At 43.9% G+C, this 72,089-nt stretch overlaps 1 protein-coding gene and 1 long non-coding RNA gene across 11 annotated transcripts; one reads left to right on the top strand and one right to left on the bottom strand.

Annotated features, from left to right (window-relative positions):
* Positions 1–13,438: 13,438 nt before the first annotated feature.
* LOC121845820 lies at positions 13,439–21,209 on the bottom strand. Its single transcript, XR_006082790.1, has 3 exons — positions 21,097–21,209; positions 13,978–14,063; positions 13,439–13,527 (listed from the first exon to the last, which is right to left on the bottom strand). It is a non-coding gene; the product is annotated as an uncharacterized LOC121845820 (long non-coding RNA).
* A 2,117-nt stretch (positions 21,210–23,326) lies between these two features.
* On the top strand, positions 23,327–46,969 carry pax6b (paired box 6b). Of its 10 annotated transcripts, XM_042317846.1 has the most exons (15): positions 23,327–23,490; positions 29,298–29,456; positions 32,446–32,500; positions 32,791–32,844; positions 33,770–33,793; positions 36,409–36,539; positions 36,878–36,919; positions 37,010–37,240; positions 37,776–37,941; positions 42,091–42,249; positions 42,400–42,482; positions 42,617–42,767; positions 43,162–43,274; positions 43,653–43,788; positions 45,767–46,969. In XM_042317846.1, the coding sequence occupies exons 4-15, from the start codon at positions 32,832–32,834 to the stop codon at positions 45,850–45,852; spliced, it is 1,335 nt and encodes a 444-aa protein (XP_042173780.1). In that variant the 5' UTR covers positions 23,327–23,490; positions 29,298–29,456; positions 32,446–32,500; positions 32,791–32,831; the 3' UTR covers positions 45,853–46,969. The 10 variants fall into 10 exon arrangements, with proteins under 10 accessions (XP_042173780.1, XP_042173774.1, XP_042173782.1 ...); XM_042317840.1 differs by lacking the exon at positions 32,446–32,500; XM_042317848.1 differs by lacking the exon at positions 33,770–33,793 and having other exon boundaries at positions 23,328–23,490.
* Positions 46,970–72,089: the final 25,120 nt, after the last annotated feature.

Raw genomic sequence — 72,089 nt, 5'->3', positions numbered from 1 at the left:
TTTAATTTAACAAACATGTCCAGTGTGAATCTAAATAATGGTGTCATATCTCTGATGCCTAATTAATGACATCGAAACACAGACACCTGTGATGTGTTGCTGATTTCATCTGTATTATTCAGTGTTGTGGTCATATAAAGACATGACCAACACACACACACACACACACACACACACACACACACACACACACACACACACACACACACACACACACACACACACACACACACACAAACACACACACACACACAAACACACACACACAAACACACACACACACACACACACACACACACACACACACACACACACACACACACACACACACACACACAACACACACACACACACACACACACACACACAGACACACACACACACACACACACACACACAGACACAGACACAGACACACACACACAGACACAGACACAGACACAGACACAGACACACACACACACACACAGACACAGACACAGACACAGACACAGACACAGACACAGACACAGACACAGACACAGACACACACACACACACACACACACACAGACACACACACACACACACACACACACACACACACACACACAGACACAGACACAGACACACACACACACACACACACACACACACACACAGACACAGACACACACACACACACACACACAGACACAGACACACACACACACACACACACAAACACACACACACAAACACACACACACACACACACACACACACACACACACACACACACACACACACACACACACACACACACACACACACACACACACACACACAAACACACACAGCACACACACACACACACACACACACACACACACACAGACACACACACACACACACACACACACACACACACACACACACACACACACACACACACACACACACACACACACACAGCTCACTCCCAAGCTCCCAGTAGTTGCAATCAACAGCAGACTGCACCAAAACTGTCCTTCAGACGAAGCTATAGACTGAATGAACATGGTGAAATTAACCACATGAAGAGAATACACTCGACCCACCACACTACACAGCCCCCACCAACATGCTCTGAGCCAATGGGCATGAAGAGAATACACTCAACCCACCACACTACACAGACCCCCACCAACATGCTCTGAGCCAATGGGCATGAAGAGAATACACCCGACCCACCACACTACACAGCCCCCACCAACATGCTCTGAGCCAATGGGCATGAAGAGAATACACCCACCCACCACACTACACAGCCCCCACCAACATGCTCTGAGCCAATGGGCATGAAGAGAATACACCCAACCCACCACACTACACAGCCCCCACCAACATGCTCTGAGCCAATGGTCATGAAGAGAATACACCCAACCCACCACACTACACAGCCCCCACCAACATGCTCTGAGCCAATGGGCATGAAGAGAATACACCCAACCCACCACACTACACAGCCCCCCACCAACATGCTCTGAGCCAATGGGCATGAAGAGAATACACCCAACCCACCACACTACACAGCCCCCACCAACATGCTCTGAGCCAATGGACATGAAGAGAATGCACCCAACCCACCACACTACACAGCCCCCCCACCAACATGCTCTGAGCCAATGGGCATGAAGAGAATACACCCGACCCACCACACTACACAGCCCCCCACCAACATGCTCTGAGCCAATGGGCATGAAGAGAATACACCCCCCACCACACTACACAGCCCCCACCAACATGCTCTGAGCCAATGGGCATGAAGAGAATACACCCGACCCCCACACTACACAGCCCCCCACCAACATGCTCTGAGCCAATGGGCATGAAGAGAATACACCCAACCCCCACACTACACAGCCCCCCACCAACATGCTCTGAGCCAATGGGCATGAAGAGAATACACCCAACCCACCACACTACACAGCCCCCCACCAACATGCTCTGAGCCAATGGGCATGAAGAGAATACACCCAACCCACCACACTACACAGCCCCCACCAACATGCTCTGAGCCAATGGGTATGAAGAGAATACACCCGACCCACCACACTACACAGCCCGTACCAACATGCTCTGAGCCAATGGGCATGAAGAGAATACACCACACCCACCACACTACACAGCCCCCACCAACATGCTCTGAGCCAATGGGCATGAAGAGCTGCTGATTTCCTGGCCTGTGTTTACCTGCCATACCAACTACCACATCTGCTGCAGCCAGGAAGGTTGTGTGTGTGTGTGTGTGTGTGTGTGTGTGTGTGTGTGTGTGTGTGTGTGTGTGTGTGTGTGTGTGTGTGTGTGTGTGTGTGTGTGTGTGTGTGTGTGTGTGTGTGTGTGTGTGTGTGTGTGTGTGCGTGCACGCATGCGTATGTGTGTGTATGTGTGTGTGTGTGTGTGTGTGTGTGTGTGTGTGTGTGTGTGTGTGTGTGTGTGTGTGCGTGCGTGCGTGTGTGTGCGTATGTGTGTGTATGTGTGTGTGTGTGTGTGTGTGGGTGTGTGTGGGGGGATGGGACACAGATTCAAAAGGGTATGTTTTTATGTCAACGACTGCATGTCCATACGTGTTTTGAATATCCTGCATGGTCTGTCGAACAGCAAACCTCAATTTGTGCAGAGTGGAAAACACTCACAGTCACAATGTGCAGCCCAGTATCAACTGATAAGTGTCAGTCTGTGACACTTTTGCAAAAAGAAGTTACTAAACATGACTGATAAATCGTTGCAGCAGCAACAACAAGGTGAGACAACGGAGTGGGAAATGACCAAACAGAACATAATATACTAGCAGGCCCTGAATGGAGGAGGGCAGCATCTCTCCCACCCAAACCCCTTCTGATACCCTCTGAAAACATCCTGTTAGGGGATGCTGATGTCATCCACCCCTAAACCCCTTGTCCATCCTCCACCCTCCAGGACTCATCTCAATCTCAGACCACAATCCCAGAGGGCTAATGGCAGATTAGGGCTACTGAGTCTTGGAGGAGTTATTATCTCAGATTAGAAGAGGGTCTGTGACTGCAGCCCTATGGCACCTCCCTCAGCAAAGGTCACACTTCACAACGAGGGAAGAGATGATGTGTAACCCCTATGTGTGTGTGTGTGTGTGTGTGTGTGTGTGTGTGTGTGTGTGTGTGTGTGTGTGTGTGCGTGTGCGTAAAGTGTATGTAAGTGCATGCCTGATTGTGTGCAGCGTGTGTAACACTCTGAAGGCTCACACTTTAATTTGTCTATACCTCCCTTCCATCCCCCTCTATCTCTCCATCCCCTCCTCTATCTCTCCATCCCCTCCTCTCTCTCCATCCCCTCCATCCCTCCATCCCCTCCTCTATCTCTCCATCCCCTCCTCTATCTCTCCATCCGCTCCTCTATCTCTCCATCCGCTCCTCTATCTCTCCATCCCCATCCCTCTATCTCTCATCCCCTCCTCTATCTCTCCATCCGCTCCTCTATCTCTCCATCCGCTCCTCTATCTCTCCATCCCCTCCTCTATCTCTCCATCCCCCTTCTCCCCTTCTATCTCTCCATCTCCTCCTCTATCTCTCCATCCCCTCCTCTATCTCGCCATCCGCTCCTCTATCTCTCCATCCCCTCCTCTATCCCTCCATCCCCCTCTCCCCTTCTATCCCTCCATCCCCTCCTCTATCCCTCCATCCCCTCTCCCCCTCTCTCTCCATCCCCTCCTCTATCTCTCCATCCCCTCCTCTATCCCTCCATCCCTCCTCTATCCCTCCATCTCCCCTCTCCCTCTCTATCCCTCCACCCCCTCTATCCCTTCATCCCCTCCTCCATATCTCCATCCCCCTCTATCCCTCTATCCCTTCCTCTATTTCTCCATCTCCCCCTCTATCCCTCCATCCCCTCCTCTATCTCTCCATCCCCCTCTATCCCTCCATCCCCTCCTTTATCCCTCTATCCCCTCCTCTATCCCTCCATATCCCCTCTCCCCCTCTATCCCTCCATCCCCTCCTCTATCCCTCCATCTCCCCTCTCCCCCTCTATCCCTCCATCCCCCTCCATCCCTCCATCCCCTCCTCTCTCTCCCTTCCCTCCTCTATCCTCCCATACCCTCCTCTATCCCCCATCCCCTCCTCTATCCCCATCCCCTCCTCTATCCTTTCCTCTATTTCTCCATCTCCCCCTCTCCCCCTCTTTCCCTCCACCCCCTCCTCTATCCCTCCATCTCCTCCTCTCTCTCCATCCCCTCCTCTATCCCTCCATCCCCTCCTCTATCTCTCCATTCACCCTCTATCTCTCCATCCCCCCCTCTATCTCTCCATCCCCTCCTCTATCCCTCCACCATCTCTCCATCCACCCTCTATCTCGCCATCCCCTCTTCTATACAGTCAATCATAAATCAGCCCAGCTATGGCCCAAGAACAAACCCTTAAGTATGCATTTAATTGCTAATATTAAATGCCCTCTCCATGCTCTGAATCATCCATGGATCGGACCTAAAATGATGAAATGACCGCAAAGGAAAAGTTGCCTGGTGCTAAATGCTAACCAGGGGCTAGTATGCTAGATGCTAAATGCTATCTCAGGGGCCCTGGCTGTGGCTGTGCAGTTGTGTCCCTCGTGGCTGCACTGATTTGTGGGTCATGGTGTGGGTGACATTATCCTCTGGTCCGTTGTTCCAGTCACTCGGCATTACTAGACGTCCCTCACACCTCGGCCATTTTCTGGGGTCTGTGTACTGAGCCCACACACGCAGGCACCGCCACTGACGTGCACACACACACACACACACACACACACCCCCTCTGCTGTGGGGTTGGTTTTTCCCTCTCTGCTGTGGGGTTGGTTTTTTAGGGCTGAACACTTCCCTAAAATGCCCACAGAAACACAAGGACATGATCATGATCATTGTGTAATGTAATCTTCCCTATCCATGATACATGGCCCTGAACCCTCTTCAGAGCTCTTGTGTTACACTGATCATTAGTCAAAATCATCTATATACTGTATGTGTAAACAAGTTCCTCATCCTCACACAGTCCTCCATTTCCTCTCCATTCAGGGTGGTGGCTGTGGATTTGGCTGCAGGAGTTGGAGTCCCTCCCCTGGGCTGCAGAGACACTCCTCTCCCTCTCTCTCCTTGCAGCTGGAGATCCTAGAGCCAGATGCTCTGCCACCCAGCCCTCTGTCCCCTCTCTCTCTCTTCCAGGAGGACAGAGCCCTGAGAGGGGGATGACAAACGCCTCTGCTTCCTCCTACTGACGGGTCTGGACCACCCGACTCCAGCCCAGAGCTGCTCCAACCTCCAGCACAAGATGTTACTCTAATGAAAGTGTGTTGGCCTCTGATGGCTCCATATGTGTTTGTATTGGGAAATATGGCAGGGTGTCTGTGTAGTCGTGTGTGTGTGTGTGAGTGTGAGTGTGTGTGTGTGTGTGTGTGTGTGTGTGTGTGTGTGTGTGTGTGTGTGTGTGTGTGTGTGTGTGTGTGTGTGTGTGTGTGTGTGTGTGTGTGTGTGTGTGTGTGTGTGTGTGTGTGTGTGTGCACAAACAGCTGTACCTGTTCTTATCCGTGCCAGGCAGCACCATACCTCTCCCATCTGTCTCTGATAAACACACACACTACCACACACACCCACCACACACACTACCACACACACACACTGGACCATGCAACAGACCACATGGCCATCGATGACAAATGTTTTATCCCCTTCTGCACTTTGATCAACTTCAAATACTTCATAGAATCTGTCTTTGCAATGTTGTGTCTAGATGACTGTCTTTTTCCACTCAGCTGTCTTCAACAGACAGACAAAACAACAATGACAAGTGTGGCAACAGTAGCAAGGACCAGAGACATCTCAATTATTGCTCAATTAGTCAAAGCCTTGAAGTTAGCATGCCCGCTGTTGACAAACGTCAAACGCATGTGTGTGTGTGTGTGTGTGTTCACCATTCTTAAACTGCCCACATCCATCATGCCATGTCTCTTTGGCAGAGTATGGGAGGCAGACAGCCTGACTAACACACAGTCAGTTAAATTGCCTGTTAAATTGTCCCAGTCCGCAGCTATTTTAGGTGTAGATAAAAACACTGCACTTAAAGGCAGAAATCATCAAGTAAATGCCAGCCTCCCCAGAGAGAGATGGAGAGAGAGAGAGAGAGAGAGAGAGAGGAGGTGGAGATGGAGATGGAGAGAGAGAGAGAGAGGGGGAGATGGAGATGGGGATGGAGAGAGAGAGAGAGAGAGAGAGAGAGAGGAGGAGATGGAGATGGAGATGGAGAGAGAGAGAGAGAGGAGATGGAGATGGAGATGAGAGAGAGAGAGAGAGAGAGGTGGAGATGGAGATGGAGAGATGGAGATGGGGATGGAGAGAGAGAGGAGGAGATGGAGAGGAGAGAGAGAGAGAGAGAGGAGAGAGAGAGAGAGAGACAGTGAGATGGAGAGAGAGGAGAGAGAGAGAGAGAGAGAGAAAGAGAGAGAGACAGAGAGAGAGAGAGAGAGAGAGAGAGAGAGAGAGAGAGAGACAGAGAGAGAGAGAGAGAGAGAGAGAGGAGAGAGAGAGAGAGAGAGACAGAGACAGAGAGAGAGAGAGAGAGAGAGAGAGAGACTACCTTGAAATCACAAAGGCCCTACTTTGTATAGAATAATAACTTTTTTAGGTTGCAGGTAATTGGTGGCAATGGGAAGTTATTCTATTATTGTATATTGTAATGGTTTATTAGCAGCTGTAACATTTTCTCCATAATGAAGACAGCAATTTACATTCAAAAGTTCAGTACTGGTAACGAATTCCATTTTGCATGAGAAATCCACAACCATGCATGAATAGGTCGATATCTGATAGGAAACTTAATGAAGTTAGTCATTACAAAGTCCATTAGGCCCACACCTAAAAATAAACTCAAAAGCATAGGAGGGTAAATCAATGAACGGTGTTTTAATATGTCCCGGGTATCTGTATCTGCGCCTGTCCGGTCTTCCGTGTCCACCTCTCAGATGTGCTCATTAGGGGAGAAAATACAGATGAACCTCTCCAATGGCTCTGACATTTCCTTCTCCCAGACCAAATGGGAAAATAATACTCTTTCTTTTAGCATTAGTGTAATTTACAGGATCCGACTTTTGCTCCTTTTGGCTGTTCGACTGTTGAACGAAACATTTTTTTTGTTTTCTCACTGAAGCCTTGCTGTTTCTTTGAAAAGGCAAATTGTCTGGCGCCCATGTGAGACTCTACTAAGTTAATGATCTTATCTATGTTTTAGGTTCTTCATCAGCGCGGAAAATAGGCTACTCATAAAACTGAAGAAATCAAATAAATTCTTCGTTTTGTGAGCTCAAAAAAACGATATATTTCGTCGCGACACCGGTTCGGAGCTGTCCGTTCAGCACCACGTCACATTCCACAAAAGGTTCCACGGAACGCTGAGGTGGACAAAAACCTTCGAATGATAGGCCTACTTTTGCTGTTGTCCTATATGATAACTAACAGGTACACAACACTGTAATTAAGAAAAACATCACCGGCACAAAGTTACCTGTCACCATGAAGCACTGAGTTTTTGTTATTTGTGCAGAAACATTCGTTGAAGGTGAGAACGCTTATGACTCTATTTCAGCGCTAGGGGGCAGCCACGCTCCACAAGCAGAACTAAGGGGAAGGTGAAATCACAGGGCTGAGTTTCTTCTGCAAGGTGCAGTGTCCTGCCTTCCCAGGCCGACTGCATATCATCTCCAACAAACAATGATCATATTTAATTATTAAGAATCTAACCATTAGTGAATTCTCAAATCACAATATTTACTCTCTTTTCTTGCCTGCACTTTTTCATAGAAGGCATGCGTAAAGTTACAACTAATATTACTTTTACTATACTTAAAGACACCTCTGGAGAAAAAGACTCCACGTTATTAAGTTATATTACTGTACTCAAATCAAATCAAATCAAATGTATTTATATAGCCCTTCGTACATCAGCTGATATCTCAAAGTGTTGTACAGAAACCCAGTGGCTAGGAAAAACTCCCTAGAAAGGCCAGAACCTAGGAAGAAACCTAGAGAGGAACCAGGCTATGAGGGGTGGCCAGTCCTCTTCTGGCTGTGCCGGGTGGAGATTATAACTGGGATCAGTGCCACTATAATTGATCAGATTGTGAGAGAGTTAACACTGCTTTCAGCACATGTAGTAGGCCTACCTTATAGCTGCACTGGTGGGATGGTAAGATGTGGTTTAACTGTGCAGTTTACTCAACAGTAGTGAGAGTCGATACACATACAGCTATGTATCTCCCAACAGCGTTGACTGCAGAACACATTGGTAAACTAACATATTTGAGCTGCATTAAGGAATCACAAGTGGTGGCAATTGTCTGTTTAAGATTTACTAGCTCTGCACCTTTTCTTCAGACATTTTTATTTGTCTCCTTTACATATGTATAGAGGGAGGGAAAGGTCCCCCGGGGGAGGAGGACATGGAACTCTCAGCAGGAACAAACTAGGCCAAAAGTTAGTCTGAGGCCGGGGGGATTCATATCATTGTTGTTGGGTCACTGTGTGTGTGTGTGTGTGTGTGTGTGTGTGTGTGTGTGTGTGTGTGTGTGTGTGTGTGTGTGTGTGTGTGTGTGTGTGTGTGTGTGTGTGTGTGTGTGTGTCCAACTTCTATGGCTTTTGGGAAGCGCACTGCAACATCTCCAGCGTGGCGTGACTCTCCATAGTCTGCAGCCGAGTAACAAATTACAGCCGCGGATTCCATGGAGCCCCGGCCTCGCCCCCGGAGTGGTGGTCTCAGTGGATGCCCCGGAGCAGCCGTCAAGGGGTAGGGAAAGGCGAGGGATAGCCTGCGTGTAAATCACCGCCTCAAAGCCCGGAATGGACTTTTCCCTGCCAAGGGAGGAGATCTCCCATTTTGTGAATCTTGATTCATTGTGAAGGGGAAGAGTGAGGAGGTGATTTGTTAAAAACGCAACAACGGGGCGTCGGGGTTGGATAAGCTGAAATGCCACTGAAAGCAGTACTTTACTAGGAGTCGGAGTGGGCAGACAGGAGGACAATGTGCGGGGGATTGGTCCATCTGTTCCTCTGACCAGAACAATCTCCTGTATTATTAGGGGGATTGGTAAATCCACAGCCCAAACAAAATCCCATGTGATTCGCATAAATTAAATGTGTACAATGTTGATAATGGTGCTGATGAAGACGGTGATGATGTTGATAATGGTGCTGATGAAGATGGTGATGATGTTGATAATGGTGCTGATGAAGACGGTGATGATGTTGATAATGGTGCTGATGAAGACAGTGATGATGTTGATAATGGTGCTGATGAAGATGGTGATGATGTTGATAATGGTGCTGATGAAGACGGTGCTAATGTTGATAATGGTGCTGATGAAGACGGTGATGATGTTGATAATGGTGCTGATGAAGACGGTGATGATGTTGATAATGGTGCTGATGAAGACGGTGATGATGTTGATAATGGTGCTGATGAAGACGGTGATGATGTTGATAATGGTGCTGATGAAGACGGTGATGATGTTGATAATGGTGCTGATGAAGATGGTGATGATGTTGATAATGGTGCTGATGAAGATGGTGATGATGTTGATAATGGTGCTGATGAAGATGGTGATGATGTTGATAATGGTGCTGATGAAGATGATGATGATGTTGATAATGGTGTGAAGATGGTGATGATGAAGAAGATGGTGATGATGTTGATAATGGTGCTGATGAAGATGGTGATGATGTTGATAATGGTGCTGATGAAGACGGTGATGATGTTGATAATGGTGCTGATGAAGACGGTGATGATGTTGATAATGGTGCTGATGAAGATGGTGATGATGTTGATAATGGTGCTGATGAAGATGGTGATGATGTTGATAATGGTGATGATGAAAATGTTGATAAAGGTGATGATGAAGATGATGATGAAGACGGTGATGAAGATGATGATGAAGATGGTGATGATTATGATAATAATGGTGATGAAGATGATGATGATGATGATGATGATGATGATGATGATGATGATGATGATGATGATGATGATGATGATGAATAAGACTGTTGGTCATCAGCAGCAGCACTGTGCTATATAGTAGTAACCTGGTGAAGTAGGCCTGGTTCAGAAATATTTAGGTTTTTTTTAATGAAAATGCAGGTTTTTAGTCATCACCGTTGGAGCAGAAACGAGACCCAGTACCCTTAATCAACCCAATTCCTTCTTTAATTGAAATTATTTGGAATATTTGTTTCCCTCCACGATACTAAACTGATGCCAAGGCTGAACTCAGGGCATCCGAGCACGTGGCCAATTACACACACAGAGAACGCTCCATTGCTTGAGCCCATAAAATCTGTGTTTCGGCATAATACTCACTGTGTGTGTGTGTGTGTGTGTGTGTGTGTGTGTGTGTGTGTGTGTGTGTGTGTGTGTGTGTGTGTGTGTGTGTGTGTGTCAGGATTTAAATGATAAATCCTGACACACAGTCTTGACACAATAAAATAAATAAAATAATTTGCATTAAAATTCATTTTAGCAAGAATTTTCTCCAAATGATGTTATAGACATACACATAGAAGATATAGGCCGACAACTGGTCGGTTGATTGAATTGGCTGGCAAATTATAACATTATAAAGGTTATACAAGTATGTACTGTGAGTCATGCAATTGTATTACAGACTACTGCATTAAGAGAGATTTTCATGTATTAACGAATACCTGAGTTTTTAAATGTACATTCATATTTTATGATAGACCTATCACATTCTGTCACATTCTGTCAAAAAGAGATAGGCTAGTTCCTGTTAATAAATGCTAACGCTTTTAGGAAGTTATAAAGTAACACAACCTCGTGTGTCCAACAGATTCACATTGATTAAGATGAGTCATTCATTACGCCTAATAAAACGTGTGGGTTTTCCGTAATGATCATGTTGTATGTGCCGCTTGTCAGGCGTTCCCTGAGCCTGTTTGGCTCCTCAGATGTTGGGCTTGTGCTCACGCATCACGATAATGCATTGTGACCGGGGCTCTCTCCTGCGACAAAGCCGTACAGCTGTCCTCAAATCAATAGATGTCAAAGAAATATCAAAACATGCAAGACAGGGAACTGAATTCCCGACCGCCGCGACTCCCCGCACCGAATGGGAAATGTGCTCCTATTCTCAAGACGGGATTAACCTCTATAGCCCAGCCTACACACAAACTTCTGTACATGATTTCCATGGGATTTTCTCTCAGAAGAAGGACCGTTGCATCTGTTCTGGGGTCCGGTGTCGGCTAGTATTAATTACGGCTCTTCATGTTCTCCGTGGCCTTGAACCACCTTTAATTAAAACCCTGATAAAGGAGACAGATCTAAGACAAGCCTATTACCAGATGGGTTTCAAACAACAATAAACATTTGGAGGACTTTATCTGCCGCTGCCTTGGCTTTGCTATGCTGCTCATGCACCCCACCCGTTGATGTCAAAGCAGCGCGCTGAAAGTTGCTTGTAATTACGCGTCTGATTAGCACTCATTTCTGATTCTTATAGCTTTTTATAGATTTGAAAGGAGTATAAAGGATTGTATGTACAGGTCATCAAATAAACGTTGTTGCTTTGCTGGGGGCAAACATAGGCCTATGCATAAAGCTGTACTAATACAACAATACGAGAGTTGCATAAAATCGATAATGAACAGCTGACCTGAAATAGATCAAGTGTTTTTTCCATTAAGTAGAGGAAAGAGGAACTCATTTACACAAGCATACAACTCACCGCATTGGGGGAAGAACCTGTAAAATGTCTTGAAATGCTGTAGCTTTCTTCCCTCATTTCTCAACGAGTTCTTTAAAATTCGATTATAATTTTTTTACATCGAAGTTATTTAAAATAATGAAATTCCTATGAAATATTGAAAGGTTATGAGATTGATTCATAGGCCCATTTATTCTATAGAATAATATATATATATATGGTGTTTTCATGCAGTGAACTTCGACAGGCCCAGCTCTCCAGTATCCATCCTATAAGTCTCACCGCACATTTGTGATTTGTGAAAAAGCCACATCAATAATGCATGGTGTTACAGTCTATTCTAGAAAATAGCATATTAGCAAGTTAAAATCCCACACATTATGCATAGTATCTTGCCAATGGTCAAAGTCATTATAGGATGGCGCCCGGGCAGAACTATTTCTGCTCTCCTCGTCGCACTTTCATATTCAGAAATTAGGAATTTACAAATCAAAATCAGTTCAATTATCCTCAGAATATTTACTCCAGGATAAAATGTGTCATGCAGACTGAGAGAGGGAGGAAGAAATGCATTCTTGCCTCTCTGAGTCCATTTTCCAGACGGTTTGTCGTCGTTATTGCCTGATTTAGTGTGCTTTGTTTTACATAGCCCAGTTATCTGTATGGATTCACAAGCAGCGCCACTGTTGTTTGTTGCCATTTAGAAATATCACCGAGACCCGGGTTGAGTTTGTCACTTTCGGTGTTTTATGTTCCGTCTCCGGTTCGCCCGGAACTATAAGAGACTACGTAGCGCAAAGCTTAATGACCTAAGCAATACACGCGTTTCATTTTTAAAATGCGCACATTTCTGTGACGGCTCTGTTTTGCCACGTTTCAGGAATTGTTTATTGATGGTCCCTATGCTCTCTCTCTCTCTCTCTCTCTCTCTCTCTCTCTCTCTCTCTCTCTCTCTCTCTCTCTCTCTCTCTCTCTCTCTCTCTCTCTCTCTCAATTCAATTCAATTCAAGGGCTTTATTGGCATGGGAAACATGTGTTAACATTGCCAAAGCAAGTGTGAGGTAGATAATATATAAAGTGAAATAAACAATAAAAATTAACAGTAGACAGTCTCTCTCTCTCTCTCTCTCTCTCTCACTCTCTCTCTCTCTCTCACTCTCTCTCTCTCTCCTCCTTGCCCTTTCACTCTCCTGCTCTGTCTCCAAGAGAGGCCCTGGCGCCATACAGATGTAGGAACTTAATTTGAGCCTGTCTGCTACAGCAGAACGGTGAATTATCATGTGGATTTGAAGGGGTTAATACACGTTTCGTATTTAGAAATTACAATCTTCAGGAGCATTTTTAAACCTTAAAGCAACAGGGTAATCAAACGAAGATCTACATCTGTATACATAAAACATACAAACACCTCCCCCCTCAACACACACCTTTATTTTTTAAATATATATATTTTTTAAACATTTGAATCATTTAGAAGACACTTATCTAGAGGAGTAATTATGGTTAAATTCCTTGTTCAAGGGAATATGGACAGATTTTTTACCTAGTTGGCTCTGGATTCGAACCAGCGACCTTTCGGTTACTGGCCCAACGCTCTTAACCGCTATGCTACCTGCTGCACACACGCACACAAACACGCACGAACGCACGCACACACACCATTGTGGGTGAACTTGGCCTTATTAGTCCCTGAGGTACCAACACACTACAAGTGTAATTACCTTCCTCTGACTGCGTCCTGCAAAGCGTCCAGTCGGATCCATATCCAGGCTAATTCTCCTGTGCGCCAGGTGATGTGGTTTGCTGCTTGCCCTGCAGTGACACAGGCAGACAGGGAGGTGCTGGCTGTGAGAGGAACCAAAGGGCAGGTGATTTCATTACTGAAAGCATGTCTATTTTTACCCCCTCGATTCGCCCGCTCCTCCAGAGCAGAACTGAGCCACAGTAAATCAAGGTACTGCGCTAGATTAGAGTTCATCTAAATCTGCCGTAATTGCCATCCTCCCACTCCGACACACACCAGTTTACAAGTAGGTCTAACTGTGTGTTTGCTGTCTAATTGTCGGGGTATCATTTGAGGATACATGTGTCCATGCGTGTGCTTCTGTGTCTAAGTCAGTGTATACAACGGGAATTTCTGTTATACAATGCAACGTCCAAGGGAAGGTGGCTAGGCAAGGGGAAGTCTGATAAATACGTCGATATTGAACGTTTTCTACGAAATTATCAAAAGCTTCAAATTTGAAGAATATGTGTTCATACCTTTCATGTTCCATTCAGTCTTGTGCTCAAGCTATGAGCATGGGGGAAACTAGGGCATTTAGGTGAGAGGTTGGGGACCGTTCACACTGCAGGGAGATACAGAGGGGTAGATGCCACGTCTTCAGATGATACGACAGCCAATACATCTCCACCAGACATGTGACAGGAAGGAGCTCTAAGCATTCCGTGAGAGAATAAGCAGTATGGATGGGCCATTTAATGCATGAAGAGAGGTGGAGCCCCGTCAGTCTCACTCCTTTCTCTCTATTCGTCTAGCATAGTCTATATGTCTATATACAACATCAATGTCTGCATCCTCAGCTGCTCTGTGAGAAACCCTGATGTTGGTCCTTGGATCACCCACTGCAGGTTGTTGTTTTATGACAAGGCCTTGGATGAGTTTCTATTGAAATAACTGAAAGTCTCTTAAATAACACCAGGTGAACATTGGGTCTGGAACGTATAGGTAAATGATTTAAACATATGTATGTTGGATAAGGGTCTCCTTTCTGGCGCTGAATCCAGGCCAACATCATTTTATTAACAGACGTGTAATATACATACAGTATTTTGCCGTGCGTAATTAACGGCTGCGTTGTGGGGTTCAGGCGCCCCAACACGTTTGTATTTTGAACGGTGCAATACGGTTCCATTAAACGTTATTAAAGCGCAGGGTGTGACGAGCTCTCATTTGTCTTGTCAGGACATCTGACAACCTCGTTAGCTCCCATTTTCCCCTGTCAGCTCACAGTGCGACACGGACACTGACTTCAGCCACTCCTGGCTAGTGAGTGAGAAGTGCGCCTGCTCAGCCCCTCACGAGACACAGCATTATTGTTGCCAGCATCAGGCATCAGAATCAATCACGGGAGAGCCTGCTTGGCAGGTGTCAATCTCGAGTTTAAAAAAAAAATTCAAGCCACTGTCAATCTTTAATCTAATTTCAAGGGTCAGAGATTTAGAGCAAATCCCCTCGTTAGTACTTTCCCTCTCGACTCTGTGGAAGGCTAGACTGACTGACCGATAGCGCCACCACAATTACAGCGTCCACTGTACAGACGTGGGCCTTTCATTTGTATATAGCAGAGATGTGAGGTGTGAGCATTTGTGTGCAAATGGTGGCTCTTGTTATATAGGGAAGAGCAGCGCTTAATGGCGGAGGATTTTTCAGCTAGCTGCGCTTTCAGATGCAATTGTAGATCGAAGTCAGCCTTGTCACGTTGAACCAAAGTGAATTCCTAACATCCAGGACGTGGCTGTCTACTCCGGACAAAATGCATCCAATCACCCCGGGGGAATTCGGATAATGGCTCGATCCAGGGCCAGGGAGCTGGGAGAAAACAAATCAAACCCTCCCTCCACACAGAGACGGAGGCTTATTAAAACATTTCACACATGATAGAGAGAGAGGGAGGGGAGAGACAGAGAGAGAGGGATAGGGAGAGAGGGGGAGAGACAGAGAGAGAGGGATAGGGAGAGAGGGGGGAGAGGAGAGAGAGAGGGATAGGGAGAGAGAGAGAGAGGGATAGGGAGAGAGGGGGGGAGAGACAGAGAGAGAGGGATAGGGAGAGAGGGAGGGGAGAGACAGAGAGAGAGGGATAGGGAGAGAGGGGGGGAGAGACAGAGAGAGAGGGATAGGGAGAGGGGGGGAGAGAGAGGGGGATAGGGAGAGAGAGAGAGAGAGGGATAGGGAGAGAGAGGGGGGAGAGACAGAGAGAGAGGGATAGGGAGAGAGGGGGAGAGAGGGGGGAGAGAGAGAGAGAGAGGATAGGGAGAGAGAGAGGGGGAGAGACAGAGAGAGAGGGATAGGGAGAGAGAGAGAGACAGAGAGAGAGGGATAGGGAGAGAGAGGGGGGGAGAGACAGAGAGAGAGGGATAGGGAGAGAGGGGAGAGACAGAGAGAGGGGATAGGGAGAGAGGGGGGGAGAGACAGAGAGAGAGGGATAGGGGAGAGAGAGGAGAGAGAGGGATAGGGAGAGAGGGGGAGGAGAGACAGAGAGAGAGGGATAGGGAGAGAGAGGGAGGGAGAGACAGAGAGAGAGGGATAGGGAGAGAGAGGGAGGGAGAGACAGAGAGAGAGGGATAGGAGAGGGGGAGAGAGAGAGAGAGGGATAGGGAGAGAGAAGAGACAGAGAGAGGGGAGGAGAGGGGGGAAAGAGAGAGAGGGAGAGAGAGACAGAGAGAGAGGGATAGGAGAGAGGGGGAGAGAGAGAGAGACAGAGGAGATAGGGAGAGAGGGGGAGAGACAGAGAGAGAGGGATAGGGAGAGAGAGGGAGGGAGAGACAGAGAGAGATAGGAGAGAGGGGGAATAGGGAGAGGGGGGAGAGACAGTGGAGAGGGATGGAGAGAGGGGGGGAGAGACAGAGAGAGAGGGATAGAGAGGAGGGAGGGACAGAGAGGAGACAGTGGAGATAGGAGAGAGGGGGAATAGAGAGAGAGGGATAGGGAGAGAGGGGGAGAGACAGAGGAGATAGGGAGAGAGGGGGAATAGGGAGAGGGGGGGAGAGACAGAGGAGATGGAGAGAGGGGGAGAGACAGAGAGAGAGGATAGGGAGAGAGAGGGAGAGACAGAGAGATAGGAGAGAGGGGGGAGAGAGAGAGGAGGGATGGAGAGAGGGGGAATAGAGAGAGAGGGATAGATGGAGAGGATAGGAGAGGGGAGATAGAGAGAGGGGGAGAGACAGTGGAGATGGAGAGAGGGGGAATAGGGAGAGGAGCAGTGGAGATGGAGAGAGGGGGAATAGAGAGGAGCAGTGGAGATGGAGGGAGAGAGGGGGAAGACAGAGAGAGAGGGATAGGGAGAGGAGGGGGGAGACAGAGGAGATGGAGAGAGGGGGGGGAATAGAGAGGAGCAGGGAGATGGAGAGAGGGGGAATAGAGAGGAGAGGGAGATGGGGAGAGGGAGAGAGAGCGAGAGAGAGAGAGAGAATGGGGAGGAGAGAGAAAGGAGAGAGAGGGAGAGAGGGAGAGAGAGGAATGGAGAGGAGGGGGGAGAGAGGAGAGAGAGGGAGGGGGGGAATAGAGAGGAGCAGTGGAGATGGAGAGAGGGGGAATAGAGAGGAGCAGTGGAGAGAGAGAGAGAGAGGGGAATAGAGAGGAGCAGTGGAGATGGAGAGAGGGGGAATAGAGAGGAGCAGTGGAGATGGAGAGAGGGGGAATAGAGAGGAGCAGTGGAGATGGAGAGAGGGGGAATAGAGAGGAGCAGTGGAGATGGAGAGAGGGGGAATAGAGAGGAGCAGTGGAGATGGAGAGAGGGGGGAATAGAGAGGAGCAGTGGAGATGGAGAGAGGGGGAATAGAGAGGAGCAGTGGAGATGGAGAGAGAGGGGGAATAGAGAGGAGCAGTGGAGATGGAGAGAGGGGGAATAGAGAGGAGCAGTGGAGAGGAGAGAGAGGGGGAATAGAGAGGAGCAGTGGAGATGGAGAGAGAGGGGGAATAGAGAGGAGCAGTGGAGATGGAGAGAGGGGGGAATAGAGAGGAGCAGTGGAGAGGAGAGAGGGGGAATAGAGAGGAGCAGTGGAGATGGAGAGAGGGGGGAATAGAGAGGAGCAGTGGAGATGGAGAGAGGGGGAATAGAGAGGAGCAGTGGAGATGGAGAGAGGGGGAATAGAGAGGAGCAGTGGAGATGGAGAGAGGGGGAATAGAGAGGAGCAGTGGAGATGGAGAGAGGGGGAATAGAGAGGAGCAGTGGAGAGGAGAGAGAGGGGGAATAGAGAGGAGCAGTGGAGATGGAGAGAGAGGGGGAATAGAGAGGAGCAGTGGAGATGGAGAGAGGGGGGGAATAGAGAGGAGCAGTGGAGAGGAGAGAGGGGGAATAGAGAGGAGCAGTGGAGATGGAGAGAGAGGGGGAATAGAGAGGAGCAGTGGAGATGGAGAGAGAGGGGGAATAGAGAGGAGCAGTGGAGAGGGAGAGAGGGGGAATAGAGAGGAGCAGTGGAGATGGAGAGAGAGGGGGAATAGAGAGGAGCAGTGGAGAGGGAGAGAGGGGGAATAGAGAGGAGCAGTGGAGAGGGAGAGAGGGGGAATAGAGAGGAGCAGTGGAGATGGAGAGAGAGGGGGAATAGAGAGGAGCAGTGGAGAGGAGAGAGGGGGAATAGAGAGGAGCAGTGGAGATGGAGAGAGGGGGGAATAGAGAGGAGCAGTGGAGAGGGAGAGAGGGGGAATAGAGAGGAGCAGTGGAGATGGAAGAGAGGGGGAATAGAGAGGAGCAGTGGAGAGGGAGAGAGAGGGGGAATAGAGAGGAGCAGTGGAGAGGGAGAGAGGGGGGGAATAGAGAGGAGCAGTGGAGATGGAGAGAGAGGGGGGGAATAGAGAGGAGCAGTGGAGAGGGAGAGAGAGGGGGAATAGAGAGGAGCAGTGGAGAGGAGAGAGGGGGAATAGAGAGGAGCAGTGGAGATGGAGAGAGGGGGAATAGAGAGGAGCAGTGGAGATGGAGAGAGGGGGGAATAGAGAGGAGCAGTGGAGAGGGAGAGAGGGGGAATAGAGAGGAGCAGTGGAGAGGGAGAGAGGGGGGAATAGAGAGGAGCAGTGGAGAGGGAGAGAGGGGGGAATAGAGAGGAGCAGTGGAGATGGAGAGAGAGGGGGAATAGAGAGGAGCAGTGGAGAGGAGAGAGGGGGAATAGAGAGGAGCAGTGGAGATGGAGAGAGGGGGAATAGAGAGGAGCAGTGGAGAGGGAGAGAGGGGGAATAGAGAGGAGCAGTGGAGAGGGAGAGAGGGGGAATAGAGAGGAGCAGTGGAGATGGAGAGAGGGGGAATAGAGAGGAGCAGTGGAGATGGAGAGAGAGGGGGAATAGAGAGGAGCAGTGGAGATGGAGAGAGGGGGAATAGAGAGGAGCAGTGGAGATGGAAAGAGGGGGAATAGAGAGGAGCAGTGGAGATGGAAAGAGGGGGAATAGAGAGGAGCAGTGGAGATGGAAAGAGGGGGAATAGAGAGGAGCAGTGGAGATGGAGAGGGGGGGGAATAGAGAGGAGCAGTGGAGATGGAAAGAGGGGGAATAGAGAGGAGCAGTGGAGATGGAGAGGGGGGGAATAGAGAGGAGCAGTGGAGATGGAGAGAGGGGGAATAGGGGAATGGAGAGGGAGAGAGGAGAGGAGCAGTGGAGATGGAGAGAGGGGGGGAATAGAGAGGAGCAGTGGAGATGGAGAGAGGGGGAATAGAGAGGAGCAGTGGAGATGGAGAGAGGGGGAATAGAGAGGAGCAGTGGAGAGGAGAGAGGGGGAATAGAGAGGAGCAGTGGAGAGGAGAGAGGGGGGGAATAGAGAGGAGCAGTGGAGATAGAGAGAGGGGGAATAGAGAGGAGCAGTGGAGATGGAAAGAGGGGGAATAGAGAGGAGCAGTGGAGATGGAGAGAGGGGGAATAGAGAGGAGCAGTGGAGATGGAAAGAGGGGGAATAGAGAGGAGCAGTGGAGATAGAGAGAGGGGGAATAGAGAGGAGCAGGGATGGAGAGAGGGGGAATAGAGAGGAGCAGTGGAGAGGAGAGAGGGGGAATAGAGAGGAGCAGTGGAGATGGAGAGGGGGGAATAGAGAGGAGCAGTGGAGATGGAGAGAGGGGGAATAGAGAGGAGCAGTGGAGATGGAAAGAGGGGGAATAGAGAGGAGCAGTGGAGATGGAAAGAGGGGGAATAGAGAGGAGCAGTGGAGATGGAGAGAGGGGGAATAGAGAGGAGCAGTGGAGATAGAGAGGGGGGAATAGAGAGGAGCAGTGGAGATGGAGAGAGGGGGAATAGAGAGGAGCAGTGGAGATGGAGAGGGGGGAATAGAGAGGAGCAGTGGAGATGGAAAGAGGGGGAATAGAGAGGAGCAGTGGAGATGGAGGAGAGGGGGAATAGAGAGGAGCAGTGGAGATGGAAAGAGGGGGAATAGAGAGGAGCAGTGGAGATGGAGAGAGGGGGAATAGAGAGGAGCAGTGGAGATGGAAAGAGGGGGAATAGAGAGGAGCAGTGGAGATAGAGAGAGGGGGAATAGAGAGGAGCAGTGGAGATGGAGAGAGAGGGGGAATAGAGAGGAGCAGTGGAGATAGAGAGAGGGGGAATAGAGAGGAGCAGTGGAGATGGAGAGAGGGGGAATAGAGAGGAGCAGTGGAGATAGAGAGAGGGGGGAATAGAGAGGAGCAGTGGAGATGGAAAGAGGGGGAATAGAGAGGAGCAGTGGAGATGGAAAGAGGGGGAATAGAGAGGAGCAGTGGAGATGGAAAGAGGGGGAATAGAGAGGAGCAGTGGAGATGGAAAGAGGGGGAATAGAGAGGAGCAGTGGAGATGGAAAGAGGGGGAATAGAGAGGAGCAGTGGAGATAGAGAGAGGGGGAATAGAGAGGAGCAGTGGATATGGAAAGAGGGGGAATAGAGAGGAGCAGTGGAGATAGAGAGAGGGGGAATAGAGAGGAGCAGTGGAGATGGAAAGAGGGGGAATAGAGAGGAGCAGTGGAGATAGAGAGAGGGGGAATAGAGAGGAGCAGTGGAGATGGAAAGAGGGGGAATAGAGAGGAGCAGTGGAGATGGAAAGAGGGGGAATAGAGAGGAGCAGTGGAGATGGAAAGAGGGGGAATAGAGAGGAGCAGTGGAGATAGAGAGAGGGGGAATAGAGAGGAGCAGTGGAGATGGAAAGAGGGGGAATAGAGAGGAGAGGGGAACAGGGGATTGATTACACATATGGGGCACATTAATTAACTAATTCGTGTGAACAGTTTTCTTAATAGGCCTATGTAGATTTATACATGAAGATATCGAATACATTCATACGGATTGCATTTTGGGCATATTAAGTCGTAATGGTGTGGTCTAATGGTGTCGCCTAACTGAGGTGGAAGACGTGATGTGACAGGCTATAGATTACCTAATTGATCTCTTATTCATTCCGAGTTCTGAAAACGTCGTTGAAATTGAAGCATGTATTGGATGTCACAATTAATAACATGTAGATTTCCGTTCCCTTCAGCAGCATGAGTTGAGCTCTCTCGTTTATCTCATTTTACTGTCTTGTTTGTTGATGTTCGTTTAGCTATCTATTCAATGAAAATAATAAACCATACAAATAACTTCAATACTATAATGTCACAATAGAGAACACACACAACAAATGTGAACGCTCCACACCATCTCGTTGGTGTTCAGACGTACCTTGCTGCCATTGCAATCAATCCAAACCAAGACGTGAAAATCCTCCTCCACTCAGAAGTCTTCAACTTTCTCCCTGTATCTCTCCGCTTTTCGTTAGGACCTTTATCTCTGTGTGCAACGGCGGCAGTAAACAGGCGGCTCGTGACGCGTATTTAGCAGCATAATGTTCTGCATGGCTGGAGAGGGGAGGCTGAACATTACGGGATTTGTTTGACATTTTATCAGTCTGAGCGAACAAGAGATTGTCATTCCCTGGATAGCTCGTGTTTCAATTGGACCCAAACTCTCCATCGAATTCCTTGAATTTCTGTCTCTTCGCTATTCACAATCAAAAGTACAAATATTAGGCCTATATATAAAATAATGTAAATAGGCCTATACTACATTGTAATAATTAGGTTATTATTGTTGCTACTGTTATGATGAATTGTTTTTGTCGCTTTTATTGCCACATTAATAATGTACTATAACTTTACAGTATTTACACTGTAACAACACACATACTTTCAACAAGTATTTGCTGCCTGAAATATTTTTTTGCAGACAATTCTTACATCAAATTAGGCTTATTATTAATAAAATATCCACAATAAAAAAAATGTTGGGCCATCTCAACCTTTCCTATGAGAGAGAGAGAGAGAGAGAGAGAGAGAGAGAGAGAGAGAGAGAGAGAGAGAGAGAGAGAGAGGGAGAGGGAGAGAGAGAGAGAGAGAGAGAGCGGCTGGTGTGGCTGTCTGTGTGTGCTGTTGTACTGTATGCATTAGGAAGCGGGGTGACGGTGGTAGAGGGAAGACCGGCTGGACAGATTTGCGTTCACGCCTGATCGGCTTCTGGAGAGCGGGGCCGTGTGGGCAGGGGACGGGAGCACCTGGTCTAGCCACAGCATCCCGTCTCGTTTTATTGACAGCCTGATAAGCGGGGCCAAGCCGTGCGGTTTCCAGCACGGATGTCAAGAACCCTGATGCGTTGCACGGTTTCACGACCTCTTAATGGTGGTTACTCCAAATAAAGGCCCAAACACAGGTAGTTCTGACCGCCCCGTACCTGCGCCGCCCGGACTCTTCCTGAGAGACGCGTGGCACTGCTGTTGTCCATTTACTCTCCGACCTCCTGTTCAAATTGACACAAACGACAGAGGTTGTGACATGTGTCTGCAGGCTTTTAGCCTGCCTTTCTGAAGGGGGAAACTGGGGGCATATTACGGGTTATGGACCAATAATACATCAACTCCGCGCCACTGCCAGTGAAGATTGTAAACTTATCAACATGTGCACATAAAGAAGAAGACAAAAAGGTTTTAGGATCCCTTTATAAAACGACTAATGTAAAAGGGAAAGTGATCATTTTCAGGTTGCTATATATACATTGCTCTTCACAAACAATTCTAAAATGTTATTTTATAGCCTCTTCTCCGAACGTCAAGGCATGACAGAGGTGATACCTTCACTAAGCCCTGAACTTGTAGAACAATAAGTAGGTTACTGTGTTGGTAAAAGAAAATATGAATTTTACATATTGACCATGTTAGTGAAATATCAATACTTTCAATATCTATTTAAAAAGTGGAAATATTTCCACATCGACGGGACATGATTTTCCAACACATAATCATGTTGTTTAATGCATGACCCTCCGATGCTTCCTCCGCCCTCAAAAACTCCTAGATCACCAACAATACTTCAGCTCCATGCGGACTTGTTTTTGTTTACTTGTAGGTCTTTGTGCGGTGTACTGCAAGTCAGCTTTTAGCAAGTACTGCCTTATAATAATCTGATCCATGAAAGCTGCGACCCCATAGGCTATACAGACCTATGGGATTCCATTTGCCATAAATGACTTCATGTGTCCATTAGTAAATGGTGCACTATAGTAAATATAAAAGTCCACATTCTAAATTGTCCTACTTCTATTTTGCACATATGTTCCCATTTTAACCGATCAAATCATTTTCTGAAACTTTATACATAGCCTAATGTTCAAATTCCATCCAATATAACATCTAATCAAGTTGCAAATAGATTTAAAATGTTTAAAAATCTAGCCTTTCTTTCAGTCAAAGTTAAAGACAATAAAGATGGTGGGTAGATCGAATTGTGGCGGGTGCATGTGCTCGGTATAGAACTTCCCCCATTCCATGCCTCGGAAGGTGACGTCGGACCGTCGCTCTAGCCAATCACTGCCAAGTTGAGGCTGATGCTAAGGGAAAGTTGGTGGTAAGCGAGGCAGTCTTTTTTCACTCTCATTGACATTTCAACTCCGCGTCGGATCCGAATGTAATCTGGACCCATAACTTTATCTTGATTTGTTCCAGTGACAATTTGGAGGGTGAAGGAGCGAGTGCTGGTATCAGCAGGATATCGGTCAGAGGTCTGCGCCCTCTACAACCTACATCAGGTGAGTTTCACCGCATCAGGTGATTTATACATCTCACATTTCAATCGGATTCCTTATCACCCTACTGCATGTTTTTAGTGCTTTGCACATCGGAGTTCTTTATTCGCTTTGGATTGTCAAAATATATGAAAGGATTTCGTTGGCTATGCTGTGTATTCTATCTATACTGTGCGCACCCGAGATGGTAACATCAGTGGTCTGCTTTTTTGTTGTTGCCAAAGCTTACAAACTTTACAATGCATCTGATGTTTATGAAGGTGTTTGATGGATCCGTGTGGCTATACAGAAGGCTGAGTTTAACGTGGATAATCTCAGTGTTACTGGAGGTAGGGTAAACACTGTTGTGCATGGTCTTTTGATGGGTCATGGGACTGTGCTTTTGCTAGTATCGTAGCGCAGGAGTTGATGACTCGGGTAGCGTGTAATTAGCGATCTTCACTGAGGTAGAAAGTAAGACGCGCTTACACAAGTCTTGTTATAAGCTTTAACGCGCACGGAGCTGGACATCGATATTGACATTTTATATTACTTACACTGCGATTGACGCTTTGTAATTCCAACAGTTCAGTAGGAGTGATATAAATTGTATAAAATAAAATTGTTCACCGTTGTTTGAAAATGAGGTAGCCTAAGCTTTAGATCGTTAACTGAAATAGGGTTTTCAATATATCAGACATGTTCTCGTCTTCAACCGAAGTTATAGGCTTGCTCCTGTGCATTTTATAACATGCAATTACAGTGTGTTCCACGGTCCATTTCGTTCGAGCTGGTCGTTAATAAGTGGAGTACCGAGCCCTGCGCACCAAGGTCAACCTGTCGTGTTAGTTGTTATTGGTGACCGCGTTTCTCCAGCTGCCAGGCCGCGGAGGAGCGCTGTGACACCATCACCTCCGAGCAGACCGTCTTCTGCCAGGAGAGGGCTTCACAGTCCATCCACACTCCAGCCTTCTAGCGTCCTCGCGCCACATTCCCTGCCAGACGTCAACCAAGGAGCTAAATTAGACAACTGAGATTACGAATTCACCTTGTAAGGACTTTTTACTTAAATGCCTCAGTCAGTGAAAGTTTGTTATCAAAGTTGAAGTGATGAGTTCAAGTCTATAGCTAACTTTACGCAGAGAAAGCCATTGTAATGTTGAGTACACTTTCAGCATCTTTGGCCTACGGCTGGTATTTTCACTGACACAATAATTCCCAAGTTGCTAAAAGAAGTTAGCATATTATATTAATAGAGCAAAATCAATTCTGAATCAAAGTATATTGGTCCAATACGCAGACGTTATCGCGGGTCCAGCGAAATGCTTATAAAATGCTTTTTACGCACACATATATAGGCATACTGTATGTCGTGTTGACATCATTTCCCTTGCAGCCCAGAGCCTATAATGTCCAATTCAGTTCCCTCAGCTTGTAAGAAAATTGTTTTGGGATGAGAGCAAACCATTATTCAACAACAAACTTTAGGTTGATCCTAAAATGTATTGTACGTATTTGTTTGCAGAATTCAGCTGGTTAGTGTGAAGTGCGAAGAGGTAGAGTTATGCCCTGACAGTAAAAGACAGCTGCATTCCCGACGGCACGAGCTCCACATTTCTGAATATCTTTGAGCCATGCAGAAACCCGAATTAGCCTGGAGTTAATAAAATGGTTGTTGGTTTAAAACAGAATGGTGTGTAGGCCAAATACATTTGTTAACTTGCAAAAGATCTTTTATAATGAATTATACGTTTTAAAATCTTATTTGGTGGAGTGTCTTCGAAGACATTTCGTTTTGTCGTATTTTCTATGAAATAAAACATACAACGATGTTAAATAATCTTAAAAGAAATAATTATTATTATTGTAACAACACCACATTTTTATAGATAGGCTAAATATGTTATAACAATATATAGCTTAGTCTAAATAATGTTATCTCCAATAATATTGGAGTAATTCAGTGCAAATGTTAATGCCAATGTAGGCTATATTTGAATGTCATTAGGCAGTAACTATAAAATCATTAATATATTAATGAATATCCCTATTATTATATTTTTCTAATCAAATGTATTTTAACCACCAAGGATAGTTATTAACTTTCGAAAAAATATGAAACAATTGGCAAATGCATTCATTTTCCATTTATTCTACGCTCATGCAATTTTGTCTGCTTGGCCCAGACTTTGTACTGTAATAGGCCTACAGAAGGAAGGGTCAGTGTCCTGCAAAATCACAGAGAATGTGGAGTCGCTGAATGATGACAGCTCCCTCCCTCTCATGGAAGACTCGTCCGCCTGCCTGCTCTACAATTAGAGAATTATTGAGATGATAAAGCTCTCTCTGTCGGTCCCAATGGCTCAACGGTCCCCATGTCCCTCAAATCTGGAATCTGGATAAATCAATGGAGGCCAGCGCGCCCCTCTCGGCTTTGTTGATGTTTTCTAATAGACCTCCTTCTCTCGCTCGCTCTCTCTCTCGCATGACGTCAGCCGTGTTCACCCCTCCTCCCTCCTATGATTTTTTTTCTCCAAAGTTTTTAGAGGGGCCTCAAAGACCACTTTGCCTCAGGGGAAAATAGCGACAAGATTAGGATTTCTTTTCAGGTCCTTTGGCATTGCTGCTAATCCGAATTGGGCTAATTGCTAGTCTGTATACAGTTACTCGTTTTACTACATTTTCACACTTACCCTGAAGAAGCTTCCCCTTAAACAGATAAATATATATATCTGCACTTCAACGAGCATGATCGTTCAAAAGGAATGATTATTTATTGCTATATTTGATCCGGAACTTTAAGTGAGTCAAGAAAAACTAAACGTTTCGTGAGTAGAAGAATGGAGACAACGCATATATCACTCGGAGCGGATTTACTTTCCCAAATAAATCAATAATCTATTGGACGTATAGGCTATTGTCTGCAGAGAAAACAACTCGACACACTCATCAGGGATTCTGTCTTTCACTGAAGCGGGTTAGTAGTGAATTTCCGTCAGCTGCAGACTGCTTACAAGGGGATGGCTATTAAATTAGAATTACAATGTGGTGTGGAAACATATAAATGTCACTACTAGCAGTGTCCTTCGTAGAGGCCTATATTTTGCCTGTAAATTAGCATCAATTTGATGTTATTCACTTTTTAAAGTTAGATTAGCCTAAGCATATTTAAATGCAAATACCAACATAATTCATAGTCGGTTAAAACATTATTTTTTATGATTCGTTGAAAAACAAACAATAGGCTACACTTTCAACAACACGAATCACGATTGTGTATGCAGATTTTGCAAAGGTGCATTCATTAAATCAAAATAAATATTGTAATTAAATAGGCTTAACAATGTTGTCATGCATTTGGGTTATAAGTGTTTGCACTGGCACAAAGTGTGCGCCTGCTGTAAGTACAACATTTCCATTATATTCTGAAAGTATCAGGTGCAAAGTTTGGCGAATCTGGCGAATGTGGTGAATGTGGAGAATCTGACCAATATAGTTGATTTGTTTTGCATTGTGCACAGTTCCCACACCGTAAGTTCTTGCAACAACGATTTATGTAAACATGTGTGCTGGCATGTCATGCACGTGGCTGTAGTATAAAACTGTTCTGCTCACCTTACTGGCTGCACAAGCACTTTTAGGTTTATCATAAACTGCCAATTCCTCTATTATCAGAATAAAGTTTCCCTGAACAAGATACTCATTAGACCATCAGGACTAATCTCCATGTACAAACACACAAACACAAACACACGACCCCAAAACAAAGTCAAACACTAGAAACGAAAAAAAGAATCTAGTCGAACAGGCCAGCAGCTTCAGTGACTAAACACAGTGGAGGAGAAATGGGACAAAATGGTGCGTAAGTTTACAGCTTGTTTGGGGAGAAAGTTCTGGCCGAAGTGTTGTTCTTGTTCCTCACCGCAGGACTCTGGGTGACAGTTTGTGCTGGTCCTCGCGGCTCATTATCTCGCGCGCCCACTGAGGGCCCCATTCAGCCCCCCTTCAGGCAGCGTCGTTTGTCTCCTCATTGAACCCGTAGTTAGGAATGTGATGGTTGTCAGGGAGCCCTCTTTCACCTCCGAGGTAGTTTATTGATGAGCTCTGACTTTTTCACGTCAAAGGAAGTCAAGTGTAGGCCTCCCTCCATTACTTCATTTCATGCTCTGCACTCTCCAAATAAGAGCCCCATCCCATCCCCCTCTCCTCCTCCGTCTCTCCATCTCCCCCTTTTTTGTACCCCAATTTTGCTTTGGGTTGGCTCCACACATCCAAACAGCTCGCATCCCCTCCTCCACCGGCCCTGGTCCTTTGGAATAAGCAACGGGGACTCCCAGCACTGAGACTGGTGCTTCGCAAGCTACGAGTGTAAGCTTCAATACCGGCTCGGAGGGGGTTGCTTTCGGATGCGCTGAGGTGTGTCGTAATGGCCGATAATTAAACCGGCGCAGTTAGGGAGCGTGTGGTCATTGCTGACCAGTCATTTGCTTCACTTTATTTACGCGTGTTATTTGCCGTCAGGTCATAGAAGTGACGTCGCCTTGTCTTGCAAATGCGTCCATAACAAGCAGCAGAGCTTGCCTAAAAGCAGGGGCCCTTTACGCATGGCGGGGAACCGTGTGTGTGTCGGTGTGTTTACAATGTCCATGACAGGCTGAGCAGTCAGTGAAGGTGATACAAAACAGTCAACAAAGGCACGTGGTGAAAGTTTGCGTTTGTTTTCAGCGAGCAGGCGACATTAGTGGTAATTTACAAGTGTACTTAATACACAAAGTCAACAGTTTCCCCTTTAAAAGCCACAGCTGTCAATGGGGAGCCCTCCTCAGCTCATTTGTCATTAGTAGTGGCCCTGATCACCAAGGGCCAACTCACTATGCACTCCAGGGAGACACTTCACAACCATTGCAAACAGCCATGCAGAGCTGTTGACAGAAACTCAGAAACTATTTGTTTTCATGCAGACTCAAAGTAAATATGAAGTTTGTTCGAAAATTGCATTGGAACAATTAATAGGTAAAATAATAGAGGCTGCACGATAGCAATCCGCCTAAAACAGAATAAAACGTGTATCTGCAGGCACATCCCCACAGAAATAGCATCGCCTACGCTCCACAACGCAAGAACGATTTGAAATCAGCTCCTACGCTCCACAACGCAAGAACGATTTGAAATCAGCTCCGTGGAAAGAATGATCCATTCATGGAGCTGACTGCTTCAAAATGCGTCCACATCCTCCGTTTTCCCAGCGTCGTGCGCTCGGGTTTAGCTGTAAAACATGAGATTCCCACCACCACGGAACCAACTCGGCCTCTGCTGAGATCCACCAGGCCTTTGCTTTCTATCCAATGGGGATCTCCGAGGCAATCCAGTTTCTTTGCATAGTAGGGCAGGCAATATTCAGATAGCGATGGAAAGAGAGAGAGCGAGAGAAAGAGAGAGAAAGAGGGGTATTTGCATGTGTCTGCTGATTAGTGGGTTGGGGAGACGGCTCTCTCTTCTCTCTCACTCGGCCCCATTTCCCGCTTTGGTGGTGGGGGAAGTGTTTCCGTAGGGGCCGATGATGACAGAGGTCGAGGCAACGCACAGAGCACAGCAGACCAGAAACACATACAGTAATACACTTGTACCATCACCAATCAGCATAGGTGTGTTCTCTCTTAGCCTCCAACCCCCTCTTCTTCTCCCATTCTTTCCCTCCCTCCCCTTCTCCCTCTCTCCTTCTCTGCCCCACTCTCTCATTCGCTATCTCGCTCACTCACACGAGCGCACATTCTCGCTCACTCCGCGGTCCTGACATCTGAGTTCACTGTCAATCTCTGTCTCTTTCGCAGGGATATCCCTTCCGTCTCCGCTGAAGATCACTGGAAAACTATTGTTTCCTCTTACTGAAAAACCACCACAATAAGACTGCCCTGCATTTGTTCTCTTTCTGTGGCACGGAGAACTATTTGACAAGGACTTTTGACAGCGGCGCAGGATGCCTCAAAAAGGTGAGAGTGGATATCTTCCCAGTAAAAAATTGTCTGTGCATTTCAACCCAGTCTGCAACCCTGCAAACATATATAACTTAAAATAGGTTAGATTAAATGCAGAACAATCAATAATTGAAAAATAATATATTATTATTATTGCGCAATATGCATCTCCCAGGCTGCAGACTAGTATCGCTACTAGGTTGGAGTTTGTGTAGCAAGTGTAACCCCTACTAGGTTGGAGTTTGTGTAGCAAGTGTAACCCCTACTAGGTTGGAGTTTGTGTAGCAAGTGTAACCCCTACTAGGTTGGAGTTTGTGTAGCAAGTGTAACCCCTACTAGGTTGGAGTTTGTGTAGCAAGTGAAACCCCTACTAGGTTGGAGTTTGTGTAGCAAGTGAAACCCCTACTAGGTTGGAGTTTGTGTAGCAAGTGAAACCCCTACTAGGCTGTTTATATTCCATTCCTACTCTGGAGTTGTAGAGTGCGATTTGAAGCGGCATTCGGGCTGGCTTTCCTGTTTATTTTATGTGCTCTTTAATGATCGGTTGTGTTGGTGTTTACGGATAGCTTAATGCTTATTTATGACAGCAAAGAGTAAAAAGTCACGTTAGGCCGAGACAGTGATCATCGTGGAGAATGGGGAGCAATGACCCGTTGAGGAATGGTGTCAGTTTGATTCATAGACAGCGGAGTCACCCAAGCGCCTTCTCTGAAATGCTCCAAGTACACGGTGGGCCTATTTATTTTTCCTCTTGTTTGCGTACCAAAGAAAATATACCTCAAATTTAACTTTTCTTTTAAGCAAGTGAAGTATTGTGCAGAAATAGTTACAATTATCACTACAGGTATTTAAGCGTGCCTGTAAGTTACTAAAATACTTCAAAACGTTTTAGAATTAGAATACAATAAAACAAAGCATTCATACTAAAAGGCTAAATACATAGACTATTATAATATTGTCATATTTATGTTTTTATCAACATAGAAAGTATATATGCACAACTCAAACATTTTTAAGATAGCGTCACGTTCACTGATTCTAAATAAATACAACTGTCAAACGAAAGTAGCTGAAAGTTAGGCCTATATTTCATTAATAGCCTAATCATAAATGTTATGGTTTAATTTGTGTGGTTAAATTAACATAGGCCTACTTCCCCTTACAAAAACGGTCTAATAACCCAGTATTACATTAAAGATAACACTAAGATGCTTAGTGCATGTAAATGCATAGTGCTCACAACTTCCTACCGAGCTATTGTTTGAGATCGTAATGTATTTCTGCATGTGAATGTTGTGAACTCGGGATCCAGCAGCCTGAATAAGCATGTTTAATTAAGACGATTGTTGTTGATTGTTGTTACGGATTAGGTACTACTGAAGGAAAAGAAATTCAGATTAGACCCTTGTTAACCTCAGCAACAACCACAGAGTTTTCGACACTAAGTAAATGATTAACTAGGCCGATGGTGTCTATACAGACATGCGGGAGGCTGCTGGGACACTGCTGAATCGCAGTTCTCCAAATATTTAGCAGAAATATTGTTTTCAAGGCAGAAGGAAGGAATTGAGGATTATTTTACCATTCGCCACTTCCGGGGATGTTGTGTGTTGAGAGATTTATTTTGCATTGGTGGGTTTGTACTTTTACGCAATTAAAATATTGTAATGAATGTGGAGGAATCTAAATGAATGAGTTGAGTGCATTTGCATTGTAAAAATAAAATGTATTGTTTTCAAGAGTTGTGTTTAACCACTTTTGGTGTTTTCAGACAGCCTACTTCAAAGAACAGGACTAACGTGAAAAAATATCGGATAAATTTCCTCAACAAAATTATTCCTCCGTTTGCAACACAACAATTGTTACTGTTAACAGTTTTCTGATAAATTGCAAAATGGCATTGGAAACAAGTTGTTTTTGCAATAGGCTTCTTTCTCCAGAAAGTAGGTACTTGTAAATCTCACTTCTCAAGCCAATTCATGTTTCCAAATCCTAGGTTCGGGTGCAGTACACACATGCCCACAACAGGGTTGTTTTTGCGAAAAGAGACTAAATTAAACTTCAGACTATTCCTTCACCGGCCCCCTTTTTAACCGTCCATTTGAATAGGTTCTTTATTGCGTTTGTCTTTTCTGATTGAGCTCCCCACTGAGCTGTTGTATCTTTTTACAACCGTCACCAGCTACACCATTACCTCCAGATATTTAGAACAAGAAATTACTTTTCCGTTTCCCAAAACGTAACAAACAAATCCCACATTGGGCTACGGGGACCCGAGGTCGCGGTCATCCGCTGTGCCAGTGGGAAGGTGTTGTGTGTATGGTCCCGGAGGGGGCGGATGCCTTCGGTTCTTTGTATTCTGGAGTTGTTGGTACGTTTAGTGGGAAGATGTGTTGCTAGTTGTGGAGGCCGAGTTGTGCGGCCCCGGGTTTGGGTATGGTGGTAGAAAGGGGTGCATTGTTGGGACTCCGGCAGGCTTTGTATGCCGGCCTCTACCCCCTCCTGGTTGGTACTTTTGCAGAGCATTGAGGCGAGGTAGACAGCGTGTGTCACTGTACACATTGGGCGATGGGGTCTAGATTTTTATATAACTAGAAACACCCTCTGTGGCCGTTGCTTTATGTTTAGGCCTGTTTATAAGCCATCAAGTAGAATAAAAAAAACATGTCAAGGAATCAGAAACAGGTGATCAATAAACCATGCAGGTGCCAACGAATAGCAACCATCGCAACTCGACGTAATTGATTTTACCGTCTTCAATTAGGCCTATTAAAGTGCCCGTTTCTTCGAACTTCAGGCTGCCCAAAATAAATACATAGATAAATACAAAAATACAAATGCTCTCATATGAATAACACGCCAAATCGACAGTAGCCTATTTATTAATTACAATTCTAATTCATTAATAATTTTTATTAGGCTTTACTTGTCAAATGTAACACACAGTCTTCGCTGTACTATTAGTACTAGGGCTGTACTAATATACTGTTTTGCTTTGTCCTAGGGAGACATTAAGATTGGCTAAATTGTTTTAAGCCGAGAGTCTACTCTTTTTCCAGGCAAGTTTAATGCTAAAATATATATACAATGGGGATGTGCCAATTCACATGGATTATGGCTAAGTGGAATTTATAATTACAGAGCAACATTAAGATTGGTTTGCACCAAAGTATCCGCCCTAATTGCCTTGGAATTCGAAGTAACTAAAAGGGAAAAAATACGAAATATATATATATTTTTTAAAAGAGAGAACATTTGTGAATTGTAATTCTTAACTTTGAATAGCCATTACATTGTAATTATGCTGATACTAACATTGTTATCATTGTTATTTCCTTATGACGCATAGAATACCACAGCCAAGCCACGTGGGAGTCTGGCGTAGCCTCGATGATGCAGAACAGTAAGTGGATTTGCATATTTTTGTTTTTACACTTTGATACTAACCGCACGTGGAGATATGAACGCATGCAGCCACAACTACCCTTCTGTCTTTATGGGCCCTTAACATAACTTACCCTTAACATACTCCTTAGCATATTAGCTTTATTTTATTATCTTTTTCCACAGCTTATGATTTGTTTTTAGTTTCAATATTTAAAATGGTGTGTCGCTCTTGTTGTTAATTTAGCCGTGTCCTTGTGTTTATATGTAATGCATGTTATATGGCCCCTTCCAGACCGCAGAGTTACTGAACATTGACAGTTAAGAGTCAAATTATATATCCTCCATTCATCTCCACAGATTGTTTTAGTTTTCTGCTATGTGCGAGAGAGAAAGAGAGAGAGGGGGGGAGAGGGGGAGAGGGGAGAGAGCGAGAGAGTAGAGGGGTTGGGTTGAAGGGGGAGATTTTTCTTTCCGCTTGAGTTGGTATTAAATAATTGCACAGCCGTCTGCATTAGCTTTAGAGCTGACTGCCAGGCTGCGTACACTATTAGCTGGGGCGGAGAATGGGAAGGGAAAGAAGGACATTGCGTGAAAAAGGACGAATATTGATTGTCTAATGTAGACTAGTCTCCTCATGAACAGAGCCGGAGTTAGAATGGAGATTCCTTCATTACAATAACAACAGAGTAGAACTGTACATATTGGCTTAAACTCACGGCAAAAAACAACAACACGATAAAACATGATATTGTCTTGCATGGGCGCCATAAAGGAAAAGTGACTGTGTGTTGGCCTATATTGCTTTCTAGTCTGTAGTGTGTTATTACCTGTCTGGATTGTTTATCATAATGGTCCATATGAGTTGCTGACTGGCGAAATGAACTAAACCATAAAGGATGAAAAGTAACGTTATTTTCTCTCTTGTCTTGCTGCTGGACTAGAGGTCTATGACATCTGTGATGAAGGTGTGTGGAATGATTTCCTCTGCTATTCTGCTCACCTTGATGATGTGCCTGTGCTGTAACACCTGCCTATATAGTCACATTTTAACCTGTCTGAATTCAATGTACCTATAGCTAGATCACGTGTAGAGCATATTGTTACCTTGTTGTAGGCCTAGGTTATATTTGCAATGCAAGTAGGGAATGTGATATTGTTCCCTATAAGGGAAAATGACAACATACAGAACAAAAGGCCTGAATGTAGGTCAGATTAAGGAGGACAATTGATACAGGAATGTTTCATTGAAGACTATTTATTTTGTATCATAGTTTTTTAAACGTCTAAATACATAGTCTATTGAATATGATTTTGAACAACATGGGAAGCCCATTATGCGTCATAGAGGCCATCTTGGCATTACCCAGTGCTCTATGCGCTGACAAATGGCTTAATCACAGATGATGTTTGCTTGCCAGTTCCCCTTTATTGAGATGATGTTTTAAACGAGGCGTCGTTAAAGCTATGTACAGCCCCCTCTGCTGCTGCTTTGCCCCAAATTGATGTTAATGGGATGCTCCCCTGGCTTGGCTTGTGATTTCTGGTGCGAATGGCCGAGGAGATATCATTGGGCCCGGCTCTATGTGTTGTTTAAAGGTCGCCGCGGCCTCGGTGGCTTTTGTGCTAACAACTCCTGGGTGTATATGGAGGGGAGCGTCCAAATTGACACCATATGTTTTCCTATTAGTCGACTAGTAATAGAATACAAGGCGCATAATCAGCGCCAGCGGGCGAGATCGACGCTGCTCGCCGTGGGGAATTGGGCACATGATTAAGACTTAACCTTTGAAGAGATGAAATGGCATGTGATATCCTTATCTGACGGCTTTATCGATCCTGTGGATGTATACGATGGTTATAAATGTGTTGAGGTGACGGTGCAACCATGTAAACCCACAGCGTACCGCTGTTTAGCGCGGGTAGGCCAATTTGAGAGTAAGACGTCTATTAATTCCACTTAATCCTGGAATTACCAAAGAGCCAGAGGGATGATAATGGATTTGCTATTAAATCAGGTCCACGTTGGATAAGGATCATTGCACATAGTAGCCTAAGAGCAGTGTTTAATTATGTTAAACAGATTTATTTTCACTCAAAACATGGCTTTTAATTGGCACAAAACGTGCGTAATGCGTATTGTTCCCATTTATAGCGCACATACAACGTATTCCCAAGCAGATCGCCCACTGATTGCACACAACAGGATTGTAGTGGCTGGGAGGATTTGTTGCCAAATACAAACAAGAGAAAAAAACCGAGATGTCAGATTTAATATGTTGAGAATCCAAGCGCGCCCTCGTTGTTGTGCCCGCGCGTCGCCCCTGGTCACCTTAAAACGAAGCTTCCCTCGAAGGGTAAACGAGTAGCGTCCAATTTTGTCTGAGTGATATCCAAATCCAGACAGAAAGGGTCGTTTTATCGTGCTACTATTTGTCGTGACGATGCGTTTTTCAAAAGCAGAGCTGTGTCATAAAGTGACATGCCTGCCACAAGTGCTCCAACTGATCTTTTCAATTAGCCTTCCCATGCATGATCCGAGGCGACTTCCGCCTATTTCCAGAAATTAAGCTCAAACTTGACGTGCAGCTAGCTTTATTTTAAAGACAAATGTCAGCCAGCCTCATCACATTCCCCCCTCTTCTATATCTGGAGCTTATTTATTGCTAAGGAGCCTCTGCTCCCGGAGTCAATGTAGCAGGCGGCAGCGCAAGAGAAGGCAGCGGAGATCTGGAGCACAGTAAGGCACTCCGGGGAGGCATCCGTCCCACTTGGCTTCAGGTTTGCTGGCTCTTTCCATGCTTTAATCAACCTCCTTATCGACTACAACCCGCCTCTTAATTAAGTGTTTTAAAAATACTTATATTTCGATAACATTTATTGAGGTTTGCGTTATTTGAGGCTACCTAAATGGTTGGTGTTTTGGTGTGCTTGTGTTGAAGGTACATTGGTGTGTTTGTGTTGAGGGTGCGTACATTGGTATGCGTGTGCGTAACAACACATTGGAATAGCGGTGAGGAGGATTGTGGGATTTAATTTCGAAGTTTGGGGATTTGAAGACGCTGAATTTGGGGTTGGCTTGCTCACTTGGCGAAATAATGCTGGACAACTCGCGTATGACTGAATTCACCTTTGGATAACCGATTTCACCTTTAAATTGCTGATTTCACCTTTCAATAGCTGATTTCATCTCAGTTGGATGGGGATGTTTTGGTCCAGATCATTGGATTCTGTTGACACTTGCCGTGCATGTGTTGATTCAAGGCTATTGCATTACAGTGACTATTGTCTAGAGTGCTGATAACAATAGAACAATAAATAACTATTATATATTCATTTTGGTGATAATTGTACTATTAGACTATCTGCATTTCCTGTTTCATTCTAAGTGTAGCGTTTTGTTCAAGATGAATGCCTCCCCTCAACGTTATTGTTTCACCTTTGCTCTGAAAGCAAACCATCTGAAAGGAAAAGCATTACCCGACTCACGCTATTTTGTTATATAACATATTGTTGTGATCATAACCTTGTTGTTACATTGCAACCGTAGCCTATAATTGGGCTCCCCTTTGTCTCTGTTCAGGTCACAGCGGTGTGAACCAGCTGGGCGGTGTGTTTGTTAACGGTAGACCGCTACCGGACACCACCAGGCAGAAAATCGTCGAACTTGCTCATAGTGGCGCGCGGCCGTGCGACATCTCCAGGATTCTGCAGGTGACCAGGGCATTCTTTCTGTCTGGTGCAGGAAACCCTAGCTTTCAGTGTTTTTTATTTTATTTTTTCAAGCTACCACAAAATAAAACATAACAATGGGATTTAGTTTTCCTTACTGTAGCCTTTTTATTCATTTAAAAACGTTTTTCGATAATTGTTGGCTGTAAGAAGGCCAGACAAAGCCTAATTGCTTCTCATTATAATCTATATCCTATTCAAATAACATTACGGGTAACATATCGTAAGTAGGCCACCACTTTCCCCCCTAAGAATAGTTGCATTTTAGAAAGTGCACACTGTTATCCTATACCATTTAAGGCATATTTTTTTGTTTATAGACCCATGATGACTCAAAAGTCCAAGTGCTGGAAAATGAAAACGTAAGCTTATCATTGTTTGACGTAATCTTCAAAATTTCGCAACTAGTCTTAAATAATGTATGTGAATTGTGTCTATTGTTTTCTATCCAGGTGTCCAACGGGTGCGTGAGTAAGATCCTTGGCAGATACTATGAGACTGGCTCCATAAGACCGAGAGCGATCGGAGGCAGCAAGCCGAGGGTAGCCACTCCAGAGGTGGTGGGGAAGATAGCGCAGTACAAGAGGGAGTGCCCGTCTATTTTCGCCTGGGAGATCCGCGACAGACTGTTGTCGGAGGGGGTCTGCACCAACGACAATATACCCAGTGTAAGTGCAGTGAGTGTAAGTTATGAGCATGATTTTTTTTACCACCTGAAATGATTTCTCAGAGACGGAAAGCATGCATGATTATTAGCCAACCATTTAGTCATGAGATCATGACTGCGTTATATGTGAAAGACATGCATTACGTATTTCCAACAAATGGTTAGCATGAGTTAAACTTGTAGAGACATTCATACATTTCATTATTTATATTTGATTCGTAATTAGCTCATTTTGCACCACATAGGGCCTACATGTAAAATACAATTGACAATTGTTGATGTTTATAACAGGCATATTTTCAATGTTTGGCTAGTTATTAAAATGTATTTTCTCAAATATTATTTGGAAATGCTCTGTTTACATCTTTACTTCCAGCTCACTTGTCCGGATGTGACGTATGTGTGCGCGTGCGTGCATGTGTAAATGTGTGCACCATAGACATTAATAAGGTTTGCACGCTCACAGTGCTCGCATGCCTACACACTATACCGGCGCATTTTTCAATCATGGCAGGCGCTAATCAAACCGTTCCGTTTTGTTTGTCTTTCAGGTGTCATCGATAAACAGAGTCCTCCGCAACCTGGCTAGCGAGAAGCAACAGATGGGCGCAGATGGCATGTATGACAAGCTGAGAATGCTCAACGGTCAGACAGGAACTTGGGGGACACGGCCCGGCTGGTACCCCGGAACTTCAGTGCCAGGGCAGCCCAACCAAGGTGAACCTCAGTCACTAATAATTTGACCATGAAGAAGCCTATAGATATAATAACATTGGCGCTATTCGTGAAATTATATAATTATCTCACCATTATCCGAATGTAGGCCTATAGATTAATCCATTATTTGTCAATGCATTCCGTTTGACTTTTGGAAGAAGGAGTAATTAGGGTTTTTATAAACCAAATTGTTGAAATGACCTAAGGGTCCATGTAAACATTAATATCACAAACGTTTTTACTATCATAAGAACAATGGATGTAATGTTATATTGCAAATGTTAGGCCTATACCCTGGCCCACAGTATATCTTCGCTTCTTTCTTTCATACATGACTAAACGGTCACTTTACGCATGGGTTCTGGCTAGACGAGTATGACGTAACTGATTAGTGAGTAGTGTAACTTTGTAGGTAAACCTTAAGCTAAGGTCACAATTACAAATATGTTACGTAATAAACATCTTAAATTATTATTATTTGTATTTAACATTTATTTAACTAGACAACTCAGTGAAGAACAAATTCTTATTTACAGTGACGGCCTACACCGGCCAAACCCGGACGGCGCTGGGCCAATTGTGCGCTGCCCTATGGGACTCCCAATCACGTCCGGTTGTGATACATCCTGGATTCGAACCAGGCTGTCTGTAGTGACGCCTCTCACACTGAGATGCAGTACCTTAGACCGCTGCGCCACTCGGGGGCCCAAGCCATAGTTTTCAGTGGGTTTTGGGCATTTGCTTATCAATCATTTAGTATGATTGGATGTCGTTTATGATTGGTCAGCATATCAAGCAGGTATTGTCAACATGTTTTGATGCCTTTGGTGGACAAAATTCCCAATTAATCATTGAGTAGTCGATTAGTGAACGGCCAATTAATCAGCAGTCTCAATGCCCACACTGTCTCCGGTGGGGATATGCGTGACAGAGGCCTGGCCTTTCAGCGGAGGTGTCCGTCCAACAACCCGCATTTCCCTCCTCTCCTGGCAGGGAAAAAAAGCCTGAGGATCCGTGTGCGGGATATCAGTACAAAGGAATGTTTTCCTTCACACGCAAGGATTGGTTATGGGAACGGGCCTGCTATGTGTAATTGCTCATTAGAGAGAGCTTCGTCTCTCGTTATGGTGACATGCAGGAGTGTCTAGTTGAGGGAGACTGATGGAGAAATGTTCCACAGGAGACCCCTGGACACGGGATGACAGGCGGAGCGATTAGCCATGAAAACATGAACATTATAAAGATAAATGTTTATCTTGTAGTTATGTTTTTGTGCTCTAATAGACTATTGTGAAATACAGAGCCTAAAAGAAAATAAAGTCATTGCACCTGCTCAGGGCTGGGTATGAGAAACAGTTTTATAATTCGATAAGCATCAAGATATGTTTCTGCACATAATTTAATTTGCTTTGAACATAAAGGCCTTTTGTTTTAGTCTTATGTGGACCTAAACATTATTTTTTCATGTTTATTTTATTTGTATTTTTTTAATAATGTACAATAAACTATTGGCTTACTTCCAGAACTAGACATAGTTATTCACTATGTTTACACTCTGTTTGATTTAATGTTATTATTGATACTAATAATAGTAGGCTATTAATAATAACAATATCAATATATAATTAATATATATATAAGTTAATAACATTAATATATAATAACAATATTATTAATAATAATAACAATAGGCCTAATAATAATAATACTTTTTATAAGTATTTTAATGCAATATTTTTAGGCCCTTAATGCAATATTGCTTTTCAGTTTCTTCGATTGAAAATTAAATGACATGGGCATTTACATCAAATTTAATTGGGAATTGTTTCCAGGAGTTCATTTCAGGAGGCCCATAAGGTCTAAACCATACGGCAAGGGTAGGTCTCTGAGGAGAACGAAATATGGTCCCTGTCAAACAACAGCTACGCAACAGTGGCTAAAATAATGGTTACAAGGAGTGTGACAGGGCTTGAAAGGAAACAACTCTATCTAGAGAGGCGGAATAAAACTCTGTGGCAATTAATTATTTTTTTCTCTTTCTCTCATTTCGTTCTGATATGGTACTAAATCCCGTCTGTAGAATTTAGACCAGTCACCTTCTCTTTCAGTTGAATCGGTTTCTTAAGTATTTTTGATCCAGTCTCTGTTGGCTAAAAGGTGCCGTTATCTATTTCGGCTGTTTTTCCGTGTCACTGCCGGAGACACAGTGATACGAAAGAATGAGTTTATTTCCCAGGGTTTTTAAAAAAAGAAAACAAATCCCAAACCTAGCGTCAGTGGGTCTGGCGGAGGGATAATAGGCCGCCAATTCACTCCTTTTTGTGGATTATCCTTCGAGAAGAAAGACAAAGCGCTGAGTGGACGGACACAGGCTGTATGAAGAAAAAAGTGAATTTATTTCAAAACGATTAAGATATTTTAAAAAGAGACATTTTAATAGTCATAATCCTATTAACACATTAATGTCAACCGAAAACAAATCCAGGCAATTATCATTATGTGCTATAATTTAGCACTTGCTAGATGTCTGTCGTAGTATGTCTAATTCATGGGCTATTTAGTCTAGGCTACCACAATGTTATCGTCCTAAACCTAAAACATGACAGGTTCCTTATGATTCATTTTCTTACATAACATGCAATGTCATGGTCATTTTGTGCGTATTTAAACTGTTGTTATGCAAATAATATTACAACAAATGTTTTCTGGAATCTCCCAGGGGGAAACTAGCCTGGGTACCAGTCTGTTTTGGTAACATTCCACTCCTTGTACTCCGTGTCGTATGCCAAAGATGTTTATCGTGGCTGGAGTGGAAAGAGTGGAATGATAGCTACACAGACTGGTACCCAGGCTAGTGGAAACATTCGATCCTATACATTGTTTAAATAGACCTATGGATATGTTAGAGTAGAGTAGCCTGTCGTGACCCCAGTGTAAGTACTGTCATGTCCGAGACTACCCAAGCTGGTAAACTCAGAACATTTGCTGTATGCAGGTGCACCTCACGAAACGACTGGTCAAACAGCGTCACACACATAAAAAACGACATTCTCCAAAAGGAGCCCTTAATTGCTTCATTTCATATTAACTTCTCGAATGGATAATGATGTGCAAAACCAAGGCAGGCATTAGTCAATATGCCTGTCCCTAGAACAGAAGCCCATATAGGCCTACCACGGACAACCAGGAGCCGTGAAGAGATAGGCCCTATTCAGCTTGTACAGGGGGTTGCATGCTCTCTCCTCACTCATTTGTTTCCAATTTAAGATATACATTTTGACTGGCGTTTAGCTGGCCGGGGGACGTGATTAATGATGCTAGTGGATAAGGGTTAACACACTGAACTCAAAGCTCTGTTGACCGGGATCCTCGTGCGCACAATAGTTCACCAAAGCACAGAGAGAATCCTTTTGTCACCTCGTCCGATTGAGCTGCTCCATTTTCCTCTGGTGATATTCTGCCCACGAAGAGTTCGCTGTAGCCAGCTCTCGCTGTGTGCACAGAGTTGAATGGTTTCCCTTACCCCGAACGGCATTGTTTCATTGTGAAAAGCACCTCCTTCTATTCAAGTATTGGTGGTCACCTCAATGGCTATACGAAAGCCCATATGGGGACGGCCATTGAGGCATCGCAACGCTCCTAAAAGGGGGAGAGAGTTTGGGCCTGAAAGGAGTTCGCCACATCTAGTCACATTTCTCTTAACCCTTTGAGCACATGTGCCATTGTTGAGTGGTGATAAAGGATCTAAGTTCACGCAGCATTGCTGAGCAATGGTCTTTTTCCCACAATATTTTACAAATAACTAGTCGGTCTTTTATGGCTATTGATGTCTCTGAAAACAAGCAGCGATCAATATGTTAGCTAGATCATTCATCCGTCATCATTCAATGTCCATCCTCAGTCGGTGTTATGCCAACTAGGCCTACAATGACAGCGTTTCGTTATTCTTCTAACAGGTTGCTTTTAACGGGAACACACATAAATATAATAGAACTATAGAAATTAATTCCCTATGGGCTATTGCGAGGATGACATGTTATTTTTCGCAGTTTACTTTCAGAACTATAAAATTAAATAAACAATATATTAACGCATGCTTTTTGGAGATGTAGTAGGCAGGCCAATTCATATTTATTTATTTATTTCCAGATGGCTGCCAGCCACAGGACGGTGCAGGAGAGAACACCAACTCCATCAGTTCGAATGGGGAGGATTCTGACGAGACGCAGATGCGACTCCAACTAAAGAGGAAACTACAGAGAAACCGCACGTCGTTCACCCAAGAGCAGATTGAAGCACTGGAAAAAGGTGAATTTGAATTTACAAGATATTCATATTTTAATGTAACGTCTAATTGAACGAATAGCAACATAAACCCTAGTAACTTACACATAATTCAATTACAACAATATGTTTCATAGCCTATTACTAAAGATACGATTTCATATCGTATTCCAGAATTTGAAAGGACTCATTATCCTGATGTTTTCGCGAGGGAAAGACTGGCAGCGAAAATAGATCTGCCTGAAGCAAGAATACAGGTGAGCGGACACATTTTGAAATATGCATTGCACTACATTCCATTAACATTTTGCTGCTTGGTTGTGAAAAAGACACACAAGAATCCATGAAGAGCCTACATACACGACTAATGTATGATTGACGTACTGTGTAGGTGTGGTTCTCAAACAGAAGAGCGAAGTGGAGGCGGGAGGAGAAGCTCCGGAACCAGCGTCGTCAGGCCAGCAACTCCTCCAGTCACATCCCCATCAGCAGCAGCTTCAGCACCAGCGTCTACCAGCCCATGCCTCAGCCCACCACACCGGGTAAGCACGACACTCATCTAACATTCCATCCATCCACAGTGGGACACTTGTCAACATTAGGAATATTTCAATAGGTCCACCACTCATTTCAATGCCAGACAACTTAATTAAAGACTAAAATAGGTATAAGGGATATTTTTCTTTGATATAAAGTTGAGTTGAATAATAACTCATCATCTGCTTCAAATGACAGTTGATGAAATAATTTTTGCTGATTTAGGCTACTTTCAATGGTTCATTGGTTAATCATGCATGTAAGCAGTGAAAAACAAAATCCCCTGAGCTACCTGTCAAGGAGGGCGTGGCTTTACTCACACTATGCTCCCTATCTGCCATCACTGAATGTATGAACTAAAACAGATTTGAACCAAACATTTCTCCCCTTCTTCCTCAGTGTCCTTCACATCTGGGTCTATGTTGGGCAGACCTGACACGGCCCTCACCAACACGTACAGCGCACTGCCTCCCATGCCCAGCTTCACCATGGCCAACAACCTGCCTATGCAAGTAAGTCCACAGCCAGGTACTAACTAACCCTGACCCTGTTCTGTCTTCGTTAACTGTGTCAACAAATGTCTAGGTTGTGTTCTCGTCTCAAATGTGCAAATAGTACAGTTACAATTGTATTTCAAAAGCCAAATACCATTATCGCCAAGCTAGTTGTAGTCAACCTTCGTAGGTACAATGATTATGTTCTCTTCTAATCCTAAAAACAGGTTGAGGAGAAATCAAACTGTAGTCATAAACATTTCTAAATGCCTAAAGGAATATAATAGCCTGCATCCCTAGCTGGGCATTGCTGTAAGGACTGACTGACTGCTGAGCTGAAGAGGGTATATAGTTGGCTAAGCTAATATATAAACGTTATTCTCTCCCTATCTATAGCCCAGCCAGACCTATTCCTGCATGCTGCCTACCAGTCCGTCTGTGAATGGGCGGAGCTACGACACATATACGCCCCCTCATATGCAGGCACATATGAACAGCCAATCAATGACCACTTCTGGTACCACCTCAACAGGTAGGCAGAAAGTCCATTGTTTCCGAAACACGTTTGGCCATTAGCGAAAAAGAACAAATCACGTTTAGTCTCTTAGCTAACTAACCATCTGCCACCGAACCTTTAAATAGGGGAGGCTGCATAGCCATACACACATTCTCTTTCTTAATTCATGCTCTACATTTCCCCATAATCCGCCATTTTCTTTTTTCTCTTTGATCAGACTACAGACACATACTGTACCTCTACGTTACACACCATCTCCTGACATTCTAATCTTAGTGCATGAACGCACCCCATTCCATTCCAGCTCAACGTCATAATGTCATTTAAACCACTCTAGACGGAGGTTTTAGTTCCAACCCATTACGTTGCTGTGGAGGGCCATATATACTGGTCATTGTCATGAAGGGTTAATGGACCATTGACACATTTCCTCTAAGCTAAATCGCTAATTCATTTGAATCATTTTCTGTTGTACTCTCTGTGAGGCCTCAATCTAACTTATTACTGATATCCTGAAGTGTTAAACAATGTGATTCATAAAGCTACTGTTCTGTGTGCTAAACTTCTTATCGCTGAATACTCAAAGGCTTAGTCCTCTGTGCTTAAAGGCCCAGTGCAGTCAAACATGTGATTTACTGTGTTTTATATATACTTACACACTATGTTGGTATAATACTGTGAAATTGGGAAAATTATGACAATGTCCTTTTCGTGTAAGAACTGTTTGATTAGACCTGGGGTTGGGGTTGGAGTTTTGTCCTGCCTGGTGACATCACCAGGCAGTAAATGAGTTAATAGACCAATAAGAAAGACAGTTCCTAACCTCTTTGCCAATAACAGCTAGTTTTCAGTCCCAGACAGTCCTAGAAAAATGATTGCTTGAGAAATTGCTATTTTTGTTTCTTTTTGAACACTGTAATTGAAAACCACCTCCATAAATTACTTAACTGTTACACAGAAAAGTATTTGATATTGAGATAAAAATGACTGAATTGTACCTTTAAGCTTTCTAATGACCTATCCTCTATGGCTGTGGGCTCTGTGCTAAAGCATTCATCAACTCGGATGCATGCTATGTGCTACGGCACTTACCTCTCAATGTCCTATTTTGCGTAATGGTTAGTCTCTCAACATGATGGTAATTTCTCAGGCTAAAGAAATGTTGAACTCAAGCTCTCCTTACCAAACACAGTACAGTACAGAGACACTGGGCCGTTTGGACTGAACTCAAGCTCTCCCTTACCAAACACAGTACAGTACAGAGACACTGGGCCGTTTGGACTGAACTCAAGCTCTCCCTTACCAAACACAGTACAGTACAGAGACACTGGGCCATTTGGACTGAACTCAAGCTCTCCTTACCAAACACAGTACAGTACAGAACACTGGGCCATTTGGACTGAACTCAAGTACCAAACACAGTACAGTACAGAGACACTGGGCCATTTGGACTGAACTCAAGTGGGCCATTTGGACTCTCAAGTTCTCCCTTACCAAACACAGTACAGTACAGAGACACTGGGCCAACACAGTACAGTACAGAGACACTGGGCCATTTGGACACAGTACAAACACAGTACAGTACAGACACTGGGCCATTTGGACTGAACTCAAGTTCTCCCTTACCAAACACAGTACAGTACAGAGACACTGGGCCATTTGGACTGAACTCAAGCTCTCCTTACCAAACACAGTACAGTACAGACACACTGGGCCATTTGGACTGAACTCAAGCTCTCCTTACCAAACACAGTACAGTACAGAGACACTGGGCCATTTGGACTGAACTCAAGCTCTCCCTTACCAAACACAGTACAGTACAGAGACACTGGGCCATTTGGACTGAACTCAAGCTCTCCCTTACCAAACACAGTACAGTACAGAGACACTGGGCCATTTGGACTGAACTCAAGCTCTCCTTACCAAACACAGTACAGTACAGAGACACTGGGCCATTTGGACTGATATGTGTCTCTCTTCCCTCTCTCCTCAGGACTCATCTCTCCTGGAGTGTCTGTCCCTGTCCAAGTCCCAGGCGGCGAGCCTGACATGTCTCAGTACTGGTCAAGACTACAATAGAGAGAAGAGCTACTTCTCCCTGTAACTGTTCACCCACCACCCTCCGCTGGGAGCTCACACACACATGGAGAGAAGTGGAGGAGAGAGAGAGACTCTGGGAGTGCCCTAGGACTACAGGGTGTGGTTGTTTCCACTGGGACCGTGTGTTGTTGTGTAGTCTTGGCACATATGAGGACTGGGGAGAACAACGATGGGAAGAGAGGGGGAAGAAGAAGACAAAACGTGGACCTCTGTAAAGTGCCCGGTGTTTAACATTTTCATGGAACAAAAACTTCATTTTTTTTTTCTCACTTTTCAAGTAATTGTTTCTTTTTTTCTGTCTGTCTCTTGTGTTTGTATATGGCCGTGTGTATGTTATGATGAACAACCCAGATCAAGTACTGATAGATGGACTGCTAGAAAACCATGTTGGTCTTGTGTTTGTTTTTGAGGTAAAGGAGAACCCAAGAGATTTCTGCCATGACTATTTTTTTATCTGCTTACATCGAGACTTTCTACCAGACTTCGCACGGTCTGTGGACTCATGCGAAACTGTTGCATATCACCCGAGAGGAGAGCTGTGGGGAATAGACTCCGTGTGTTTATTAAACCTATTTATTGGTCATACTCCTTCAAAATGGCCGTCAGCAGAGGAGGACCTCCAGTCAATCCACCCACCTCAGCCTTGGGTCTTTGACTCCTGCAATATCACACAAACTGTATAGGCCTGGATATTTCACTGTGGTCACAGACAACCACATTATCACAGGAATTGTAGAGACAACCACCACTAACAGTTTGCAAGGACAGTGGGACATTTAAGACTTGTTCATGGACTTCTGCTGTGGTGGATGGATTGATTCTAGGTTCAAGACTTGTTCATGGACTTCTGCTGTGGTGGATGGATTTATTCTAGGTTCAAGACTTGTTCATGGACTTCTGCTGTGGTGGATGGATTGATTATTGGTCCAAGTGAAGAGCTATAGATGCAGAGGAGCTGTGGAGTAAAACAGTTGAATCGCTAAATGGTAGACTGTGTCTTCGATATAATCCAATTTGTTCATGTCAAATTGTAAGTATGTCTTCCCTAGAAATCAAAAGATTTCTCCAATAAAAGTACATTTACATTTTTATCCCCCCAAGAATATTCTATAAATGTTTTCTACACATTTTCATGCATCATAAAAATACATTTCTTTTAGGTCAGGTACAATTAGTCTCTTAGGTATAGTTGTATTATAGTGTCCTATTGTCAAATCATTTTGTGCAACTAGAAAGATTTAATTCCTATAATTATGATTAAACATGCTTGACAAAGTTTGAAACATAAGTGTTTGGCAGTTGTTTACAAGTACATATCAGATGTAATCATTGTTGATTGTAAAACAGACCAAAGCCTTTGTATTTCATCTATTACACAATGTTTTTTGTTGTTGAAGATATTAGTCTTGTGTTGCATCATTTTGTAAACATTTGATGTTCTATTACAGTGACCTAGAGTATGTTTGACTGCGGACTAATCGAGCAGTCCTTATTTATAATTGAAGACCATGGGTGACTGTGGACTAATCAAGCAGTCCTTATTTATAATTGAAGACCATGGGTGACTGTGGACTAATCGAGCAGTCCTTATTTATAATTGAAGACCATGGGTGACTGTGGACTAATCAAGCAGTCCTTATTTATAATTGAAGACCATGGGTGACTGTGGACTAATCAAGCAGTCCTTATTTATAATTGAAGACCATGGGTGACTGTGGACTAATCTGTGGACTAATCAGTCCTTATTTATAATTGAAGACCATGGGTGACTGTGGACTAATCAAGCAGTCCTTATTTATAATTGAAGACCATGGGTGACTGTGGACTAATCAAGCAGTCCTTATTTATAATTGAAGACCATGGGTGACTGTGGACTAATCAAGCAGTCCTTATTTATAATTGAAGACCATGGGTGACTGTGGACTAATCAAGCAGTCCTTATTTATAATTGAAGACCATGGGTGACTGTGGACTAATCGAGCAGTCCTTATTTATAATTGAAGACCATGGGTGACTGTGGACTAATCAAGCAGTCCTTATTTATAATTGAAGACCATGGGTGACTGTGGACTAATCAAGCAGTCCTTATTTATAATTGAAGACCATGGGTGACTGTGGACTAATCAAGCAGTCCTTATTTATAATTGAAGACCAGGGTGACTGTGGACTAATCATCCTTATTTATAATTGAAGACCATGGGTGACTGTGGACTAATCAAGCAGTCCTTATTTATAATTGAAGACCATGGGTGACTGTGGACTAATCAAGCAGTCCTTATTTATAATTGAAGACCATGGGTGACTGTGGACTAATCAAGCAGTCCTTATTTATAATTGAAGACCATGGGTGACTGTGGACTAATCAAGCAGTCCTTATTTATAATTGAAGACCATGGGTGACTGTGGACTAATCAAGCAGTCCTTATTTATAATTGAAGACCATGGGTGACTGTGGACTAATCGAGCAGTCCTTATTTATAATTGAAGACCATGGGTGACTGTGGACTAATCTCCTTATTTATAATTGAAGACCATGGGTGACTGTGGACTAATCGAGCAGTCCTTATTTATAATTGAAGACCATGGGTGACTGTGGACTAATCGAGCAGTCCTTATTTATAAAGACCATGAAGACCATTTATAATTGAAGACCATGGGTGACTGTGGACTAATCGAGCAGTCCTTATTTATAATTGAAGACCATGGGTGACTGTGGACTAATCAAGCAGTCCTTATTTATAATTGAAGACCATGGGTGACTGTGGACTAATCAAGCAGTCCTTATTTATAATTGAAGACCATGGGTGACTGTGGACTAATCTAAGCAGTCCTTATTTATAATTGAAGACCATGGGTGACTGTGGACTAATCGAGCAGTCCTTATTTATAATTGAAGACCATGGGTGACTGTGGACTAATCAAGCAGTCCTTATTTATAATTGAAGACCATGGGTGACTGTGGACTAATCAAGCAGTCCTTATTTATAATTGAAGACCATGGGTGACTGTGGACTAATCAAGCAGTCCTTATTTATAATTGAAGACCATGGGTGACTGTGGACTAATCGAGCAGTCCTTATTTATAATTGAAGACCATGGGTGACTGTGGACTAATCAAGCAGTCCTTATTTATAATTGAAGACCATGGGTGACTGTGGACTAATCGAGCAGTCCTTATTTATAATTGAAGACCATGGGTGACTGTGGACTAATCAAGCAGTCCTTATTTATAATTGAAGACCATGGGTGACTGTGGACTAATCGAGCAGTCCTTATTTATAATTGAAGACCATGGGTGACTGTGGACTAATCGAGCAGTCCTTATTTATAATTGAAGACCATGGGTGACTGTGGACTAATCGAGCAGTCCTTATTTATAATTGAAGACCATGGGTGACTGTGGACTAATCGAGCAGTCCTTATTTATAATTGAAGACCATGGGTGACTGTGGACTAATCGAGCAGTCCTTATTTATAATTGAAGACCATGGGTGACTGTGGACTAATCGAGCAGTCCTTATTTATAAAGACCATTGAAGACCATGGGTGACTGTGGACTAATCGAGCAGTCCTTATTTATAATTGAAGACCATGGGTGACTGTGGACTAATCGAGCAGTCCTTATTTATAATTGAAGACCATGGGTGACTGTGGACTAAACGAGCAGTCCTTATTTATAATTGAAGACCATGGGTGACTGGACTAATCGAGCAGTCCTTATTTATAATTGAAGACCATGGGTGACTGGACTAATCGAGCAGTCCTTATTTATAATTGAAGACCATGGGTGACTGGACTAATCGAGCAGTCCTTATTTATAATTGAAGACCATGGGTGACTGGACTAATCGAGCAGTCCTTATTTATAATTGAAGACCATGGGTGACTGGACTAATCGAGCAGTCCTTATTTATAATTGAAGACCATGGGTGACTGGACTAATCGAGCAGTCCTTATTTATAATTGAAGACGTGTGGTGTTTTCTAGCGTCGTCTGTCATGCTTTTTTGAATTCTGCGTTGTTTTTCAAATATGTGTACATAGAACGTGGACACGTATACAGGGTCTACGTCTGAGAAATGCTTTTGAGATGAAACGTCTAAACTGTCTCTTAAATATTTCAATTTAATTTGATTTAAAATGGAGCTTTCTAAATGTATTTTGTGAAAACTATAAAAAAAACAATTTTGTACAGTAAATATAGTGAAAGCTTTTTTCGTGTTATTAATTATTTAGCCAACATGAAAAAAGATGCACCAGGTGAGAATAGCTACACAACATATTACCACAGCCCATTTAGAATGGTACAAAGCCTATTTGTTGTACCACTCAACTACAAATGAGTTGATAGAGAATTTCCATACAAACAAACCAAAGTGGGGCCAGTTCCAACCTGATATGTCTTCCAAACAGCCCAGCCCTATCCTATGTGATGCATGGCCCTCATCGGCTACACACAGACCACACAGTTTAACAACATGCAACAATGGAAAAGGTCACTCAATTCAACACCCCTTGTGTTGATAGAGTTGCAACAATGGTAGGGAAAAGGAGGGATACAGGGAGGAGGAGAGGGAGAGAGGGAGGAAACCTAGGAATACTCAGAGTGAGGCAGAGGAGAGATTGTGTGGCAGAATGAGTTATTTTGCTTCACTTGCTGCCACAGCAGGGGGTTGTGTGTGTCTGTGTGTTGAGAGGGATGGGAATAGCTGGAGGGGGAGGGGGACCTGGAGAGAGCTAGGTCAGGTATCACCTGGGAGTTATTGTTGGGTTGTGTTTGTTCTAACACTAACAGGACATGCAGGTGTTCTATTTGTTGCAGGAAATTAAACTTGTGAATTCAAGTTTTAAAAGGCTTTTCAAGTTTGTAATTTCCACTGTAAAAAGTCAGACTTCATTTTCCCTTACGAACAATGTATCAATCCCTACAAAAATGTCCATTAATTACAATCCACATAATAATTCACATTTCCTGTTACTGCAGGATTATTCGCCTGCTGTGAGAAACTGTAAAAGAAAAGAAACCTCTGTTTTTATTGTCACTTACACTCGGTAGGTGCAGTGAAATGTGTCGTTTTACACGGTCACCCATAGTTGGATGGTGCCCTTGGAGCAAATTAGGATTAAGTGCCTTGCTCAAGGGCAAATCGACAGATTTTTCACCATGTCGGCTCGGGTATTTGAACTAACAACCTTTCGGTTACTGGCCTATCGCTCTAACCGCTAGGCTACCTGCTGCAGATCTGTACATTACACACCACATCAGTGATTTCAGAACAAACTCTTGTTGAAGACCAATAGAAGCAAATAAAGGTAATGTTAATAACAGAGTTTTGTGGGGGGAAGGGGAGACGGTCTCTCTATTCAAACCATTGTTCAGTTCTTTATGCAAGCTATTACAACACAATACGTTTGCCACTCTTCAACACCAGGCTGGAGCAGGGATGTCGTGACAAAGGAGGGAGACAGAACACTTTAGACAGCTGCATTGACAGAGAGAAAAACATCCATATTTACAGGCGAGAGAGAGAGCAGACAAGAGGGATGAGGATTGAGCGATACAGGTACAGTAACATTCAAAAAGAAAAAAAGCATAAATTATAAACAGTCACATGGTCCATGCAAGAGCGTGAGCCACCATTCAAACAGGGCCAAGTCAAATCAAATATCAAATCTAATAAAATGTTATTGGCCACATACACATATTTAGCAGATGTTATTGCGGGAGTAGCAAAATGCTTGTTCTGATAGAAGTGATAAAATGTACCTTTTCCTCTGCCATCTTTGGTCCATCTATGTTTGAGCAGTGACACAACGATCGTGGCTTGTTTGTAGGGAGTTGGTCTGCACACACACAACGGCGAACATAAGCAGACTCTCACCCATTCAGAGGTGTCAACCGGATCAGTCACATTCAATGGAGCAGTACCACTCAGACTTAAGGACACTCTCTCTCTCTCTGAAAGCCGGACGTCTCTGCAGTGTGTTCTGTACAGTATTCTATGATAAAAGCACTCCATTGTTTTCCCATCACTATCGAATATAGGAACACCATATGAATATCTAATTCATGAGCACCTAGCATATGCATTCTCATTAGCACTATTTAATTTAACCCCCTATGAGCCTCCTGCATGTCCATTAGCACTATTTAATTTACCCCCCTATGAGCCTCCTGCATGTCCATTAGCACTATTTAATTTACCCCCCTATGAGCCTCCTGCATGTCCATTAGCACTATTTAATTTAACCCCCTATGAGCCTCCTGTATATCCTGCAGCACCATAGAATTGAACCCCCTATGAGCCTCCTGTATGTATATCCTGCACCACCATATAATTGAACCCCCTATGAGCCTCCTGTATGTATATCCTGCACCACCATATAATTGAACCCCTATGAGCCTCCTGTATATCCTGCACCACCATATAATTGAACCCCCTATGAGCCTCCTGTATATCCTGCAGCACCATATAATTGAACCCCTATGAGCCTCCTGTATGTATATCCTGCACCACCATATAATTGAACCCCTATGAGCCTCCTGTATATCCTGCACCACCATATAATTGAACCCCCTATATGAGCCTCCTGTATATCCTGCAGCACCATATAATTGAACCCCCCTATGAGCCTCCTGTATATCCTGCAGCACCATATAATTTAACCCCCTATGAGCCTCCTGTATATATCCTGCAGCACCATATAATTGAACCCCCTATGAGCCTCCTATATATCCTGCAGCACCATATAATTGAACCCCACCATATGAGCCTCCTGTATATCCTGCAGCACCATATAATTGAACCCCTATGAGCCTCCTGTATATCCTGCAGCACCATATAATTGAACCCCCTATGAGCCTCCTGTATATATCCTGCAGCACCATATAATTGAACCCCCTATGAGCCTCCTGTATATCCTGCAGCACCATATAATTGAACCCCCTATGAGCCTCCTGTATGTATATCCTGCAGCACCATATAATTGAACCCCCTATGAGCCTCCTGTATATCCTGCAGCACCATATAATTGAACCCCCTATGAGCCTCCTGTATGTATATCCTGCAGCACCATATAATTGAACCCCCTATGAGCCTCCAAAGTTACCCTGTAAAGTCAACAGAGAAGGAACTGAAGAGGGACCGTGTCAACAACACTTGTTGTAGTCGACTAGAGGACAGATAAGGAGGGGGCACACCATGTTGACATGTTCAACACATTGAAGTGAGAAAGAGAAAAGAAAAGCTGTCTCGACCAATAAGACGACAGGGAGGAGGAGGAGGGGGATCCAAGGAGGTGATGCATGAATCACAACTTGACCTGTTTGAGAAAGATACTGTGTGAACAAAGAGAAAGGTTGGACGACCTGAAATGGACGACCTGAAATGGACAACACAACACAAGCCTATATATGTGTTCATTAGAACTCCACCCAGATAGGAGATACCAGGTAACATTACATTACACGTCAGCTTACATTTCTTAGATTTTAAGGCAATTTAGATCACCTTATACTTAACACCTTATACTTAACATCACCTTATACTTAACACCTTATACTTAACATCACCTTATACTTAACATCACCTTATACTTAACATCACCTTATATTTAACACCACCTTATATTTAACACCACCTTATATTTAACATCACCTTATATTTAACATCACCTTATACTTAACATCACCTTATACTTAACATCACCTTATACTTAACATCACCTTATACTTCACCTTATACTTAACATCACCTTATATTTAACATCACCTTATACTTAACATCACCTTATATTTAATATCACCTTATACTTATCACCTTATATTTAATATCACCTTATACTTAACATCACCTTATACTTAACATCACCTTATACTTAACATCACCTTATATTTAACATCACCTTATACTTAACATCACCTTATACTTAACATCACCTTATACTTAACATCACCTTATACTTAACATCACCTTATACTTAACATCACCTTATATCACCTTATACTTAACATCACCTTATATTTAACATCACCTTATACTTAACATCACCTTATACTTAACACCTTATACTTAATATCACCTTATACTTAACATCACCTTATACTTAACATCACCTTATACTTAACATCACCTTATACTTAACATCACCTTATACTTAATATCACCTTATACTTAACATCACCTTATACTTAACATCACCTTATACTTAACATCACCTTATATTTAACATCACCTTATACTTAATATCACCTTATACTTAATATCACCTTATACTTAACATCACCTTATATTTAACATCACCTTATATTTAACATCACCTTATACTTAACATCACCTTATACAACATCACCTTATACTTAACATCACCTTATACTTAACATCACCTTATATTTATCACCTTATTTATATCACCTTATACATCACCTTATATCACCTTATACTTAACATCACATATCACACCTTATATACTTAATATCACCTTATACTTAATATCACCTTATACTTAACATCACCTTATATTTAACATCACCCTATATTTAACATCACCTTATACTTAACATCACCTTATACTTAACATCACCTTATACTTAACATCACCTTATATTTCATAACACCTTATATATCATATCACATATTTTTCAATACCTTATATTTAATATCACCTTATATTTCATAACACCTTATATATCATATCACATATTTTACAACGCCTTATATTTCATACCACATATTTTACAACACCTTATATTTCATACCACATATTTTACAACACCTTATATTTCATACCACATATTTTACAACACCTTATATTTCATACCACATATTTTACAACGCCTTATATTTCATATTTTACAACATCACCTTATACTTCATACCACATATTTTTATAATTTTACAACACCTTATATTTCATACCACATATTTTACAACACCTTATATTTCATACCACATATTTTACAACGCCTTATATTTCATACCACATATTTTACAACACCTTATATTTCATACCACATATTTTACAACGCCTTATATTTCATACCACATATTTTACAACACCTTATATTTCATACCACATATTTTACAACGCCTTATATTTCATACCACATATTTTACAACGCCTTATATTTCATATCACATATTTTACAACACCTTATATTTTGCCTCTATGGCCTATTTATTGCCTTACCTCCCTAATCTTACTACATTGTATGTTTGTTTATCCCATGTGTAACTCTGTGTTGTTGTTTGTGTCAAACTGCTTTGCTTTATCTTGTCCAGGTCGCAGTTGTAAATGAGAACTTGTTCTCAACTGGCCGACCTGGTTAAATAAAGGTGAAATACATATATATTATTTAACAAGACCTTATATTTCCCATTTGGTCGTCCACAAGGTCCAGCGGTCCACAGTGAATATGTGATATATTTCCCATTTGGTCGTCCACAAGGTCCAGAGGTCCACAGTGAATATGTGATATATTTCCCATTTGGTCGTCCACAAGGTCCAGAGGTCCACAGTGAATATGTGATATATTTCCCATTTGGTCCAGCCATATATTTCCACAAGGTCCACAGTGAGGTCCATTTGGTCGTCCACAAGGTCAGTGAATATGTGATATATTTCCCATTTGGTCCACAAGGTCCACAAGGTCCAGAGGGTCCAGAGGTCACAGTGAATATGTGATATATTTCCCATTTGGTCGTCCACAAGGTCCAGAGGTCCACAGTGAATATGTGATATATTTCCCATTTGGTCGTCCACAAGGTCCAGAGGTCCACAGTGAATATGTGATATATTTCCCATTTGTCCAGATGAATATGTGATATATTTCCCATTTGGTCGTCCATCCAGAGGTCCACAGTGAATATGTGATATATTTCCCATTTGGTCGTCCACAAGGTCCAGAGGTCCACAGTGAATATGTGATATATTTCCCATTTGGTCGTCCACAAGGTCCAGAGGTCACAGGAATATGTGATATATTTCCCATTTGGTCGTCCACAAGGTCCACAGTGAATATGTGATATATTTCCCATTTGGTCGTCCACAAGGTCCAGAGGTCCACAGTGAATATGTGATATATTTCCCATTTGGTCGTCCACAAGGTCCAGAGGTCCACAGTGAATATGTGATATATTTCCCATTTGGTCGTCCACAAGGTCCAGAGGTCCACAGTGAATATGTGATATATTTCCCATTTGGTCGTCCACAAGGTCCAGAGGTCCACAGTGAATATGTGATATATTTCCCATTTGGTCGTCCACAAGGTCCAGAGGTCCACAGTGAATATGTGATATATTTCCCATTTGGTCGTCCACAAGGTCCAGAGGTCCACAGTGAATATGTGATATATTTCCCATTTGAATATGTGATATATTTCCCATTTGGTCAAAGGTCCAGAGGTCCACAGTGAATATGTGATATATTTCCCATTTGTGAAAGGTCCAGAGGTGTGAATATGTGTTATATTTCCCATTTGGTCGTCCACAAGGTCCAGAGGTCCACAGTGAATATGTGATATATTTCCCATTTGTGAAAGGTCCAGAGGTCCACAGTGAATATGTGATATATTTCCCATTTGGTCGTCCACAAGGTCCAGAGGTCCACAGTGAATATGTGAAGGTATTTCCCATTTGGTCGTCCACAAGGTCCAGAGGTCCACAGTGAATATGTGATATATTTCCCATTTGGTCGTCCACAAGGTCCAGAGGTCCACAGTGAATATGTGATATATTTCCCATTTGGTCGTCCACAAGGTCCAGAGGGACACAGTGAATATGTGATATATTTCCCATTTGGTCGTCCACAAGGTCCAGAGGGACACAGTGAATATGTGATATATTTCCCATTTGGTCGTCCACAAGGTCCAGAGGGACACAGTGAATGATATTTCCCATTTGGTGAGAGGGACACAGTGAATATGTGATATATTTCCCATTTGGTCGTCCACAAGGTCCCATTTGGTCCCATTATGTGTCCCATTTGGTCCACAAGGTCCAGAGGGACACAGTGAATATGTGATATATTTCCCATTTGGTCGTCCACAAGGTCCAGAGGGACACAGTGAATATGTGATATATTTCCCATTTGGTCGTCCACAAGGTCCAGAGGGACACAGTGAATATGTGATATATTTCCCATTTGGTCGTCCACAAGGTCCAGAGGTCCACAGTGAATATGTGTTATATTTCCTCGCTGTTAAAATTGGCACAAAAATATTCCTCTATCCATCTTTTTCTTAAATGTTTGATGCTGCCTGACTGTCTAGCTTTCATTTGGGTGATTATTAGTGAGCTGGACACAATCAAGAATCTGTGTGAATGTAGGTCCATGATCATTCCCACACTTTCCATTTGGTTGTATTCATTTTAAAGTAGTTAGTCTCACCCCGGGATTACAGTACAGGAACACAGTCATGTGACTTAAGTAGGGCACCTAGATTGAGACACTGTAGTTACTTCACACAGAGAACTATAGTTGCGTGCATTAAAGTAAATGTACGCAGGCAGAGCCAGACGATTTCAGCCTCTCCCCCCTCCATAAGGAGATTTACGTAACCCCTAGGATGCATAATGCAGGGCTCACCATTTCTACATTACCAATACAAGTTCCCCTGGAGTCAAATAAGGTTGTGTCAACTGAAATATGAGCTGGGACAACATGTGTGCATGTTACAGACAGACCCAAACAACAAGCTTAGTTTAATATTTTAGATTACTTGCAATAGAAGGCCTCCGGGTCCCATTGCTGCTATCGATAGCCTTTCAAAAAACTTCACATCTACAAAATCTCTTTTACCAAACACTCCAGAGGCCATACATCATATTTATTGCGTCACAAATCTCTGACCACCTTGTATGAAGTCATAGCTTGATCTTTAAAGAATGACCTAGTGACCTTACACCAGTAAATGTGAATTGCTTGGGGGAAATGTACACACACACACACACACACACACACACCTCATAAAGCAACACATCCACACCAACCGCAGAAGAGAAACACAGTGTTTTATTTTACATGCTGTATATTCAGTCTTTCTCCATGTCACCATCTGACCTCATTTGTTGTTTTGGTCTTGTCATAGCAGAGCCGCCCATCCAGATAACAGACCTGATGAGCTGTGAAGCCTGCGCCCACATCCAACCCTTTACTCCTGGTTGCCCCTAACTACAGATCTAGGATCAGCTTGCCCTATCCAAATGCTCACCACAACCATTACTAGGGAACAAGCCAGACAGAAAAGATCTGTGGAGAATATGGGTGTTACGATAGAACTTTGGAGGTTTCTAAATAAGCTAGAAAACAGGCTATGAAACATGGAGATATAGATTTATACACATTTATTCAACTTATCAAAAAACATATTTTCAAGATTCCTTTGATTGAATGGTGAAATAGCAGAAAGGTGAAATAGCAGGATGGTGAAATAGCAGAAAGGTGAAATAGCAGGATGGTGAAATAGCAGAAAGGTGAAATAGCAGAAAGGTGAAATAGCAGAAAGGTGAAATAGCAGGATGGTGAAATAGCAGGATGGTGAAATAGCAGGATGGTGAAATAGCAGGATGAGGAAATAGCAGGATGAGGAAATAGCAGGATGTGTTTCATTACAGATATCCCGAAATAGCAGGATGATGACAGAAATAGCAGGATGTCGGAAATACACCTAGTAAGTCGAGACAATAGCAACTAAAATAGCAGAATAGTGAAATAGCAGAAAGGTGTATCTTGTGTTTCATTACAGATATCCCGTTGAAATGATCCCCCCACCTTCTCTCTCTCTCTCCCTGAGACAGGCCCAGTCACAACAAGATGACAGAGTTACATAGAGGGGCTTGGATGGAGTGTCGCTGCCTCCTTACTTCAATACACCTATTGTAAGTCGCTCTAGACAATAGCATTTACTAAAATATCAAATGTCAAAGTGTCCTAGTAAAGGAAGGAGGCTGCTAGGCCACTTGAAGGGAAAAGTCCAGATGTTTGTTGCCAGCGGTGATAATGGTGAGGGGGTTCTAGGTGTTTGGCCAGGGTGAACAGGGGGTTCTACAATGATGTTTGTGCCAGGGGGTGAGGGGGTTCTAGAAGTCCAGATGTTTGTTGCCAGCGGTGATAATGGTGAGGGGGTTCTAGAAGTCCAGATGTTTGTTGCCAGCGGTGATAATGGTGAGGGGTTTGTTCTAGAAGTCCAGGTGTTTGTTGCCAGCGGTGATAATGGTGAGGGGGTTCTAGAAGTCCAGATGTTTGTTGCCAGCGGTGATAATGGTGAGGGGGTTCTAGAAGTCCAGATGTTTGTTGCCAGCGGTGATAATGGTGAGGGGGTTCTAGAAGTCCAGATGTTTGTTGCCAGCGGTGATAATGGTGAGGGGGTTCTAGAAGTCCAGATGTTTGTTGCCAGCGGTGATAATGGTGAGGGGGTTCTAGAAGTCCAGATGTTTGTTGCCAGCGGTGATAATGGTGAGGGGATTCTAGAAGTCCAGATGTCTGTTGCCAGCGGTGATAATGGTGAGGGGGTTCTAGAAGTCCAGATGTTTGTGCGGTGATAATGCCAGATGTTTGGCCAGCGGTGATAATGGTGAGGGGGTTCTAGAAGTCCAGATGTCTGTTGCCAGCGGTGATAATGATGTTTGAGGGATAATGGTGAGGGGGTTCTAGAAGTCCAGATGTCTGTTGCCAGCGGTGATAATGGTGAGGGGGTTCTAGAAGTCCAGATGTCCCAGCGGTGATAATGAGGGGGTTCTAGAAGTCCAGATGTCTGTTGCCAGTGGTGATAATGGTGAGGGGGGTTCTAGAAGTCCAGATGTCTGTTGCCAGTGGTGATAATGGTGAGGGGGTTCTAGAAGTCCAGATGTCACAGCCTGTTGCCAGCGATAATGGAGCCCAGAATGGCTGTCCCTGTTCTAGCCAGGGTGATAATGGTGAGGGGGTGTCTGTTGCCAGAGGAAGTCTGTGCCAGCGGTGATAATGGTGAGGGGGTTCTAGAAGTCCAGATGACTGATTGCCAGCGGTGATAATGGTGAGGGGGTTCTCTCCCAGCGGTGATAATGGTGAGGGGATTCTAGGCTCAGTGGTGATAATGTTGACTCACTGTCTCTGACAGGTCTGGTGAGGGGGTTCTAGAAGTCAGATGTAGTCTCTGAACACAGAGAGATGTCTGAGAGTGGGCCGGGCCTGGGAGCCCAGAATGAAAGAGAAACAGGGGGGCAGAGAGTCTCTGAACACAGAGAGAGAGAGAGAGAGAGGGGGAGAAAGAGGAAGGGGAGAGAAAGAGGCAAGGGAGAGAGAGAAAGAGGCAAGGGGAGAGAGAGAGAGGGGAGGGGAGGGGGGAGAGAAAGAGGAAAGGGGAGAGAGAGAGAGAGCAAAAAAGTGAGAGGGGAGATGGAGGGGGAAAAAAGAGGGAGAGACATTATTTAACTTGTTGACAGAAACACATCAACATAAACAGTGGCACTCTCCACTCCAGTGATGTTGTGGTCACAGAGAGCCCATGTTGGGTGTAAATCAGAGCTCTCTAACGCTGTTCCTGAAGAGCTACCGTCCTGCAGGTTATTTCTACAAACCTAATCTAGCACACCTGATTCTAATAACTAGCTGGTTGGAGAGAAAAGCTCCAGGAGGGTATCTCTCTAGGAACAGGGTTGAGAGCTCTGGTGTAAGTGGTTTCAGCTGCTTTAGGACTCCCTTCTGCTCAGCACGGCCAGTGTGGAGGAAACCTGCTAGCGTGTCGCTAAATACCTCAGAGAGATTTAGCTCTGTGACAGCTCAGAGGGGACACGGTGTGTGTGTGCTTTGTCAAGGTGTGCATAGAGTAATGTGTATGCGTGGGATTGTACGAGTTTGAGAATTTGTGTGGAGAGTGTGTGTGTGTGAGTGTGTAACACACTTGACTAGGGCTAATACCGGAGTCATTAGAATCAAGCTCTTTAGCAGCAAGAGTAACTTGTTCCCCAGCAGGACTAATCTCTGGAGCTGCTCTGTGCCAACATAACAACACAAAGACACTAGGCTACTGATGTAAAGCCTCAACGCTAACACGCTAACAACTCAACAGGCTAAGAGGGGCTGCCCTGGTCCTCTCGGAGGGTCATAACAACACAAAGACGCTAGGCTAATGTGGCCTACTGACGTAAAGCCTCAACGCTAACACGCTAACAACTCAACAGGCTAAGAGGGGCTGCCCTGGTCCTCTCGGAGGGTCATAACAACACAAAGACGCAAGGCTAATGTGGCCTACTGACGTAAAGCCTCAACGCTAACACGCTAACAACTCAACAGGCTAAGAGGGGCTGCCCTGGTCCTCTCGGAGGGTCATAACAACACAAAGACGCTAGGCTAATGTGGCCTACTGACGTAAAGCCTCAACGCTAACACGCTAACAACTCAACAGGCTAAGAGGGGCTGCCCTGGTCCTCTCGGAGGGTCATAACAACACAAAGACGCTAGGCTAATGTGGCCTACTGACATAAAGCCTCAACGCTAACACGCTAACAACTCAACAGGCTAAGAGGGGCTGCCCTGGTCCTCTCGGAGGGTCATAACAACACAAAGACGCTAGGCTAATGTGGCCTACTGACGTAAAGCCTCAACGCTAACAACTCAACAGGCTAAGAGGGGCTGCCCTGGCCCTCCCGAGGGGTCATAAGAGTGGCCGTTAACGGCACTTCAGGAGGCGATGAGTCGGCCCAGTGGAGGCGATGAGTCGGCCCAGTGGAGGCGATGAGTCGGCCCAGTGGAGGCGATGAGTCGGCCCAGTGGAGGCGATGAGTCGGCCCAGTGGAGGCGATGAGTCGGCCCAGTGTGTGTATGTGGGGTGGAGTGTTTACGGACAGAGGCTGCTTCTGAGTATCTCTGGGCTGTAAGCGAGGATCTCTCTAAATTAAGATTGTGTGTGTGTGTTATCAGAGTTTATGTGTATTGGGGAAATGAGTGTGTGTACTGTATGGTGAGGAAATGTGTGGGATGGCAGTGTTCTGCTCTGCCCAGTAGAACCTAAACCCCTATAATTTACCTCAGGTGGAATCTACTAGACATCCGAAACTCAGTGGTCCACACCTCCACCCACCTCTCTTAACCCCCTGTGCCTGCCCGACCCTCACCCCCTCCAGCCATGCAGCTTAAGGAGAGCCCCTCTCCTCCCAGAGATCCTCATCTGTCCTCTAATGACTATGTGTTTGGGTACAGGGATAACAGCATCCCTACATGAGGAGATGATGTCCCACTCCACAAAGCCTCTGGGGGTGGACCTGCACATTCCACTTGGCTACAGCATTATCAGGGCTTCTAGATTGGGGCTTTACAGTTGATCTGATATGGCTCATTTTAATAGAACTTCTAACAAGCTGGTACCATTGCCGTTGCATTCAACAAAGTTTGTACTGAAATGTTTTATTTCCTTTCTAAATGTCTATTGTAAAGGGTATTGAGGTCTCCCAAATGCAGTTTTGAATTAAATTGGATTTAAAGGGATTCTCAAGCCCCTCCAGCAGCTCCTAGGTCAGCAGTCAGTCTGTCACATGGACAACTGAAACCTCTCCTGTCCAGTGAACATGTCTCCCCTGTGTTGTCAGGGTGAAGTATGTCAGACCATAAAGATACACCATACCAATGACCTACGTGTCTGACAGGCAGCAGCAGGAAACAGGAGGAATCAGAGCCCAGAGGTGATCTATGGGCAGGTAAAGCCTGGTTGAGCCTGGAGAATATAGATGAGGAGCAAGAGGTTCATCTGGAGATGCTAAAGTCTAGAGAGGATGTTGTTAAGACTATGCTTAACCTAAGGTGACAGAGGGTAAGGACAGACGATGCCTACCGGTAGTGTCTACAGGAATGGTGAGAGAGGGTAAGGACAGACGATGCCTACCGGTAGTGCCTACAGGAATGGTGAGAGAGGGTAAGGACAGACGATGCCTACCGGTAGTGCCTACAGGAATGGTGAGAGAGGGTAAGGACAGACGATGCCTACCGGTAGTGCCTACAGGAATGGTGAGAGAGGGTAAGGACAGACGATGCCTACCGGTAGTGCCTACAGGAATGGTGAGAGAGGGTAAGGACAGACGATGCCTACCGGTAGTGTCTACAGGAATGGTGAGAGAGGGTAAGGACAGACGATGCCTACCGCCTACCGTAGTGTCTACAGGAATGGTGAGAGAGGGTAAGGACAGACGATGCCTACCGGTAGTGCCTACAGGAATGGTGAGAGAGGGTAAGGACAGACGATGCCTACCGGTAGTGCCTACAGGAATGGTGAGAGAGGGTAAGGACAGACGATGCCTACCGGTAGTGCCTACAGGAATGGTGAGAGAGGGTAAGGACAGACGATGCCTACCGGTAGTGCCTACAGGAATGGTGAGAGAGGGTAAGGACAGACGATGCCTACCGGTAGTGCCTACAGGAATGGTGAGAGAGGGTAAGGACAGACGATGCCTACCGGTAGTGTCTACAGGAATGGGTGAAGGTCATAACCCCTGGTGATTCAGGTCATTTGATACAGACTAGATGAAGTTAGCTGGATTTGTCTAAGCATCACAGCACAACCATGATAGATGACAGGTTGTCAAAAACATCAGTGATGAACTGTCTTTTCTTTTCAGTGGGAAATAAAAAGCACATTCCTACAACACACCCACATCATGCTACAGGGCTTCCATATGCCCCCTCCACCCCTGCCAAAACTTTGCCTGTGTGACCTTTGGTGTCTCCAGCTCAGTGGAGTGTGATTGGAAAAGAAAAACAATGCATTGATCAGGCCAGGAGTCAGCCCTGCTAAGTGCACAGCAGCGGAAACTGTGTCGAGAGACAATCAATGACATATACATCGTTCCTCAGTGGGTGAGGACAGAAAACACATCACACCGTTGTCTGGCTGTCAGACACCTACAGACCTCGCTACCTGCCTGGTGTGTGTGTGTGTGTGTGTGTTTGGCTCATGGATCGCAGACCCCCACTGAGCATGTGCGAAGAGGAAGGTCAAACCAATCCAGAAGAGCTGCTCAGCTCCCCTAACGTTTGAGTTCAGGGGCAGACCAGAGCAATCGATGGCGACAAGAGAGGGAGAGGCAGAGTACCAACAGCCATCCCTGGGGCCACTGTGACAGCAGGTCTGAGAAGACATCTCAGACTATCAGAGAGGTGACAAACCTTCCTTGATCAAAAGTTGAAGTGACTCTAAATCCATGCATTCACATGGCAGTGACTAAGACATTGCTGATACCCATTGGTATGTATTATATACAGTATTGGTATAGATTGACAGTGGAATTGCAGTGCAGTTACACAGTGTTTCATATAATTCACAGCTGTGATATAACTTCCCATTAAGAGAAGTCTACGTGGTGATATGTTGGCCATTGGATGAGTGTCCCACACAGACAGACAGAGACAGACAGACAGACTCTCTCTGAGCCCGTTTATGACCGCCACACTCCATGATGATCCAGAAAGCCCTCTCAGACATAGGGCATGTGTGAGGTTGTGTGTGAAGTATTTTCCTGTTGCCTGGCAACCCTCAGGGGGTGGAGAAAGAGAATGGAACAGAGGGAGGGGGGATAGATGGGAGTGGTCAGAGGAAATAAGACCATTGGCTGAGTTGGGGAACGGGGACTCTCTAGTGTGTGTGTGTGTGTGTGTGTGTGTGTGTGTGTGTGTGTCTGTGTGTGTGTGTGTGTGTGTGTGTGTGTTAGATAGATAGATAGATAGATAGATAGATAGATAGATAGATAGAGAATAGATAGAGAATGTGTGTATGTGTGCTAGCTGGTGTATGTTTGCGAGTGTGTGTTAGCTAGGGTATGTGTGTATAGTGTGTGTGTGTGAATATAGTGCGTGTGTGTGTGACGTGGGTGTCCACTCCCCCGTGGCACGCAAGGGTAAAGGTCCGTGGCTCGGTGCTGCTCCACAGCCACAGGGGCTGGCTGGACTGGGGTCGACACTGCCAATGGGGCGAGGGGTGCGACAAAGCCCCAAACGAGCGCTAAGCACTTCAAATGAGCCCTCGGGGTCAGGCCCAGAGACTGGCTTTGCCTAAGAGGGTTACTAATATCCCCCCACAATGGACAAACCCCCACAGCTTACTTACGCCCCTCCTTACACCCTGCCTCACCTCAAGCCTCAGCTACTGATGGGAGATAGTGTTCGACAGTGGGCATAGCTGGTCACTTCAGATAACAAATGGTGGGTAGAAGAGAATCTCATAACAAAGCATCTTAGAGTAGGAGTGCTGATCTAGGATCAGTTTAGCTTCCTTTAGATTATAATGAGACTATATGGATGGGGGGGGGGGGTCTGATCCTAGATCAGTACTCCTACTCTAAGATGCTTTGTGAATGTGGGCCCAGGGATTGCGTGTGAAAAGAAGCTGGGCTAGCATTGAAAGCAGGGGGCAGAAAAGTTCTCCAACAGAAGGACTTGTTTGGGTTCTAAGTGTGTTTATACCACTTTATGTAAGCACATTTCCATGATCCACATAGATCTGATTTGCCACAAACAGAGCTTAGAGGGAACCAACCCGCTCTCACAAAGCAGCCCTCTATCAAAGACATTCCACCTGCGGAAACTCACTGCCAATGACTGTGGTACAAGGTAATCATTTAACAAGTCATTTAGTCCACATTCATTTGTCACACTTCTAAAAGGGCCCTGTGTTTTTTATGTATTTCACCTTTATTTAACCAGGTAGGCCAGATCACCTTTATTTAACCAGGTAGGCCAGATCACCTTTATTTAACCAGGTAGGCCAGATCACCTTTATTTAACCAGGTAGGCCAGATCACCTTTATTTAACCAGGTCAGCCAGTTGAGAACAAGTTCTCATTTACAACTGCAACCTGGCCAAGATAAAGCAAAGCAGTGCGACACAAAAACAACAACACAGATTTACACATGGAATTTGCAAACGTACAGTGTGTGTGTGTGTGTGTGTCACTGTACTGCTTACAACTCTGGGAAACCCAACACTTAGTTGGAACACATGACGATTGGTAGATAGGTTATTCTGATTGGAGCAGCTTGACCAATGTAGGAACATGCTCAGGGAAATGACATATTTACCATAAACAACTACTTAAGAGAACACACAACTTAAGGGACTTAGAATGTTTGGTTTGTACTTCCAAGAACATATTAGCACCGTTCGTGTCACTTGCAACTTGCAAAAAGCACTAGGAAACATGGATGATCCTGTTCCTAAATCAGCCATTAAAATTATTGCTAATGTGAAAATGCAATCTCAACAGCCGTAAACTAACCAGTTCATCAATTGAAGTCAGAAAAGTTGGAGTTAGGAACTAAAATGAAACCGTAAACACACAATATTATTCTCAATAACATAAACAAACCAAACACATTCCAACAACTCTAGAATATTTGTGGTGTTCGTGGGGTAATTCCACATTCAAGATGGAGGTGATGGACATCAGCCTTCAGTATGTGTAGCTTTGTTCAGTATTCATGAAAAACCACACTGGTCATATCATATATCCAAAACCAATTCCCTTCTCCTTGTCAACATTGGGATGCAGTGCAGCCAGTGTAAACATATTGGCTGTCCATGACACCAGTCCAATATCCCACCCATTCCACAACCCAATCTGTCCTTTAGGTCAAGGGTCAAAACCAAAAGAGAAAGTCTGCCAGCTGAAAACGTGTAGAAATGTCCCAGTCAGTCACCAGACTTGTTCATTCAGCCTACACCACCAAATCACCTCCCAAAACCTTAATCCCCCACTGCTATCGAGTTACACTACATTGTGTGGGAAAGCATTTGTCAAAGTTAGAGGAACTAGTATTAACTCAGACTAACTCAAACCCCACGTAAATCAGGTGTCGTTCTTTTCTATTTGAGGGACAAACTGCCATCACATTGCAATGGCAATTTCAGAGAATACTTCCGCTGGCCAGACAGAAAATGCAGAAGTAGCTTTAAAAAAAATCCCATTACGTTGGTAATTCTAGCCCACCTTGGATATAACAAAAGCTGACGAGAAGCTCTGCCTTCCTCTTCTTTTGTGCTGGGAGAGAGAGTAACACGATCTCCGGACGGTCGTGACCTCACAATAACCCTACGACTGAGGACCATTTACCTCACCGTGGCTTGGCTCAGAAACCACCTGCGTTTGGGAATTCTAAGATGAATAGAATTATGTGTCAATAAAAAACATTTGTTGTTGTTTGATTTCTGTTGTAAAATGCTTCGTTCAGCAACGGAGGTGGACATGACAGTGACTAGCTAACTATGAGCTATTGGTATATTTTAGGAGGTGGACATGACAGTGACTAGCTAACTATGAGCTATTGGTATATTTTAGGAGGTGGACATGACAGTGACTAGCTAACTATGAGCTATTGGTATATTTTAGGAGGTGGACATGACAGTGACTAGCTAACTATGAGCTATTGGTATATTTTAGGAGGTGGACATGACAGTGACTAGCTAACTATGAGCTATTGGTATATTTTTAGGAGGTGGACATGACAGTGACTAGCTAACTATGAGCTATTGGTATATTTTAGGAGGTGGACATGACAGTGACTAGCTAACTATGAGCTATTGGTATATTTTAGGAGGTGGACATGACAGTGACTAGCTAACTGATGAGCTAACTATGAGCTATTGGTATATTTTAGGAGGTGGACATGACAGTGACTAGCTAACTATGAGCTATTGGTATATTTTAGGAGGTGGACATGACAGTGACTAGCTAACTATGAGCTATTTTAGGAGGTGGACATGACAGTGACTAGCTAACTATGGTATATTTTTTAGGAGGTGGACATGACAGTGACTAGCTAACTATGAGCTATTGGTATATTTTAGGAGGTGGACATGACAGTGACTAGCTAACTATGAGCTATTGGTATATTTTAGGAGGTGGACATGACAGTGACTAGCTAACTATGAGCTATTGGTATATTTTAGGAGGTGGACATGACAGTGACTAGCTAACTATGAGCTATTGGTATATTTTAGGAGGTGGACATGACAGTGACTAGCTAACTATGAGCTATTGGTATATTTTAGGAGGTGGACATGACAGTGACTAGCTAACTATGAGCTATTGGTATATTTTAGGAGGTGGACATGACAGTGACTAGCTAACTATGAGCTATTGGTATATTTTAGGAGGTGGACATGACAGTGACTAGCTAACTATGAGCTATTGGTATATTTTAGGAGGTGGACATGACAGTGACTAGCTAACTATGAGCTATTGGTATATTTTAGGAGGTGGACATGACAGTGACTAGCTAACTATGAGCTATTGGTATATTTTAGGAGGTGGACATGACAGTGACTAGCTAACTATGAGCTATTGGTATATTTTAGGAGGTGGACATGACAGTGACTAGCTAACTATGAGCTATTGGTATATTTTAGGAGGTGGACATGACACTAGTGAGCTATTGGTATATTTTAGGAGGTGGACTGACAGTGACTAGCTAACTATGAGCTATTGGTATATTTTAGGAGGTGGACATGACAGTGACTAGCTAACTATGAGCTATTGGTATATTTTAGGAGGTGGACATGACAGTGACTAGCTAACTATGAGCTATTGGTATATTTTAGGAGGTGGACATGACAGTGACTAGCTAACTATGAGCTATTGGTATATTTTAGGAGGTGGACATGACAGTGACTAGCTAACTATGAGCTATTGGTATATTTTAGGAGGTGGACATGACAGTGACTAGCTAACTATGACATTGGTATATTTTAGGAGGTGGACATGACAGTGACTAGCTAACTATGAGCTATTGGTATATTTTAGGAGGTGGACATGACAGTGACTAGCTAACTATGAGCTATTGGTATATTTTAGGAGGTGGACATGACAGTGACTAGCTAACTATGAGCTATTGGTATATTTTAGGAGGTGGACATGACAGTGACTAGCTAACTATGAGCTATTGGTATATTTTAGGAGGTGGACATGACAGTGACTAGCTAACTATGAGCTATTGGTATATTTTAGGAGGTGGACATGACAGTGACTAGCTAACTATGAGCTATTGGTATATTTTAGGAGGTGGACATGACAGTGACTAGCTAACTATGAGCTATTGGTATATTTTAGGAGGTGGACATGACAGTGACTAGCTAACTATGAGCTATTGGTATATTTTAGGAGGTGGACATGACAGTGACTAGCTAACTATGAGCTATTGGTATATTTTAGGAGGTGGACATGACAGTGACTAGCTAACTATGAGCTATTGGTATATTTTAGGAGGTGGACATGACAGTGACTAGCTAACTATGAGCTATTGGTATATTTTAGGAGGTGGACATGACAGTGACTAGCTAACTATGAGCTATTGGTATATTTTAGGAGGTGGACATGACAGTGACTAGCTAACTATGAGCTATTGGTATATTTTAGGAGGTGGACATGACAGTGACTAGCTAACTATGAGCTATTGGTATATTTTAGGAGGTGGACATGACAGTGACTAGCTAACTATGAGCTATTGGTATATTTTAGGAGGTGGACATGACAGTGACTAGCTAACTATGAGCTATTGGTATATTTTAGGAGGTGGACATGACAGTGACTGCTAACTATGAGCTATTGGTATATTTTAGACAGTGACTAGCTAACTATGAGCTATTGGTATATTTTAGGAGGTGGACATGACAGTGACTAGCTAACTATGAGCTATTGGTATATTTTAGGAGGTGGACATGACAGTGACTAGCTAACTATGAGCTATTGGTATATTTTAGGAGGTGGACATGACAGTGACTAGCTAACTATGAGCTATTGGTATATTTTAGGAGGTGGACATGACAGTGACTAGCTAACTATGAGCTATTTTAGGAGGTGGACATGACAGTGACTAGCTAACTATGAGCTATTGGTATATTTTAGGAGGTGGACATGACAGTGACTAGCTAACTATGAGCTATTGGTATATTTTAGGAGGTGGACATGACAGTGACTAGCTAACTATGAGCTATTGGTATATTTTAGGAGGTGGACATGACAGTGACTAGCTAACTATGAGCTATTGGTATATTTTAGGAGGTGGACATGACAGTGACTAGCTAACTATGAGCTATTGGTATATTTTAGGAGGTGGACATGACAGTGACTAGCTAACTATGAGCTATTGGTATATTTTAGAGCTAGTATATTTTAGTGGACATGACAGTGACTAGCTAACTATGAGCTATTGGTATATTTTAGGAGGTGGACATGACTAGTGACTAGCTAACTATGAGCTATTGGTATATTTTAGGAGGTGGACATGACAGTGACTAGCTAACTATGAGCTATTGGTATATTTTAGGAGGTGGACATGACAGTGACTAGCTAACTATGAGCTATTGGTATATTTTAGGAGGTGGACATGACAGTGACTAGCTAAGCTATGAGCTGGTATATTTTAGGAGGTGGACATGACAGTGACTAGCTAACTATGAGCTATTGGTATATTTTAGGAGGTGGACATGACAGTGACTAGCTAACTATGAGCTATTGGTATATTTTAGGAGGTGGACATGACAGTGACTAGCTAACTATGAGCTATTGGTATATTTTAGGAGGTGGACATGACAGTGACTAGCTAACTATGAGCTATTGGTATATTTTAGGAGGTGGACATGACAGTGACTAGCTAACTATGAGCTATTGGTATATTTTAGGAGGTGGACATGACAGTGACTAGCTAACTATGAGCTATTGGTATATTTTAGGAGGTGGACATGACAGTGACTAGCTAACTATGAGCTATTGGTATATTTTAGGAGGTGGACATGACAGTGACTAGCTAACTATGAGCTATTGGTATATTTTAGGAGGTGGACATGACAGTGACTAGCTAACTATGAGCTATTGGTATATTTTAGGAGGTGGACATGACAGTGACTAGCTAACTATGAGCTATTGGTATATTTTAGGAGGTGGACATGACAGTGACTAGCTAACTATGAGCTATTGGTATATTTTAGGAGGTGGACATGACAGTGACTAGCTAACTATGAGCTATTGGTATATTTTAGGAGGTGGACATGACAGTGACTAGCTAACTATGAGCTATTGGTATATTTTAGGAGGTGGACATGACAGTGACTAGCTAACTATGAGCTATTGGTATATTTTAGGAGGTGGACATGACAGTGACTAGCTAACTATGAGCTATTGGTATATTTTAGGAGGTGGACATGACAGTGACTAGCTAACTATGAGCTATTGGTATATTTTAGGAGGTGGACATGACAGTGACTAGCTAACTATGAGCTATTGGTATATTTTAGGAGGTGGACATGACAGTGACTAGCTAACTATGAGCTATTGGTATATTTTAGGAGGTGGACATGACAGTGACTAGCTAACTATGAGCTATTGGTATATTTTAGGAGGTGGACATGACAGTGACTAGCTATGAGCTATTGGTAACTGATGAGCTATTGGTATATTTTAGGAGGTGGACATGACAGTGACTAGCTAACTATGAGCTATTGGTATATTTTAGGAGGTGGACATGACAGTGACTAGCTAACTATGAGCTATTGGTATATTTTAGGAGGTGGACATGACAGTGACTAGCTAACTATGAGCTATTGGTATATTTTAGGAGGTGGACATGACAGTGACTAGCTAACTATGAGCTATTGGTATATTTTAGGAGGTGGACATGACAGTGACTAGCTAACTATGAGCTATTGGTATATTTTAGGAGGTGGACATGACAGTGACTAGCTAACTATGAGCTATTGGTATATTTTAGGAGGTGGACATGACAGTGACTAGCTAACTATGAGCTATTGGTATATTTTAGGAGGTGGACATGACAGTGACTAGCTAACTATGAGCTATTGGTATATTTTAGGAGGTGGACACAGAGAAACAGAGAAAGAAACAGAGGACAATTAGGATGGATCTCATGTTTCAGTCATGAGAAGATGCCACACCCTTTCTCTAACCGAACTGAATGTCATCTATTGTCTGCGTCACCAGCCTGTCTGAGTGACCCAAGATATCCCTGGAGACAGTCACAGACAGACGGACACAGCAATGTTGTCGTAAACATCACATTATACTTACAGAGAGAAACAAACTAAAAAGGTCCATTATGTTACTCGTAGCACCTTTAATAGTTGACAAGACTTGGATCTGAGCTGGGTCTTTGTCAGGTCCAACAGGCAGAGACACAGACACAGAAACAGGCAGAGACACAGACGGGGAGACAGACGGAGACGCAGCAACAGACAGAGACAGAG

Source organism: Oncorhynchus tshawytscha, unplaced genomic scaffold, assembly GCF_018296145.1.
Source record: "Oncorhynchus tshawytscha isolate Ot180627B unplaced genomic scaffold, Otsh_v2.0 Un_contig_81_pilon_pilon, whole genome shotgun sequence".
In the NCBI taxonomy this organism is placed as follows: Eukaryota; Metazoa; Chordata; class Actinopteri; order Salmoniformes; family Salmonidae; genus Oncorhynchus; species Oncorhynchus tshawytscha.
Note: the sequence above shows the minus strand (reverse complement) of the source record. Positions and strands in the feature narration are given on the sequence as shown.

Excerpts from the sequence above, each read along its gene's own strand:
- pax6b (XM_042317840.1), top strand. Across the intron at positions 36,920-37,009 it reads AAGTGCTGGAAAATGAAAAC|GTGTCCAACGGGTGCGTGAG; the intron begins GTAAGCTTATCA and ends TTTTCTATCCAG. Across the intron at positions 43,275-43,652 it reads CCAACAACCTGCCTATGCAA|CCCAGCCAGACCTATTCCTG; the intron begins GTAAGTCCACAG and ends CCCTATCTATAG.